Source organism: Platalea leucorodia (assembly GCF_965183815.1).
Source record: "Platalea leucorodia genome assembly, chromosome: 1".
NCBI lineage: Eukaryota > Metazoa > Chordata > Aves > Pelecaniformes > Threskiornithidae > Platalea > Platalea leucorodia.
Window position 1 is genome coordinate 48,296,657 of NC_138823.1, and position 72,089 is coordinate 48,368,745.

A 72,089-nucleotide genomic window follows, 5' to 3' on the forward strand; every position below is an offset into this window, starting at 1 on the left:
AGTCCACTTCAATTTTTCAGGGAAGAAGTTGAAACAATAGCAAGGAGATATTTCCCATTCATTTTTCATTGTCAGTTTATCGCTGGCAGCAGGGATCATTAGGGAGATAAAACGCACTTCTGAAGAAATACTTTGGATCCATTTCCAACTAATTCTAATTTTAAAGGACTAAAATCCTTCCATATGTCTGTGGAAAGTTCATCTGTATAAAGGCTGGATTATGTAAAAAAAAATACCTTGAAGCCCTTTCAGGGCACATGGATGTGTTTGAATCGGTCCTGTTTCTACTTCACAGTTCTTAGTTTCTATAGAAATTTGGCTCATCTGGGATTTATCAGTTCTGAGATATAGCAAAGAAAATGACCTGAATCAGCCCTTCCCTCTGTCCCTGGAAGCTTGAGGGTGTCTTGGCTCTGGTTTCTCATTCGAAATACTTATTCTTTATAGGCAGTTTTACAGCTATTCATCACTGGAGTACACTGGAAATGAAAGTTGTGTGGCTTAGCACATTTTCTAGTCCATTCGCGCTGGGCTGCGGTCCGTAGCTTGAGTTGCCACGGTGTTTACTCCAGACATCACTCAAGCTTTGGATTAAGACCAGAGACTTTGCAGCAGTTTCTTGTAACACAGAATTGCATCACATTGGTGAGGAAGACTTGTTCACTAATGGAGAATTTGCCCACTGGCCCTTTTTCACAAGATCAGGATTTGCAAGGAGACAAGCATCTGTCTACCACAAGCCCTTTCTCTGTTTTCCTCCTCTGCGGTATCTCAGGACCCTTTACAACTTTCTCTCAGTAAGTGGAGGAGAGGTGGATTTTTAAAAGCAAAAATACCTCTTTCTTCCTTGCAGCTCCGTGGGTCATAGCTTCTCTTTTCCTGCTTGTGGTTCAGCTTCAGCAGAGTAACCCTTCTTCCACCTTGCTGTAACCTGGTGGTTTTAGTGCTCCCCTCAGAAATGGGAGATGTTCACCCGAGTCCTGTTAAGACAAGAAGTCCCCAGGTCCTAAGCTGCACGCTGCAGTGCAACCCTGCCTGTAGCCATGTGGGAGGGGTGCAGAAGGCAGGCTTTTACAGTGCCCTCACCTTTTTCCGATGGACTCCTAAATGTGGAGTCTGTTCAGCTGCAGTGCCTACCCAGGAGAGACATCTGGGCTCTGAGCTCCACGTGGGCAAAACACAGCCTTGAGACAGGCACCAAAGTCTGGAGAGAAGGTAAAATTCACAGCCAGGCCTATGCTTGCTGGCCTCTCAGCCTGCTCAGCCTCTTGGTGTTCGTGGGGATCACTCTCCAGCACTTCAGATCCTAGCTATGGGTCCTTAAATCATTGTTCTGAAAGGGCCAGATAACAACAGCCACAGGAATTATGTTGGTGACACTTGAATAACCTCCTTGGATTTCCTGCTATGTTTGCATCATGCTTTTCTTCTTGGGATTTTGTTGTTGCTGTTGTTGTTGCATTAAAGAACAATCTGATAAGGAAGGACTCTTGTGACATTAAAAAATTTAGGCATTCTGGTACCAGAGTGGAGTCTCATTATGGGTGACTTTACTGATACAAGTAATCAATGTGTGTTCTCTGGGAATAATTCCCAGACTTCTCCATTGCTCCCCTTTTAATGGATCTTCTTCTTTTAAGTCAGTGGCACCTCACACAACTACTTTCCCTTTTAATGTTTATATAAAAAGATACTTGCGTATACTTCTGACTTTGACTCTACTATAAAAATGTTTTAGCAACACTGCTGCATAGTGGACTATCTTCTCTTGGCCTTGAGTAGAAATATTGCTGAGTAACATGCACGATCTTCATGGTGTAGTAAGTTGGTTGATTGCTTTCCTCACTCTGTCTTTTTTTACAAGCTCATTTTCCATGGCAGGTTTTCAGTCTGCGAAAGGGCATGTCATAACTGGACAAACTAGTACAGCGTCTACATATCCTGCAGCAGAATATTGTAGAAGAACTGCTAAGGAACTGTGGTCTATAAACATGGCACAGTTGGTAAGCTCATATACCACAAAAATCACGGGGATAGGTTCGGATGATACTGACTGTCTAGGTAGTAGACTGTGTGGTTAGGAGTGAATTCATATTACTTTGGTTTAGCTAACTGACTCTTCAGCATCTAGTCTGAAGTAGTTACCTAGGTACCCTCAGTATCAGAGAGGGGTGGCCGTACCTTAATCAGGGTAATCAGTATGTTAATCAGGTTTATGAACACTGCCTTGGACAAATGTATCATCCTGTAGCACCAGTCTGCAAAGAGACAGCCAACATATGAGATGGTGGTCTTTGTGGTAGTGGTATCAGAGAAGATGCTCACACTGCATTGTCACAGATAGGGGCTTTTTGGCTCAGAGCTGGCAAGTTTGGCCCATTCTGGAGCCCGTCATTCCAGTATCACCTTTGCTGTTTGGCAGTGTGTTTTCTCCCTTCAGCCATCAGCCCCTCTCCTTGTTAGCTAGCTAGCTGATCTGGTGGACTTGATCACTGACCTCCTGTCTTGCTTTGGCAGCCTAGGATGTAGGTTTAAAGCAGTGCAACTTTCTTCTCATGAGAGAGGGACCGGCAGTATGAAGTCAGAGAAGAGATTTCCTCATCTATTTAAGCTCTTAATTTCTAAGAAATGGTTAGTCACATTCTGTGAGGATGTACTTGGTCGTGTGCATATCAGAGTGAGGTGTAACTGGGTATTGTAAGCTGTGAAGTACAAGAGATGTAACATTTTCATGAAGAAAGCAACACTTGTGTTATTAACTGGTTGCTTGTAGGACATTTTCAGACTAGGTATCTTTTGGCAATTAACATCAAATACCAGCTGTATTTCTATAGAAATCTTAGTTGAGGATGTTCCATTAGTAACAGACTGACAGATCTCTTAAAGTGCCATTTGTGTTCCTTAGAGGGTGCTGTGACAGTACCAGAATAACTTCAGAAGAGCCTGCAGCACAGGGGGAGAATGAGAAATTTCTGTTTTATTTATCCTACCTACAACAAGAAAGGAAACTGAAGCAGTAAGTTCTCACAAGGGTAACAAGGCACCTTATTTCCACCTATTTCTTATTGTCACCTCTGGCATTTAGTCCTTTTTTCAGAACTAAGTTCCTCTCACTGAACCTCATGTCCTCAAGGAGGTTCCTGAGCCTGAAACCAGACTTTATTACTAAATTCTCGCTGAAGGGGAAAACTGCCTTCTGTCAGCTTCTCCTACAAACCCTAGGCCACAAACCCTATTCTTACTTTGATGTAGGGTTCCACTGAATTTACATTGTAGAAGTAAATTGTATTTCAAGTTAGTCGTTATTGTGTTTTGTCTTAGCCAGGATTCTCAAAATCAAATAAGGGCTGTTAAATAGGGCTCTTATTTAAACCAAAATGTGGAAAATAGCTACTTCCCAAAGGCATTGTAGCAAATAACTAAATGGAAAATAGAAAATCCGACTGTCCTTTTCTGCCTTACAAATGAGATGGGAAATAGAGTACTTGAGAACATTTGGAGATTTATATAAAATAAGGAGTCTTGTTACTGTTTCAGTTATTGAAACAAGTAGAACAAAAGTACAAATGCTCTAGCAATTACACTGGAGAAACTGGAAGCCATGGCAAGAATAGTCAGTTAACTAATGAAACCAGAACTGTGTGATGGAGATGCTCTCTCATTTGCTGGAGGTCTCCTTTCCCCCCACCTCTTGGGCAAAACTGCAGTATGAAGCCAATGAATAAGACCAGCAGTTATAACCAGCCAAAAGAGGGGAACTTCAGCTATTCTGAGAGCTATCAATCATGTTGACCTGCCTGCCATGCTCTGCTCTGTACTGTTGGGTCCACACTAGTCCCTGTTCTTGTGTTTTGCTTTTGTTTTTAGAGCTACTGAGAGAATTGCCATTGAAAACAAAGGTAATGTGATGTAGAAATAGTGCAGGAACCATGTCTTCTGGTCGTAGTGAGCGCGCTAATCCTGGTTTTCAGGAGTGGTGCCCCTCTTCATTTAATTCAGTTAAACATTTGATTTAGTTTTGTTATTTAATGTGTTTCTCTGAAGATACACTTTCTACTCTGGTATTGGAGTTTTTGATGGGCAGTGAGACAGTATGGACTTGATGCTGTTACAAACGTAAAGGTCAGTAGAAGATCCCTTGAAAATGTTTTCCTTGTTAACCTGTTAATAGATGTTGTGACGTTATGTTCTAATGATATTTCTGCTGTCTCTGTAGAAGGCATCTGTGTCAGCCACCTTCTTCAGTGCCTTGATCATCTCAGCTGTAAAAATGTAGCTACTGTCTTTCCCCTTACTTCATTTTGATTTGAGCTCTCTTGGAGGAACAACACTTGCAGAATAAAATTTCTTCAATAATTCACAGTATTTTGTGTTGTTATGTTATCTCATGTTTTTGCACATTCAGCTTACTTTGCTGGTGGTTTGCAAATGATAAAAGTTACAATCACAGCTGATTATTTACTTCATTTATTCAACAATATAGTAATATGCTTCTTTATAGCATTCCTAGATTATCTGAATCCATAGGTCAAATTTTTCTTTGGTTATTTTGGCAGAGAAAAAATAACAGTAAATTATGTGATCGCTTTATAACATCTTCCTTGTTCCAAGGGCACCTATTATTAGCAAGCAATACAGCTCCCAGTAGCTATGCCTTTGGACTGTAATATGTTTTAATGTGTCTGAAGCAAACCATGCATTGTCTGTGCTCAGCACAAGGCTGAGTTTATTCTTGCTAGGGCTTTTCAAGATCAGCAGTGGATTTATTTCCCAAGCATAAATAATTTGGTCTTGTTCTAGCTACGCAGAATGATTATAGAACTTCCTAATAAGCATATTTGCTTTCTGTATCATTTAGTCACATATACGAAATGCTTTTCCAAACATTCTGAAGTCTTAATTTAGTGACTCTAATAAACTTGTCATGATGTTATTTTTTTTCTTGTAATCTGTAAATGCTTTAGGTGATGTCACTGTTCCACTGCATGACCTACTGTAAATTCTTTGGGACTGGAACTCTTTTTATTATGTTTCATGTGCCATACTACAATGTTATATAATGTTAATAGGCAAAACAAAGTAGAGCAGGGGAAATAAAGGTGAAGAATGCCTTTTTGAGGAGATATTAGAAATTATGGACAGAGCTGTGATGAGTTGTTCTCAGGGTACCTGAGTCCCTTTCCAGCAGTGCCTTTTGCATCTTGCTTGCTGCCAGCACTGCTGTCAGAGCGAGCATGGTACCCTTCTTGTAATGTCTGAAAGTGCAAGTTTGAAATTTGATTCTGCACATCTTGTAGAGCCTTTCAACCTTGTAAACCTTTTTAAAAGCAGATACAGAATTCTAATATGATGATAGTTTTTACATTCACCTTTCTTTGATTTTATAGAGATATAAATAGCATTCTAGAGTGTCAGTCATCTCTTGATCTCTAAGTGTGGGCCCACAAAGCACTGTTTTTAGAGTCTCTTTCATACAGGAGCAACGATTTAGATCTGACAGACCTAACTTAGTTAGTATCTATGAATTGAGGGAGGCAATATTTTCTCTTCTAAAACCTGGCCTAATACTATTTAGTTTATGCCTGTGTTTTTCCTGGCAGCAAATTCCTGCAAAGCATTCCCTTGTCAGCCCTCTAAATCTATTTAGGGTCCGAGTTTCATGTTTCGTGAAGAGGACCAGCATATTTAGCAGCAGCTAACAGTATCTTGTGGATGATGAAATTCCTGCCTTCCTTGCTGAGTGACAGTCTTTCAATCCAGAGAGTCTTTAACAGGCAGAAAAAAGAATATCTCTGTTTAATTCAAGGGATAAATGAAATAAACATTTTTTTTCTGGTTCACATGAAACAATGGTGGTGGTGCATGTTATCTTTTATGAAGTACTGTTCCTTTGCTCAAGGCATCTTTGTTTCTTTTTTTTCTTCATTTTGAAGTTGACACCAACCCTAAATCAATTTTTAATTTTTTAATAATGTATCCTAATGGGATCACAGCTTTGGACTGCTGGCTGACACATGGAGCCTTCCACCTTTTTAGGTATGTTACCTCTTTCTTTGATGCAAGATGTCTGCCATTTGGTGGTTTAGGGTTGAATGATACTCTTGTTGCCTGAGTGTTCTTCGGAAAGACCTATGTAATAACCACTTTGGAAAAGAAAATGTTAATCTTTGCTTGTATTTTCAAATATTGTGAATATTATGCAGTCTTGCTCCTTAAATGCACAAACTGTAAATGGTTCCCTCTTAATTTCCTAATGTCTGTGTGTGTCTGTGGACACACATGATGCCCTGCCAACTTTCTTTATGCGGACAAAAACTGAAAAGTCTGATTATGGCACAAATCAATTCACAAAAAAAAAAATTATAGAAACTCTAGAACACAACTTGGTTGAAACTGAATTACAGTTACTCTATCTTGAAGCATATAAAAACTTTTTGCAGGTTTCTCACATGGCTGGATGCAATGGATTCAAGTGCTTCACCACAGAAAGTGCAGTGAGCTCTCAGAGGGAGTCTTGGACCTCAACAAAGCTCACCCAGGTCTCCTAACCAGGATTTTCACTCAAGTCAGACATCCACAAGGCAGGATTGTGTTCTCTTCCAGACTGGTTGAAACCTTGTGCCTAGTTTTATTCTTTAGCAAAGATTCTTAATGAATTATTTCCATTCTATCACTACTAGTATAGGAACCTCTGTTTGTTGAGCAATCTACTTTTAAGACCTAAGTTACTTAATTTTTAAAAATTTGTAAGTAAGCTGAAAAATAGAGAACTATGTGCATGCACCCCACTAGGCTAAAGATTATTATTCTGCAATAATATTGTTCATGGCAGGTTTAAATATGTTATTTTGAACTGTGCATGTTAAGAGAGTTTACTTAGTCTAATGACTGCTGTATAATTACATTAGTATTCATTAGTTCTGGAATAAGAATTTAAATATCAAGGTCTTGTACTGTAAACCCTATCTTGTTGGTTTTATACTCCTGGCTCATACCTTGCAGAGCAGAGCAGTAGGTTGTTATTTGTTCCGTTCTTTTCTTTGCTGCGACATAAACTAGGATTCTAATTACAAACTGAAACATAAAAACAATTGTAAGAGCATGTCCTCTGTGCATACTGAAGGCATGAGTGGATGGTTACAGGAAAACATTCTGGTTTAGAATGAGGTAAGCATCCTGCAAAATAATCAGAGCTGGACACCTTTCTGATAGGTACGCAGACCGCTACTGTGAGGAAAAAAGATGATTTTTTTCCTTCAGATGAGCAGAAGGGGACTGTGTTTTGTTCCTCATAAACTCTCTGTCTGCCTGCCTGCCATGAGAGAGCAGTAGGGGTAGTATTCAATGTTTTTCTTATTAATGATTTCAGTATTAATGAATGAATGAAGTTGATGGGTCAGTATGAATGGTAAAATTAGTGCTCAGAGTGGTGGAGATTAGAGAGGTATTTAATTTAGTAAGGTATGTTTGTGTGTTTCTACCTTTGAATACAGATATATCTGCATATAGATATGTCTGCATTCTTTGCAGTGGATCTGAGATGTTTCTGTACGTTCAGCTCCCTGTGTTTGTAACCTTGTGTTTTAGACAGTTCAGTCTGTTTATTTCATCTGACAATGAATAAAACTTTTAAAAATAGAGCTGATAGGAAATTTTCTATGGAACTGGAAAACGTATTTTTGCAGGAAAACTTTAATGACAATAACATTTGTATATTTGGAAACTTTAAATAAAGTTTCAAAGACTGTTTAGGATTGAGTCAATTCCAATGGAAACCTGATTTGAAATTTGTTCATGTTTCATCACAAAATGAAGTTCCTTGTTTGAGCACATGGTGATATCCAGGTGCTTCACTCTCCCTTAGCGTTGGGACTTGGTCATCAGATGACTGTCATGTTGAGCTACGGGAGCCATGCGATTGAACTCTGGCACGTCCCGATCATTAAAGTCAGCTGCCAGAGAAGTGGGACAGGAATCACCCAAATGAGAACTGCTGTAAGGCTTCCTGATAACTTAGTGAGAGCACAGATTAGGTTCAGTATATCACAAACAAGACTGAAACATTTTAATGTGTTAAAACACAAACTTCTGATGCTTTCAGACACATCTTTCCTGAACTAGCCATGCCTCAATTTTTTTCTGTTGGGTAGTTGGTGTTTCAAACTTGTCATTTTTAAAATGAATGTGTGGTTGGACTCGATGATCTTAAAGGTCTTTTTCAACCTAAATGATTCTAATTTGGAGTGAAAGCAGTTTGCAAGCCTTGAAATTAGGATCCTAAGAGGAAAAGAGACTGATTCTTCAGCTGTTTTCTCCACCCTGTGTTTGCTACTGTAAGGAACAGAAACTTAAGGATGATGGGACTCTGGTTTAACAATGAGCAGAGTTGAAAAAGTTGTTCTTTTGATCATTTTTTTCTGATGTTTTCTGAAACATTTTTCTGATTTTCTGAAATTTTCTGGATAAAAAGTTGCTCTCACAACGTGGATAACAGGAAGTGCAGGACTTCAAAATTTAGAAAGTGTCAAAAAGAAAACAAGAAAGTGCTTTGGTACCTCAGTCACTGTTACATGGAGCCTTTCTTGTTGTAGTTTCAGAGTCTCCTTCAACCAGCCGAAACGAGGGCCAGCGTCAGCTCTCCTAGTGCCTGTCTGTAACAGGGATCTCCTGGAAGTCTATCAACTTGATTCTGTGTTAAGTATGAACGTAAGCACAATTTACCAAAGTGTCAGCATTTTCACTGTCTGTCCTAGAGTGGGGGGATCTCAGCAATTTTTCATAATGTACTGATGGAGTGCCAGGGAGCTGGAAACTAATCTGCCGTACTCTTGAACTGAAGACAGGCCTTTTTTTCTCCCTACACCTTCATCCCTTCTCTGATCAAGTTCAGTGAAATTCACTGCTGCGTGCGTTCACATTCTCCGTCATTCACACACAAAGCCACCTGGAAGGGAGTTATTGTGCTGCTAAATAGGTTGGTCTTTTTTCAACAGGAGTAACCTATGTAGAAAGCCAGACAAATATGTGTTGATCCATTAATTCACTTTGCTAACCCAGGCAGATGCCAGGCAGGGAAGGGGTGACAACACGTCTAGCACTCCCTAACCTAAAATGTCTTTGAGCTCAAATCACTTTAATAAACCCAACTGTTTCTGTGTGATAAAAGTTGATAATTAAAAACAAATCTAAGTCCCATTAGTTTGCCTTTAGGAGTCCACATAGATCAAACAGGGCACACAATATAACAATGAACAGATTGCGGAAGAGAATTTGAGCCAACTTTCAGGGCTGCATCTATGTTATGCCTGTGAGTTTTGGTGGATGGGACCTGAGCTACAGCAGGTACTGCAGAGCACTGGGGAGCTGCCTTGTGGTCCCTCACTGATTTTTCCTGTGATGGTTCACTCTTGTGTCCTAACTTCCAACCTTTTCTTGTCTTGGGGCTGCATGGTTGGTTGGATATGGACATCTGGCCAGATTGTTTCCACGGGGAGGAAGGAAGGGGAGACAAGGGGTGGGGATATGTTGTGTGTATGACCCTGCATATTTGCGAGGTGTGCATGCAGAGCACTGCGCACAGCTGGAGGATAGATCTCCTCTTTCCAAAGTCCAAGCCTGCCTTTTCAACATGTACTCTGTGCAAGAGATGATGCAACTCCTGGCTACTTTCCAGCTGTCTTCACCTTTCCACTCCTTTCATTTATACATAGACTGTCAGATTGATGTCCTTGTGTGTGCAGTCACTCTCTAGGGAGGCATTCCTGGCTGGTTGTGCAATAGTAGTTTCTATTATTTCTGTGCATTACTTTACAAAGAGAAACTTAAGCACCCCTTTGTATCAACAGCAAAAAGGCTGAGTGCGTCTACTAACTTTTACTAGAGCTGGAGCCATAGCTGCGTTTAGCATTTTCCAGAATATTACTGCAATACTGATGAATTGAAAAACTAATTCTAAAAGTCTGGGGTTTTTTTCTGATGTTTCACATTCTGTTAATATTTTAATTACATTTTTTTCCTTTATCTGCTTAATAAATTTGGTGTCAGTCAGCAGATGTTTCTGCCATAGCAATGAACCAATTCCCAGACAATCTTGAGCTTTGATTTGCTTTCCTATTGTTTCATCTCACTTCCAGAAATGACAGATGACTTAATCAGCTTCAGTTTTAGCTTTTATGTATACTATTCTTCTTGTTAAAAGATACCTTTTCTTCTTCCAGCTCCACCAGACCTCTGAGGGAATGCTTTTGTTAAAGGACCTGTTGCTTTGTTGTTCTTGGAGATTCATACATCCTTATACATTCTTATCATACATTTCTTGTATGATGTAAAGTGCTGCGTGTATCAAATGGGAAAATACTTTTCCTCAGGCAGAGTTCCTTCAGTGATCATGTCTGTGTATCTTTCTAAGAGTTGATGATCTTCCGTAAATGTTACTAAGTATCCAGCCATTAATGGACCACCACCTGCTGACTGGAACAGAAAGTGTTGTTAAGAATTCATGTGCCCAGTGAATAAGATTTAGCATTATTTATTTAACAATTTAACTGTAATTGCCCTTTTCCCTGAAGATGAATGAGAGAAATTAATTTCCCCAAGAGAAATCAATTGTTTTAGGCCTTCAATATCAAACAAATGGTTTCTGTCATTAATTACTATGCTCAGATGGACAAGTAAAATCATAATTTGATGCCATCCCAATGAAATAACAATGGAATAAGCAGTATATTTTTAACCTTAATTTTTAGCATTTTGTGATACAGCAAAGTGCAAATAATTAGAAAGGAAAACTTGAAATTTTTTTCTCCTGCTTGCTAGGGGACTGCAAGATATTCAGATAAAATCCCTACTTGAAATTAGTTTGGAGAATTCTTCAGCTGATACTTCTTGGTCAATGTGCAGTGGAAGTGAAGTCCATGTTGTGTTGGTTAAATATATAATCCATGCAGCATTGTTCCCATTCTTAATTGGGCATAGCTATTTTATGACATGAAATGGAAATTTAGTAATTAAACTGACAATTCAAAATTCTCTTTGCATAACTCATTTATTGGCCAGGTCTGTCACTGATATACTGCAAGCAGGTAAATGAATATACTGAAGTAATCTACTGTAGCTATAGAAATAATCATCTGAGGAAGCAGCTCATATGCTGCTTCTCCTAAGAACTTGTTTTAGACATTGTAGTGCTTTAAGGTTTGTGGGAAACAAAAGAAAACACTCCAACAGAAATACACATTGAAGTTGGTCAGAATTTTGGAAGAGTTTTTATTCTTTATTTCTTTGTATTTATTTCTTGTTCAATGCACTGTTTCATTAATAGGGGCTTTGTTCTTTAGTAGTATAATCTGCCATATGTTTAGTGATTTTGCTAGGAAGAATACTAGCTTGATTAAAAAAAAAAAAATCAATGCAGAACGCATTAGGTTTCTAAAATGGTTTTCTGGAAGTACCTGAAAAGTAATAGAGGGAAAAAGAAAAAGTACCATAAGCAGGATCTATCCAGAGGTCTGCTGCTGGCTAAGCATATTTCAATTTTTTCAACAATGATTTAGAAGAAATCTTTGCTTTGTTATAAAGAAAGACCTGGGTCAGTCAAATACAAAGGCACACGTGTAGCATAAACCAGCCCAGAATATTAGAAAAAAAAAAAAGGGCTTAGCAGCAGCAGTAACTTATGCTTGACCAATGACTTTCCACTGCAATTCTGTGACTGAGAAGACATACTAGCTATGCATATTGAAATTAGGGAATATTAAGTGGGAGAAGTTAGATACTGCATTCATGAAGATATTTTGGGGTTAGAAGCCTTGTGCCCCAGCAGGAGAAATGCAGGTTGAACAGTTGGGAAGGAGCCGGGGAAAGCTTCAAGAGTGATTAAAGAAGAAAAAGTTCCATCATAAGATAATTAAGAAACTCAATTTATTTTACCCAAGTGATGACTATGACTTAGTCATGCTTTGCAACTACATATTTGGGGAGTAGATTCCTGATATCATAGGGCTTTTCAGTGGAAAACAGTAAAATGTGAGTTAGTGGCTGATTGTTGATGCTAGACAAATTCAAGTTAAATATGGGAAAAGAAAAATGTAAAAAATTCTGTATTGGGAATAATTAATGTTTAGAAAATGTTGACTAGGGATATTAATCTCTAAGTTTCTGCAAACAGAAATTATAATGTGCTTACACTTTTTAACTCAGGAGGTTAGCCTGAAGGCTGGTGGTCCCTTCACTGCTTACAGTATTTAAGTTACACAAATTTAAATCAGATGGGGAATTAGCTGCTATGTATAAATTGATATTAAAAGACATCCTTACTCTCAGCCTGGAACATTTCTGCAAAACATTAATAAATTTTTTTCCCCATAGTTTTGCCCCCTTTTTTTTTTTTTTGTCTGACAGTGCTTTATTTTCAGATTCGTAAAGGAGCAATACACACAGAAAAGCATTTATTTCTCAATGCCTGCTCTGGCTGCATATATAAGCAAGATCTATAAAGCAATTTTAAAACTGATAACTTCCAGAGTAGAAATATGTAATTTCCCCAGTAATCTTTATATTATAAATTGACTGCAAGAAGAAAAAAGACAATGAGGAGAAGAAATGATGAGGTGAGGGAGAAATGACCATACTTTAGGGGGATGTTTTACCTGAAGAAGAGGAAATGGAAAGAAATGGGACCCTTCTAGACCAGACCTTCTTCTTTGTCCCATCCTATCAGTTTATTACTTTTATCATGAGATAATATGATATAGAGAGCATATGATGCTTAAGCCATAGCTTTTGTACAAAGCCTACTTTTTATCTCAAATGTAGATGATGAAAACTTCTGCCTTGAAATAAATAAAATTATTTGTGCAAATGCAGACTAGTTCATAAGTTAAATTTTCATAAGAAGTGTTAATAGCTAAACTGAATGGGCAAATGAAAGTTTATTTCATATTTTACCTTTAAAGTGCCTAGCAATAATTCTGGCTAGTTTTACTATCCTTAGGACTATGCAATATTATGGAAGTGTCTGTAATTTCATTTAATTTTTCTTAGTACTATAAGTAATTGATCACATTAGCTATTTTGATGGAATGAGCAGCAGCTCATCTTGTTTAACCTGTCTAGTCTATAAACGTATGGAGGAAAAGGAGAGCAATCAGAATGCATCTCTAAGTCTCCAAAACTTGCTAAGAGGCGAATCAGTTGAGATGCTGGCAGACTGATAAGGAAATGAATTCAAGAGTCACGGACCACTTGCACAGAACACATTGGCAAGCGTTCCATCTGCTCTAGAGCAATGACAGTAATGAACAGCAGTCCACTGCTACTGCCAGCCCTTCTTGCAGGGAGGGAAGAGACTTTTCAAGTAATCAAATTGCAAATATCTAGTCATCCACAGAGTATAAAACCATATGGAGTATCATGGGTTATCTGCGTGAATCACAGGCACTGAGGTAAGAACTTTGCTAATAAGTGGTTTTTCAGTTAATTTTGCAGTGATGGGAAAAAACAGCTGAAAATTTTTGAGTTGCTCAATAATTTCAATAAAATAAAGCATTCAGCTTTCAAATCTTAAAAAAGAATAATTGAAGTAAATCTTGAAGCAATATATCAAGTGCTATTAAATTAAACATATTTCATTAAAGTATTATCCTGGTTTTTTTTTGGTTTATAAACCAGGACAGTAGGAAAAACATATGTATTTTACCAAAAAAAATGAGTGTTGAGGTCAACTAGAACATTTAAAAAGATTTTATCATCAAAAGCGTTTCACACAGCTGTAGTTAATGGGTTTGAGGATATGATTTTGTGCCCACTGTAATGAGGTCACTTTTCTCACCAGCTTCTGCTTCTTGTTTCTTTTCCAATGTAGCCTAGTTTGCTAGGTCAAAACATAAATGATAACAGTAGCAGGGTGTATTTGTGTGAATTGTAAGAACCATTTCACTAGGTAGGGATGAAATAAATTCTGTTGGCTACCTGTGACCTAATCAGGATTAATGAGACTTTTTGTCCTGTGAACCTGAATCAATACTGTTTCCCTCCCTCAATTCTTTGTTATTAGTCTGTTCTCTTTCTAGCAAGCAGTAACATTCCTGCTGTATATACTGATAATTTATTTTTATAACTTTGGAAAGGTGTTTCAGCTTAGCAGACATGGCAGTATAGCAAATAATCTTTATGACCTCCTGAGAGAAAAAAATTAGCAAGTTACTGCTGTAACTTCTCACTGAATTGTCATTGTTTTATTCTGTATCTGCACCATTTGTAGCCTGTGATCTGATCAACTTTCACAAACCTGTCCCTGGTCAAGAGTGCAGGGTGTGTTATAAAGTTTGATGGAGTATTATGAATGTCTAAGTTTCTCTTTATTGATTGGTAAATAAATCCTCAATTCATCAGATATAGAAACAAAATTACAGAAATATTGGAATTAAACCATGCAAATTTTTCAACCAGGTGTACAGTTTGAATTATGTTTTTTGTAAATATTCTGCACTTAAAGTTAATATTTGTGTTTTTTATGATGTTCAGGAATATTCTCAGGTACTCAGTGGGAATTGTTCGATTGTTGTCAAAGCTGAAACTGAGTTCCGAATATAAACAGTAGTTGTATGATTTTTTCCCTTTTTTGCTTTGCTTTTCTACTTCATCTCATCCCAATAATTAAATTTTGATTCCGTTTTACTAACCTTGTCCTACCATTGAATACTGAATGCTGTTTATGCTTTGCTTTGAACAATTGTAGCTTTCTAACTAGAAGACGAATGAATTAGAGTAGTTGAATCTGAGAGATTTTAGTATGTGCAATAGATTTATAGCATGAATAATGATGTGCTACAAATAATGATTTTCTTTGTTGAGAGTTACCTCATCCTCTGGAACGGGCTACGTCTAGGAAATGAGAGTGCATACTACCTATCTCATATGCATAAGAACTGTGTTTCTGGAAAGTGGGGGAATATATTATGTACATCCATTTAAATCTGAGCCCTTGGAAAGCATCAGATCTAATATGAATTCTGTAATATCATGGCAGGCAGCTCACCTTGCCAGTAGAAATTGTGTGTCCTGCTCATGTGGAAAGGTTGGTCATCACTCCCCTCAAACATCAGGATTTTAGTCTGAATGCATATAAGTGAGGTAGAAATGAGTGACTTGGCTGTGCAGGCTAAACAGTGCTAAGGGAGGGCATGGGGGGTGTCCAGCTTTAATGCACTAACTGAGTGAGTCCAGCTAGACTGATGCCCCAGTGTCGGGCAGGAGTAACTTTTGGTGAACTTCACGGTTCTAATGACCTGATGCTATAATCAAGCTGTAAGATCTGCTATTTTCTCCCCTGGAGAAGCTTTTTCTCAGACTGAATGAAGAGCCCAAGTCATTCGCTACACAGTGGTGCTTCAACCAGGGGTGTCGGTGGAAGGACGCCTTCGTCCATCACTTCAGTGATGGAAGCTTTTGAACTTCTATCTCCAATGTACTAAATTTGGAGTGAACTTACCTGTTGTGGTGGTCACAGTACACTGCAATTCAGAAAGGAGAATTCAATGTGGTGTCCCTGAATGGGTGGAGGTTTAGGGCTGGGTTAGAGAAGTGCATTGCTAAGAATAATCTGTTTTATAAAAGATGGGATCTGTGCATGGAAGATTATGATATTTTGCAACTTCCAGTTAATTATTTCAGAGCTTGGTCAGTGAGACAATAGAAGATTTTGAGGTATGTGGCACAATCTCTGTGTAACTCAGTGGAGTGCATGATGCATATTTTGTATCTTGCTTTGCTTCTAAATATTCATTTTGATAAGGGAATTATCATGTTCATATTTAAGCTTAGCTGTTCACTTCTGTTGCTATGTGGTGGGCTGGATGCCAGGTGCCCACCAAAATTGTTCTATCACTCCCCTCCTCAGCTGGACAGGGGAGAGAAAATATAACAAAAGGCTCATGGGTCGAGATAAGGACAGGGAGATCACTCAGCAATTACCATCACAGGCAAAACAGACTCGAGTTGCAGAAAAGCTAATTTAATTTATTACCAACCAAATCAGAGTAGGATAATGAGAAATTAAAACTAAATCTTAAAACACCTTCCCTCCACCCCTCCCTTCTTCCTGAGCTCAACTTCACTCCCAAATTCTCTGCTTCCTCCCCACAGCAGTGCAGCGGGACAGGGAATGGGGTTTGTGGTCAGTTCATCATGCATTGTCTCTGCTGCTCCTTCCTCCTCAGGGGGAGGACTCCTCACACTCTTCCCCTGCTCCAGAGTGGGGTCCCTCCCACAGGAGACAGTCCTCCACAAACTTCCCCATCGTGAGTCCTTCCCAGGGGCTGCAGTTCTTCCTGAACTGCTCCAGTGTGGGTCCTTTCCACAGGGTGAAGTCCTTCAGGAACAGACTGTTCCAGCATGGGTCCCCCATGGGGTCACCAGTCCTGCCAGAAAACCTGTTCCAGTGTGGGCTCCTCTCTCCACAGGTCCACAGGTCCTGCCAGGAGCCTGCTCCAGCGCAGGCTTCCCACAGGGTCACAGCCTCATTCAGGCATCCACCTTATCGGGTGTGAGATCCTCCACAGATTGCAGGTGGATATCTGCTCTACCGTTAACCTCCATGGGCTGCAGGGGCACAGCCTGCCTCACCATGGTCTTCACCACAGGCTGCAGAGGAATGTCTGCTCCAGCGCCTGGAGCACCTCCTCCCCCTCCTTCTCCACTGACCTTGGTGTCTGCAGAGTTGTTCCTCTCACATATTCTCACTCCTCTCTCTGGCTGCAGTTGCTGTTGTGCAGCAACTATTCCCCTTTCTTAAATATGTTATCCCAGAGGTGCTACCACCATTGCTGATGGGCTTGGCTTTGGACAGTGGCAGGTCTGTCTTGGAGACGGCTGGCATTGGTTCTGTTGGACATAGGGGAAGCTTCTAGCAGCTTCTCACAGAAGCCAGCTCTGTAGCCTCCCTGCTACCAAAACCTTGCCGTGCAAACCCAATACATGCTGTCATGTGAAAAGCAATAAAGCCATTACGATGCAGAAATGACGAGGCCAAAGAGGAACGACACCTGGGAGCTACATGTCCTTTGGGCATGACATTATCCAATTCATGGCTGGGGGAGAGTGTGACCCGAAGCCTTGGCACCCAGGTCCCCCATGTAAAAAGAGTTTAGGTAACAGCCTGTCAGTATGGTGTATGCCCCTTCTCACTGCTCTGATCAGCTGTAAATGCTTCCATGGTCTTTAGCAGCTGCTGAGATATTAAGAAAATTGGAAATGTGAAGCAGGTAGTGAATGCCCAATAATTTTGCAATTTGGGCTGCTGTTTGTACATGAAGAAAATTAAGGGCAGAAAGCATTTTAAGTTTGGAAAGCCATGGCAGAATGCTCCAACATGATGGGATCAATTCCTAAATGGTCTGCAGATAGCGCTGCATTTCCAGAAGACTGCTTTTTGAAACGTACTTCACATCCATCAACAACCCTGGCAGAGGTAATGGATCAAAGATTCTGTGGTTCTCTGAATTTGCAAGATTTTGATGAAATTTGTCCTCCTGAAAAAAATCTAAAGTGTAAAGTTAATAATAAGGCACCATTATGGGATATTGAAAACAAAGGCTGGTAGGCACAAAACTTCTAAGAGATGGTGCTAATCTTGAGAAGTTTTAGGTATTGGATTGGTCTATTGTAGAAGGTGAAAGGCAAAATCCTGGAGTGCCAGATCTTCTCCTGAGGTCTGTGAAGTCAGTTTGCTGGAGCAAAAACAGCCTCTATCCTAAACCTCTGGAGTTCATTCCATTGAAATTGTCAAGGAAAGGTTAAGGGTGACTTATTTTTGGTCTTTTTGTGCTGATGTGGGAGTTGGTGTGACTGGAAGTTGGGGCTAGACAAAAGGCAATAACAAAGCATTATCTCCTCCTTCCCCAGCTAACCCACTGAGTGACTTCCTAAGGACTGTGCTAGACTTTGTGTTTTAGGTCAAGCCTGGATGATTGCTTTAATTTCGTGAAATCCAAAGTGTGACCTCTGGTGATCTCTTATGAGAGGTCTCTTATGAGGTCTCTTGTAGCTCTGAATCTGGGATAACTTCTTAATAGAGAAATTTGTGGGAAGATTTTAATCTTGATTTTGGGGGTGGAAATGTAGAAATAATTACTTTGGTCATAGCGATGTACACAACAGGTTTTTGTTTTTTTTCTATTTTATTCTGTTCTTGTTTACTAAATTTAACAGATCTACTTAAAAATTGTCCCCTTTTGCATGCTATTCTCCCTTCTGTGATGTGGTGTAAAAGTTGCAGTACTGCTACACTGGGGCTTAGGGATTTCTCCTGTCACACTTCATTCAGAAGCACATAGGTTGTCATTCTCTTTGTACAACTTTTCTCATCTTAATGTATTTGATTCATGTGGATGCTTTTAACGTGGTTGGCAGGACAAACAGGAGCCTACTATATGGTGTTCAACATTTTAAGAAAAAAACAGTAATTCAGGATAATTTATTGATTTGTAATATCAGAACTTTTGAAATGTATCCTTGTTTTTTTCTTGCAGAACTAGCCCTTGTACATTCGTGGATAAGCTTCTGCACGCAAGGCAGAATGCTCTTTGACTTCTAATTAGTCCTTCCAGCAATTGTTATTTATAGAAGGTGGAGTAACATGATGTTGGAGATGAGCATGATTTCACTTCTGTTCTCCAAATATATGGCTTTTTATAACTAGAGTGAAAACCAAATTAATTTCCAAGAGAATTCTCCATAAGGCTGAACAATGATAGATAGGACCTCAGTGCATCCATGCATAGCCCGCTCATGATTGCATGCTGAAATGGCAATGGGAATGAACAAAATGAGAAAGTAGAAATCTGTATATGGAAAAGTTTATTCATACAAGTGGATGAGTGATTGTGGTCTAATACATTTTTACGGCAGTTAGTAGTATGACTTCCAAAGTCTTCACACGCATAGCCATGGCAGAAAAAGAGAAAGTTTCCATGTTTATTGGTAAAGGCCTCTACATGTTCCTTATTTCAGGAATCTTTCATGCCCTGTGAAATCATCAAAGTTGCTGTGTTGTGCTGGTTTTGGCTGGGATAGGGTTAATTTTCTTTATAGTAGCTAGTATGGGGCTATGTTTTGGATTTGTGGTGGAAACAGTGTTGATAATACAGGGTTGTTTTAGTTATTGCCGAGCAGTGCTCACACAGAGTCAAGGCCTTTTCTGCTTCTCACACCACCCCACCAGCGAGCAGGCTGGGGGTGCACAAGAAGTTAGGAGGAGACACAGCCGGGACAGCTGACCCCAACCGACCAAAGGGATATTCCATACCATATGACATCATGCTCAGCATATAAAGCTGGGGGAAGAAGAAGGAAAGGGGGAACGTTCGGAGTTGAAGGCATTTTGTCTTCCCAACTAACCGTTACGCGTGATGGAGCCCTGCTTCCCCAGAGATGGCTGAACACCTGCCTGCCAATGGGAAGAAGTGAATGAATTCCTTGTTTTGTTTTGCTTGTGCACGTGGCTTTTGTTTTACCTGTTAAGCTGTCTTTATCTCAGCCCATGAGTTTTCTCATTTTTACTCTTCCAATTCTCTCCCCCATCCTGCTGTGGAGGAGTGATTGAGCGGCTGTGTGGTGCTTAGTTGCTGGCTAGAGTTAAACCATGACAGTGTGTATCTTCTGTTGGTTTAATTTTTTTTGTCAGAGTTACTGAGGAGTAAACCTGTTTTAAAAAAGGGAAGAATTCTGAGATATTTTTTAAACTGGAGCATAGTAGTTTGGCTTTATGTCACATATTTAATGGACAGAGGTGATTAATAAGAGTGCAGAACACATTTCAAAAAAGCTTCGTATAGCAGTAAATATAATGCTTCTTCAGTATAAAAATATAATTATTACTGATAGTGCATTTGGAAATTTTTCTACTCTAGCTCCTTCTTAGTCATATGTTGATGTCACTAACCTGATTTGAAATGAAGTAGTACCTACCAGTTGCACAAATACTTCATATTTAGTGTTGAATTATTACACTGTATTCATTTATTGGTTTTACCTCCTACCCTGCTGCTCCATTTGCTGCATACTTTTCCTACAAGGCTATTTGCTACCTACCTTTTAAACCTAATATACACAGTGTAGGGAAAGAGCAAATCGTTGAATACTTAAGGAAAATGTTACCTGGGGAAGACGGAAGAACTGAAGTCAACAGAAGACTATCTGAAGGGAGAAAATGAGAGATTTATGACATAGATTCACAATGACAATAGTTTAGCTAAGAGTGTGACTTTTAAACCAATTTATTGAAACTGGTACCTTGAATGTAGATGTCCAGGCCTTAGTTGTTACCTGATTTATGGTAATTAACATAATATCAAAAGTTTAAAAATTTTAAATAAATTTTTGTAAATTTGTTTTAATTTAAATTTAAATGCCTTTCTTGTGTGTTGGCAAGTTGTTCTAGCTATTGAGGGAAGGAGTGAGAAAAATACAGGTATTTTTCAGGTAAAATATTTTACAGGTAAACACAGGTAAAGTATTTTTCAAAAATATCATTATGTAGTTCATCAGCCCAGACAAAAAAAAAAAAAGCCAGTGAAACTTGTAGCTATTTGCCAGCACAGCATGTTAGAGTGTTGAGTGGTTTTTGAAACATCAACATGCAGTTCTTTTCTGTTCTAGTTCCTCTTTGAAGATGGCTTTATCCATCTTTTCTAAAAGTGATGCTTTTGCTTTTAAATTACAAATTGATTAAATATGGTTTGTTTTTAAAGCCCTTTTTTATGTAACCCACTCAGAGCTATTGACTACTGATGTACAAAATTAATCACTGTACTTAACTCTAAAATTATTACATATGTCTGCAAAAAAGTAGATGCTTGGAAGCTGCTTAGGTGGCAGGTTTCTGGAGACTTAGCAGCTTGGGAATTCATGATTAAAATGACTTCACTGGTCCTGAGAAGGCACAATTTTAGTTAAAAATTACTGTAAAAGACTATCAATAAATATTTACAGTGCTCAGAAAAATGTGGATTTGCAAACACTACAGAGAACTGTTGGAACTGACTGTTCAGGTGATTATCAAAATGTTGTTTAATGGAGGCATTTATTTTTTTTTATTAACAAGGATGGAGTTATTTTTACTTGATCATCAATTCCCTTACCTGTTTTTATTTTCTTATTTTGATAACACACAGAAGGCTGGAACACTTATTCTTAGAATTCTTGTTAGAGCACAGAGCTGGTACACTGGCTTTACACAAGCTCTCGTGCTGGAGATATGTCAGAGAGGAGTTGAGTAGAGCAGGTTCTGAGGGCTACAGTTTCCATAACAGGAAGAGTGAAATAGGCTATGACAACCTTGAAGTGATTTTCATTTACAGTGGCAGGTGAAAACTGTGGCATTACTGGACAAGGGGTCAAGTAAATGAGACAAGCAAGAGCCACATTGTCAGTGGCACAAAAAACCCTCTTCTTGACATTTCTGAGTGAGAGCTTTTTTATCTACTCAGAAAAGTGGGGGGCCACTCTTATCAAAGCCAAATTAGGAGTGGGGTTGGGTGCTTTCTGGATGAGGGACACTGCATATACTGGGAATATCAGCCCAGTTTTGTCATATCTGAATGACTCTTGAAGTATGGAAGTTGTGGCTTAAACACTGCTCTGCCTGAGTCCAGCCAGCACTGGGCACTTTGAATAAAAGTCCCCTTTTCTCAGCATGGGATTTCATTCTCCAAAATTCATTCCAAAGACAAGACGGATAAAACCCAAGAGAGTCTACCTCTGACAAGCAAGCAGACTGCTTTGGAAAACCAGGAGCTCAAGTAGATTTCCAGAACTCATGACCAGTTGAAGAACTGCATTTTCTAGGGTAGAATGTCCTTCCTTTTAGCAAATATGAAATTTGCTTTTGATAGGAGAGAGCACTGAAAATGGAGCACTAACATCTGAAATAAGCTTAGCCTTTCCTTGTGAGTAGATTGCCTCAGGAAAAAAGCAGATGAACGTCCTGTCACTATTTTTGTTACTGTCTCTTGAGGGCAGTCACATGCTGCAGCACTGGCCACCAGGAAAATGCTAGAGCTGAGGCTTCTGATGTTACTGCTTCTGCATAATGAATGGAACAAATATTGGCAAAAGTGTTAAAATATAAATATTGTTAGTGTTTTGCACTAGGCTTAAAATTCCTCCTCAGTGACCACCTGGTGAAGAAACATGTAGCTCCTTTGGTTTCAGTGGAGGTGTCCTGAATTACAGCAACTGAGGAAAGAGGGTTTTATGTAGAAAGAAGTGACGGACTACTAGAAGAATAAGCAGCTTATAGGAAGCTGTAGGGAAGACAGACAAGATGAATTTACATACTCTGCCTTATTACACTGAAAGAAAGAAATGCAGCTACAAGATCACTATTTAATGTGGATACACACCAGTTAGCTAAAACGCAGTGGGTTTAAGTGCTACGTGAACTAGGAGCTTTAGCTGTTTGCTCAGATGACTTTGTTTCTCCAGGTGCATTTTCTTTGACGTTTCCCATGTTGCCCTCAAGCCAAACATGTAAAGCTGTACTGCTGCTTCATTGGGAGCTGCTGTTGTGCTGGGGATGGAGCAAGAGCCTGTTGCTGTCCAGAGTGATCAGGCGGGAGACAGGAGCTTTCCCTTTGCAACAAGAAACTCAGTGGAAGCAAAGAGAAAGTGAGAAATGACCGGCAGTGGAACTTAATTAACCATTATCCGAGGCAAAGACCTGTGAATATATCTGGAGGATTTTGCTGAGCTTTTGTCATCCCATTTTTGTGGTAACTTCAGTTTGCCAAGAACAGCTCCAGATAATCTCTCTAATACTGGTTAAGACAATACAGCAACAGCATCTGTGAGAAGAGGAAACAAAAAGATTAGCCTTTGCTAGACTTCTTTCTTTCTTTCTGACCGTGCTAGAAGACAGCTCCACCTGAGGTCTTTGTCCTTAAATTGTAAGATGCATTAAAACCTGTATGTGAGAGTGTCTACATATCTGGGTTTGGCTCTAGCAGGTGTATCGCAATTTTCTCACATGTTGCTGTCCTCACTTTGATCCTGCACTCATCCACAAGGGCAGTAAGGTCTGGACTGTGTCACAGGGCTGGCTCCTTGAATACAGGAATGGCAGAGGACAGTAACTGGTAACTCTGGCATTTTTCTGAGTTACGTCAGCATGTATCTCAGACCAAAATGAAGACAGTTGGCAGAAGCTCTTTTTCGTTAGTTTAACTGTCTTCACAAAGGATTTTGCTAGGAAAAGCTGAGCAATATCCCATTGACTTGACTTTTCACACAGTATGTCTCCTTGCTGAAGACTTTATACTAACACCTGTAGTTATATGTCCTGAGTTGACACATAGGATACCTGAAATACAGACTCTTTTAAACTTAATAACCCACTTCCTGAAATTTGAGAGAGTTCAATCTGTCGTAGTTTAAGGGAACTGATGGGAGCTACACACTAAAGGAAGGGCTGTTGATTTACTTTCAGCCCTTTACTCTCTCATAAACTTTGCTGATTTCTGGGCTGGAGAAGCACAAATTTCTATAGACAGGTTTACAAATACAGTCAATGAGACAGATTCAGAAAGGTGGAGGGCAGGGATGGGAAATAAAAGTAGAATGCTTGTGGACAGCAGAAAGAAAGAGAGAATTTATTTGGCTCACCCCTATGTAAAGTTATGAGTTAAAAGGTATAAATGAGTCTTAGAATTAAGTGCGTACATACACATATCTCATACATTCTTGTCTCTACTTATTAGTTATTCTGATTCTCTTCCTGCATTTCTCTTTTTCTTTTTTCTTTTTTCTTTTTTTCTTTTTTCTCTTTCTCTTTTCTTCTTTTTTTTCCTTTTTTTTTCCTTTTTTTTCCCCTTTTTTTTTTCTTTTGGGGGGAGTGTTTTTTGGGTTTGTTTGGTTGGTTGGTTTAGGTTTATATTTGCAGTTCTGTACTCGTTGTTAAGATTTCCTACCTTGGTTCCTCTGGTTATTGTAAAATGATGATGAGCAATATTCTGGAACAAACCTTATTGAGCCAAGTCAAATTTCCAAAATTTAATGCACCCTTGCTCACCAATTGCATTTGTAATGTTGTGATATTCTCATATTTAGATAAGTCCCTCCAATTAATAGAAATTGGTTTACCTCAGCATCAGTTCTAGGCTGTGATTTCATCTGTAAATTACACAGAATCACAGAATGGTTGAGGTTGGAAGGGACTTCTGGAGGTCTTCTGGTCCAACCCCCCTCCTCACGCAGGGCTACCTGAAGCCAGTTGCCCAGGACTGTGTCAAGATGCTTTTTTTAGTATCTCTAAGGACGGAAACTCCACAACCTCCCTGGGCAACCTATGCCAGTGCTTGGTCACCCTCACAGTGAAAAAGTTTCCTGATGTTCAGAGGGAACCTCCTGTGTTTCAGTTTGTGCCCGTTGCCTCTTGTCCTAGCACTGGGCATCACTGAAAAGAGCCTGACTCCATCCTCTTTGCATCCTCCATTCAGATAAATTAATTATTAATTCAGAAAATACAATTACATTAAATTTTCCCTGTCCTTTCCCCACCAAACAGCTTATAGCCTTGCAGAGAGCTCACAGGTGTCTGCTTGGATACTGAATTTCTAATACCGTGTCCTGTTCTGTTTTTCAGATGGGCCCATCTTTCGGGAACTCAACATTCCAGTCCAAAATAACAGAATCAGCTGATATGGTTGTTGGAATATGTTATATGGTATTTGGTAAGTATGATTTCATGGTATGTATGTTTATAGAGCTTTGGCTGTATTTGGTGTGGTAAGGAGACTTGACTGTAAAAGTCAATTTGGTTTCTGACACAGATGAACTTCTTTATATTCATAAAAAAGGGGGAAAAAGCATAGAGCAAAATCATTAAAACATTTTTAACCTGTGATTTATGTTAGGTACAAAAACTTTATTCAGTATTAGGAACATAAAGCTGGACAGGAACGCTGGTTTTTGAGGCCCTGGCAGTTCTCAGCATCCGCATGATCGTTGTTATATCTAAACAGCAAAGCATCTCTTCCATACATCATTGCAAACCATAGAACGACATATCCTGACTGCTCATAATGCCTGAAGTAAAATACCAAAATCCATAATTATAATGCATGCAGGAAAGGTGCCAGAAAGATCAGGTTTATGCCCAACATCCAGTCACTGCCTTAGAAAGTGAGATTTCTGGGGAGGTGGCTATGCTGGTAAAGATGAGGCAAATTTATCCTCCATAGTCCTGGTCTAACTGAGGAGAAAAATCCAGATTCAATCCTAATGGTACTGGTCAGTGTAACCATGAGCCAGAGGCCAGGAAACGCAACCTAGACATCTGGGGGAGCAATGGCCACCCTGGCTAAGTTCAGTCAGTAGGCGCAGCTGATGTCTAATGCTTCAAAAGATGGTGAAAAAGAAAAGCATAGGAGCCAAATGAATGCCCTAACAGGAAAAAAAATCCTCCTTGGAATTTTCCTTCCCTAAGGCAACCAATACTAGCCCTGAAGTGTGGGATTATTGCAAAATCAATATAGCACCAACAAAGAGTGAACCTGTGTCTTTTATCCCCATTACCTGTCAATGAATATTGGCATCCTAATGGCTTCAAAGATTAACATGTTTTTTCAACATTTGGATTGAAAGATTTAAATGAATGTAGGCCTATTTCTTTTAGAGTGTAGCTGTATATGGATAGCTGAATTTGAGAGGAGACTTATAGCCTGGCTGGACAATGCATATCAATTTAGAGACTCCTGAATTTTCAGAGCTGGTTCAGCTAACAATAAGGTAATTTCTCATCAGAAACCTCATGCTGTTCTTCTCCTGCCAGATGGACTTGAAATTTTCTGGTGTAGCTTTATTTTTTGGTTTTGGTGTTTTCTATGTGTTATCAAAAACAATAAGATGCAGACCTCTTTACTGACAACACTGCTGATAAAATAGTGAAAATTTCATCTATGTCTGTCCCATGTTCTCCTCTCCCATCTTTGTTCAGCTAGTCATACAGCATAGTGTTGCCTCTTAACTTTCTTTTTAACTTTCTCTTTCTGGATCCCATGATAATCAACCATGCTCAGACAACTGAGTATATTTTCAGGGTGTATCTTCAGTATCTACTCTGTCAGTCGTGCCAAAGCTGTTGAAGAGCCCTGCTTAGACAACAGGTGCAGTATGTTCACAAGGCCATAGAAAATGGAGCTTGGAGTGATCCTGACAGAGCAGTTAGTGCATTTGCTGACCCCTTATATGGTTCCTGACCTAAATTTGTCAAGCCTCCTCTGAAAAACTTTCCATGAACTTACTAAGCAGTTTATTCCAGTGTTTGCTAATATGAGGAGGAATGGGAAACATGTAAAAGAGGCTTGCAGTAAGTGGTATTTTGTAAAAGTTGCACATAACATTTGAAAGAAAAATTATATGCTTAAAAAGGAAAAAAAAAGTTTCAGATAAAACCTCTTCCCATCTCTCCCTCCAGGAATTTCACAATGGAAACATATGTGATCAGGGATGGCTTTGACCATACAGTCAACTAGATCCCAAAGTGACTATGATATCAGTTGGTGCATGCTAAAAAACTGTATGTGGACTTAAGCTGGTAACCTAGCCAAGAACAGACACCATGGGAAAGAAAAGCAAAAAATAAAATTAAGTTTTTGCTAAGGAGAAGTGTGATGATTTACTCTCCTGTAGCATAGCCACCAAAGATACTTGGTATAACTGACATCTCTGATGTGGCTACAAGTTTTATGTTCTGGTTAAAATTAATCTTACAGTAGGAACAGTGAGAGAGCATATCTTGATAGTCTGATGATCTGTGCTCCTTGACCTCAGCCAACTTGATTGTGCTTAGATAATGGTCCTTTAGAGCTACCAAGTGATAATCAGATTGAAATGTAATTGAAACATTGAAAAATATTAAAATGTGGAAAGAAAATGGAAATAATAATTTTTAAACAAAATTATTACCTTTTACTGTGTTTTCATTGTTATATTTTTGAAGTCTTGGAAGAAAAATGTTTGGAACAAAATTGTTGCATGTTTGCAGAAGAATTCAAGGAGAATATCTTTCCTCTCTCCAGAAGATTTTAAATTATAAATATCTTAGATGGGCTTAAGGAGATCAGTGATGGAAAGGAATTTACTATCACTGTATAACATTACTTGCTAATCTGCCATTTCCTGGTGAGAAAATATCATAAGCTGTAGAACATTTGGGAAAATTATGTATTTTTTCCTATGAGAGTATGATTAAATTAGGCATATTCTCTTATGGGTATAATCCAAAGCCAATGTTACCTTGCAGTCTCTATGCAACTTGTTAACCTCAATTTCTATATCAATATTTACCTATATATTGTAGGTGAAGTGTTGTTTTTTCCAAAGGTATACAGGAACAGGCAAGGAGGTCCACAAAAGCACTTGGTGTCTCTTCAACAGCTTGATTTCACGTGGCATTAATTAAGGAGCCCTCCCATTCATTAGGCATTCTTGTGTTCATGGCCCTCTGAAGCTTTTATATTTGAAAGCGTTGTTCTTGTGTGTCTATAAAAGGCTGCCTAAAACTCTGGTTTTTGACTGTTGTCTGACTTTCTAAACTGACAGTCACCTAACTCTTATCTAACTTTGTGTATCCATCACAGGTTTTGATCCTGTTAGTTTAAAGGTAGAGAGCAAATTGCTTGTCTTCTACTAGACTACTTTCAGCCTTAAGTTTCTTGGCAGGTCTCATAGTAAAAGCGTCATTCCCAGAGAAAATAGTTCTATCTACACACAGTAGAGACATTACTTAACTACATTTTTTTCTCTTTCATGCATAATTCAACATTCTTGCTATATTGCCTATTATGACTAGGAACTATAATAGGCACCTCTGAGAAAATGCCTCAAAGAGAAAGGAAGAAGGGTTAGTGAATGGAGAGCTCTAGACCTGGAACTGGCAAAATGTGTGCAGTGCCAGATGGATATTGTGTCTGGCTTAACTAATGCCAGCTTCCTATAAGAAAAATGTTTTTTGGAAGGTCAGTTAACTTCATGGATAAAATTATTCATCAGATCTTTGTAGATAGTTTGATGGACAAAACAGGAAGAAACCAGGAAAATGATAAAAAAATTTCAAAAAACATTGAAATACAAAGAGAGAAAACCACAAATATAAAAAAGAGACAAGTTTATCTGATAAATGCTAGCTATGATGACAGCACATTATTCCTGTGCAGGAAAAAAAAAAGGATAAAAAGGACATCTGAGAGTAACTTTTTCTTCATATTGTGTTTCTCTGTAGGAATATGCTCCTTGTGTGGGAACAGTATTCTCTTATATGTCTCCTACAAGAAAAAGAATTTGTTGAAACCAGCAGAATACTTCATTATTAACCTTGCCATCAGTGACCTTGGTATGACTCTGACATTGTACCCTCTAGCTGTAACCTCCAGCCTTTCACACAGGTTTGTTCACTATGCACGCGATATTTAACATCCTCTGCAGGCTCTGGAGGTCTGTGTCAGTGATGAAGACCGAATTACTCTGCCACTTTTGGTGCCATAAAAGTGGGAATTAATTGGAGGGATTGAGAGAAGTATGCTCTGTAACAGCAGCTTTATGGACTGCTAGTGTTAATGAGCGTTTCTGCCTATTTGAGGTCACTCTCTTTTTGATTTCTGCAAGGCTGAGAAGATTTTTTTCCAAACATCCACTTCCTACTGCTTTTATTCTTCGTGGGTAGTATTATTCAAGTGATGGTGAAATGCTTCATTTTTTTTTTCAGTTGGACAGAGAAATTCGTTATCATGAAAAGAAAAACCCTGTATTTACTTAAGGTCTCCGAAAGCAGTGGTAGTGATGATGCATAGAAATGTAATGCTCTGGATTAATTTTTAGGCCAACACCCTGAATTTAGAACTTCTTCCTTCATTCCCCACTTCTCTTTTTCCACATGAATTCAACCTCATATCATTCGACAAGATCTATTTTTTTCTGATCTTCTTTTAAATTTTGGGAGGCTTAGGAGACTCATTCCTAGACCTCAGATAGTATTTGTGCAACCCAGACAGTATGAAAATGTTTGAGATAATGTAACTAGATAAGAAAAGGTGAAGGAATATCAGAACTGGTTGTCAGGAGCTGTTCTGCATGGTTTGGGATAGGAGGGTATTTGTAATATTTTGGTCTATCCCAGTTGTTGCAGAATGTCCCGCAACTGCACGGATGTGAATATGCAGTGCTGATTTGGCTTCCCAAAACACTTTACTGACAAACCTGGAAATGTGTGTTTAATACTGTAGTTTGGTGGAATATATTTAACAAAAGATGGAGAACACCTTGCCCAACATAACCCCTGGGTAATTTTTTCTTTTCAGTTAACCAAAATGAAAAAATTTATTTGGTTTGATGTGAAAAAATCTCTGACCTTCTCCCATCTAGTTTTCTCTCATTTTGGCATAAAAAAAAACAAACAACAAACCCAGAAAAGAAAAAAGTCCAGTAATTACTCAGTTTTTGCCACATTATTTTCTGTGTTAAAATATTGCTAAATATATTGACTAATAGAGACGATGTCTTCAAAATCTAGAACAGGGCTTTTGATAACTGCTACTGCAAATACTGCTGGTGTCTGAATAGAAAGGGAGGAGGTATAGTGATTCAGATAAATTTTTTGTTCTTCTGGAGAACCTTCACAAGAGAATGTGTTGATTTTGATGAAAACTACTTTTAAACATATACATAAAGACAGCAGAAATAATAATAAACTGTATTATTTTATGACCTAAGCACAAGTGACAAGCTAGTGACAAGTGACAAGTGCTAGTGACAAGCATTTAGATTTTTCTTTTTCAAAATGATTATCATTAAGATATACTGCTTTGTTTTATAAAAATAAAAAGGCTTAAATATGAATCATAAAAATAAAGCAGGGCATGATTACTTTACTGGCTGTAAGTTTTTCAAATGAGAATATCTTTTGTAGTTGATCATTGACCAACAAATAATCTAATCATACAGTTTTATTGAATTTTTAAGGCTACAACTGTAAATATATTTCTACCATTTAGGATTACGTTTAAGAAAGAAGCATAGCATCTAAGAATTAACTTTCTTGGTTATTTGCCAGGTGGCTGTATGGGAAACAGATTTGCTTGTTCTATGCATTTTGTGGGGTACTGTTTGGGATCTGCAGTCTCTCAACACTGACATTACTGAGCACTGTGTGCTGCCTCAAAATTTGTTTTCCAGCTTATGGTAAGCTAATGTTTCTGTCTTAAATTACTCAATTTTTCATTCGAACACAGACCATCATTTCTGGGTTGCATAACCTAGAGAATGTTTTTATAGAAGAGATCTTTTACATCCAGTCAAACAGTTCTTATTGCTGTGATCATTGATAATTAACAATAGGGCTAGATATATGCAATTGATTACTTTTAAGCTCTTTTAAGTCAGAGTGATAGTTTGGAAACATGGAGTAAGAGTTCTGATCTGAAAGCTGGCAGGCCTGAATAAACTAATTTTTTCAGAGTTTGTTGCTACATTTTGATATTTAGTCATACAGATTTCTGTTCTGCTAAGTAGCCTACATGTATCAGAGAATTCAGCTACCTAATTTTTTTGCAAATTGTTGTGAACCATGCCCTATTCTTACAAACCTTCAATATGCTATAATGTTTTGAACACCTGTTAACGTTACCCTTCTTAATTACCCTGCTCAGCTGCCTGCATATGGGAAATTCCATGCAGACATGGCAACCATGCTGATCTTGTTTTCTGTCTTCCAGGGAACAGGTTCAGGAGAGAACATGGACAAATCTTGATAGCCTGTGCTTGGACTTATGCAGCAATTTTTGCCTCTTCTCCCCTAGCTCACTGGGGAGAATACGGAGCGGAGCCCTACGGCACAGCCTGCTGCATTGACTGGCATTCCACCAATGTAAATGCTGTGGCCACGTCTTACGCAGTAGTCCTCTTTGTTTTCTGTTTTATTCTCCCTTGTGGAGTAATTGTCACTTCCTACTCTCTTATTCTGCTAACTGTGAAAGAATCCAGGAAAGCAGTGGAACAGCACGTCTCTGGCCCTGCCAGGATGAGCAACGCGCAGATCATTACCGTCAAGGTATTTGAAAGTTAGTCTTTGGCAAGCTGTTTTTGGCACAGGTGGGCAGCATCATTTAAGGTCCAAGAAAGTTCCTGAGGCAGGAATAAAGATGGAAAAGAAAATTGGACCTTACTGCATATTCATTTCAGAAAACAGTATTGTCTTTTGCAGATTCACTGCATGGAAATGTGTTGCTAAACATACAAATAGTAGCTGTGTTGTTTCTGGAGGGTGATAATTAAGCTCACAGACCTTCATTATTTGTGAAAATTAAGATTTCAGACTTTTGATCAAAAGGAAGGTTAAAAATCAGAGCACTGTGTAGAAGTGAGTTTGGGTCTCATGCTCTTGGACTGGCTTATGAAAGCCAGTCTGGTTTTGAGTGAGTAAATTCTGTTTGCCCAGTTACAGACATCCGAGGAGATCCAGGCTTAAGCTTTATATCATTAAAGATTTTAAATAGTAGTGCAGAGATCAAAATTCTCTTGTTTATAACTGAACAAAGGACAAAAGTCACAGAAAAGTGTATTTCTGTAAATACTTTTTGAACTAAAACTTCTGAAAGTTTGTGTTTCACTAGCTTATGCAGTAAAATTAAACCTGTGGTCACAGTATTTGTTGTGGAAATTGTTTTCTGATGCCAAACTATGTCCCTATCCTTTCCAGGAGAAGATCAGCATCTATTTTTTTAATACACTAAAAAAATAAGAAGAGGAACTTTGCAGCTAACATTGGGTGTGCTTCACACCTTAGATGATATACCTCTTGAAAGACATGAGTGTTACTGCTTGACTCTGTTAATTATCTCCAGTGAGAAAATACTTGTTTGTTCTTGATTTCAATGAATCCTTCTCTCATTTCTCTAGTTATTGTTTGGCATGTCCTTCTAAGTATCTTCCTCACCACCCTTCAATTTTTTGCTTGGAGTCATCTTTGGTCCTTATCTTCTCTCTCTGTTCAGGAATATGGACGCTCTCATTTGCAAATACAATTGGATATCTCACAGATCTTCTTCTGTATAGATGATCTGCTTTCTCTTTTTCATGCTAACAAACTTGATCTCTCTCTTGACGTCTTTCTTCAGATTACCAAGTGCAATGTAGCTGCACTAGACATCTTAATCTGCCCTGTCTCTCCCTTTGAGTATCTTGGTTTTGACCACCATGGGAAACACCATCCTCCTGTCTACTACATGGCCTTGTAACCTAAATATCTTCCTCAATCCAAGCAGTTTAAGAACTAAAGAGTTATGTCCATGTCTTACCTACTCCTTCTTTGTAATAACTCTTAGTTGGAACATTTCCCAACTGAAGGTCTTAAGTATATTCCTCCCCTACTCCTGGATATTCAGTAGACATTCATTTTCTTAAAAGTCTTTCATTTGACTACAGGATACTATCCCTTAACTCTTTAATTAACTTTTAAGACTCTTCATAGCTTATCCTAATAGACTTCTATACTCTGGTTCAGTGAGACCAAGATGCTGGTTACACTGTATGCTCACAACACTCAGAAATGTGCATGCATGTTCAATGCTACTTGTCATTCTTATGAGTTCCTTCTAGTAAACACTGGCAAAAGGAAAACAATATCTTCTTCAAAATTTCCTTCGTGATGTTAACACAAAAAGTCACACTGCTATGTCATAGAGGGTGATATTGGTCGAGCCGCTGGAACGCTAGCAGAACAGTTTATCATGTACTGACAAGTATTCTTATTATTCCCTGATTTTTTCCCCTCAAAATTGCTCTTATCTTCACTGTTAGATTGTAAACTCTTTTAGTTATTCTGAGACTCCTTATCTGCAGAGAATCTCACCCTGGCATAAGAATACAAACAACCAGTTATACATGATAATCCCTTGGAGATACCTGCTAAGAGGATGGTTTAAGTCAAACTCATAAAAGCAGAGAGAAGAGAAGAGATATTTTTGGTTTGTTTTTTTCTTAAGAAACTCTGCTAAAACAATCCACCCCAAATAAGTCAATTTTGTGGTGTAGCTGGAATGAGTATTTGTTGAACTATATTTCTTCCTGCTGTATTTGAGCTGCAATACAGCCTACCTTGTAGCACCTGTCAAATTAGAGACAATTTATTGCCCATTCTTCCTCTGGCCTTTTCCATCCTGCCTCTGACATCAGGTCACGGTAACTTAGGAGTCCTGGTCAGGTTTGACCTGTGCCTCTACCATCTGATCCAGCTTCAGCTGAAGTGGTTGGACATTGCTTCAGTCTTGAAAAGCTAAATCTGGAAAATTTTTTTGGCACTTAAAGTGGGACTTAGACACTTAAGAATCCAGCTAAGCCCAGAAATATAATTATGGAAGCTCTTGCTTGGCAGCTGCCTATGCCTCAAGGCTCTAAGAAAATGCCACAGGTTCCTCTGCAAGTGTAAAGGTTCCCCAAGTGCCTGCAGTTTGCTTTAATTTGTACTGCCCTTCACACTAAGTGGCTATCTCTTTCCTAAATCGTATTAACATAACTAGGTCATAGTGTCCAATTTAGGCCCACTTTAGTCTATTTGTTTATTAGTAATTGAATATTTTTGTAAAAAAAAAGAACAATAAAATACAGATAACATTTGCTATCACTAATCTCTTTCCCATATTAAAAGATCTGTCTGCAGTGTTTTTTTCTGTGCTACTTCAGAGTGACAATAGCAAGACTTCTAGAAAATGTAATGGGCACTGTATAGTGCCATTAGTGCTTTTGTGCTTGTGAATTGGCAAGGTTGGCTAACTACTGATATTGCTTTTATGATTATATAGTGCCATAAAAATCAATTATAATGCATACAGAGGACATTATTGTTCTCATGTGATCTCTTCATAGGTGCATGGGCTTGCCAGCTTCTGGAGAAAACATGCTCTGAGCATATAGATAAGACAGATAAATATTATGAATGCAAGTAGAGATGTAGAAAATTCCCTCTTCTCCAGGAGTTCCTTGGGATTAAGCCATTCAGAAACACATCTTAGTTCCCCCTAGATGTTGCAGGAGCAAAACCACCATGAGTGTAACTTCATATCTCATCAAATATTTGTCCAAATACCATCTGTGAATTGCCTGCAGTACATACAATTTAAATCATGAGGGGTAAGCCTTTGGCCTGGGATATTGTGTTCAGTTTTTGTTCTGATTCAGACTTTGTGTGTGACCTTGGACAAAACTCCTGGTACTCAACTTGTATTTCCTTGTGGCTGTAATTTGTGATACCTTTGAAGTACTTGATTTAAAACACTGAAGTATCATTTGGCTGAAAAGGAGAAGGTGGAATAATTCACATCTCTCTTCTAATATTGTTTATTGAAGAAAGTGATTTTGTTCTTAGTATGGAATGCAATGATTTCCAGAAAAACAACACAAATCTGCACACCATGGAGGTTAATTGGTCTTAAATTGGGTTTCTAGAATACATGGACATAGTGCTTGGGTTTTTTTAATCTTCATTGAATTATTTTTTTGTTAAATTAATAGAAATTTTACCACCAACATTAATGGAGGATGTCGCACTGCTCTGAAACTGGAAGTATTATATATCCACTGGTACAAGCAATCTTGAAAGCTGTGGCTAATTGCAGGTGGGAAGATCTATGAGCATAATAGGAAATACAATGGAAATCAAATTGGATAAAGGTTACTCTTCAAAGAAGACCTACAGTTTAGAATACAAGATGCTAAATCTGAATACTTAATTGTAATGGGTAAATCTACTCCTGAAGTGAAAGAAGAACTACAGCTGTTCAATGCCTTTCTTAATTTTGTCCACCTTAAATAGATGCTTTCGTTGTAAGGCACAGCAGCATTGCAGTTTGCTGCAGGCATTTCAAAGCCATTTGGAGATTAGTGGTCTGTGTGCTGTTTCTAAATGCATGTGAAGGGAGAGAATCTGCATGAAGACACAAACAGTCAATGCCAAACTTACAGTTACACTGCTTACACTATTGACTGTATAATATTTATTGATTTGAGTTGGAGGCAATCGGATTTTTGGCAAGCATGGGAGAATCTGGTTGACGGATAACGTGTTGAACGTGTCTTACTGTCAAGACTTGCTATGGAAGAATACAGACATTTCATTTGGGGAGAATGTGAAACTGAGATTCTATTAGTTTAATACAGATGATCACATTTATGGTTGGCTTTTACTTTTGTGTAGCATAAACATTTATAATAGCGAAAAAGTGAAAGAAGAAGTGCTTTTAGATTCCTATGTGAGCATGGCTCAGATCAGAAAAACTCTTCCATAATGCTTTAGACCTTTCAACAAAGTTGCCTTCATTTTTGTGTGATCTCATTTGACTAGTTCATTTATAGTGATGGCCGCTACATCCTAGGCTTTCCAGATATGCACGTCCTATGAAGTTTCCAGGCATCTTGGGCAAAAGTTTTCTTTAAACCTGGAAAAGGTTTACAGAGGCAAAAGAGGACAGATCAAGGGTGTGAGATAGCCTCTAGTCATCCCAAGTTCATCAGACTTCTGTTACAGCCTGATGCATACCATTTTAATTCCTTTCCTCATGGTGTAGGAATAATAGCATCGGTTGTTCTTGTCTGTTGCTTTTCAGACTTTGCCATCATTGCTTTGGAATATTTTGCAAGATACAATTGCAGTATGCCTTGGCTTTACAGGTCAGTAAACTACCAGTCTACAGAGTGTTTAGCTGGCTAGTTTCATGACTTCAATGTACAGTAAAACTCTGCAAGATGGGAAGTTATGGCCAATATTTCCCCTACCGATGAGAACTGGAGCAAGGTTAAACTACCAAACTAAGGCCACCAGTGTAGTCATAATTAGCTGCAAGACTCAAATCCAGGAACCACTCTTGCTTTGCCTGGTGCTTAGCCCATTAGCCTCTGCTTCCTCATATTTCTGTCTCCAGGCTTTGGTATGGTACTTACGGTGACCTGAATACTCAGCAAAGTTTGCACAGAGAGACAGTCTGCCATTTTCTGCTCTTGCAGGATTTGAAGGAAGAGCTAGATGAGCCTTGCCAGAGACCAGTCCATGAGATTGGGTGTGTGAGTCTTGCAGTTTTCAAGGATCCGGAGGCTGAGTTTGGGGTCCATGTTACCTGACTAACATAAATTCAGTAAGGAGAAGGGACAGGTGATTTGTAGGAACCTGTCTTCATCTTTGTGCGCCACTGTGGGGGACAGGCAGCATCTTGGCAGATGGTGGTGGATGAACTAGCAGATCTTAGGTGATGAAGGGCTGCATCAAGGGACAAGAACCAATTCCTCCATCATGTCCCATGCCAGCTGAGCTAGTTGGCTCAGAGGGGTAGCATCCTTTGTCCTGTTCAGATGTTACTGTAGTGACTGTGCTTCTCAGAAATTTCGGAGAAACAGTGGTTTCTCTGTGGCACATTGTTTATTAGATCTTGCTCTGGGCTGCACAGATCCCTGGTGTCCTAGGAAGGCACTAAAGAAAAAAACGGTGGCCTCTTAGTACTGGTTTCCATATTTTGATGAAAAATGGCCTTCAAAAAGGAGATTGAAACCATAGTATCAAAATAAAAGCGATAAAACTATCAAGCGATGGGAACACTGATGATATGTTTATGTTCTCCTGCTATCATCTGTGACCCAGATCAATGAGAAGGCTTTGTTCCCAGCTTTCATAATTGCACTGAGTGCTCCTTGGTTTCTGAGAATAAAGCTATGATAGCTTTTTATGCAGACCTCTGACCTAAGATACACTGGTGAGATCCTCAGTGAAATTTAGGAACTCCCCGGCACTTCAGCAGAGAGGGGTGGGTGCTGGGCACTCCTGGGACAGCTGGCTCCCATCAGTCATTGAGGCTCACTGGGATTTTACCCTGTGTGTGATGCATGTACACCTGTGCATGTTGACTGTGAACAAAACTTTGCTTTTGCAAATCATGAGACACAGAAAAAGTTGTGTTGAGGGTACAAGGAAGGGTAGAAACCAGCTTTGGATATGCTCTGTAGGTGTAAACCCCGACGAGGAAATCTGTCCCTAAATATAGCACTGGAATTCCTCCTCCAAGAGAGCCTAGATCTTTCTCACCTGTGTGCTTTAGGTGGCCCTAGGGCAGGAAAAGCGGAGATTGTGTTTAGTTTTGTAAGTATTTCATTTATCAAGATGCATATAATGATCTCATCTACATGACGGCCAAGGTAGTCTGTGATGCAAGGAGAATGGATTGCACTAAAGACACATAGCTGATGTACACATTTTAAATAAAATATTTATGCTACATTAGAACATTGTTTCTACTTGGAGCTACAGGCAATATGTAGTAGGGCCTGTGTACAGGAGAGGGCATATCCATTTATGCGTACTTTTTGTAGGCTGTGCACTAATGATAGGACTCACTTTAAAATAAATAGACAGCTACCAAAAAATTTTGGGCTGTAGCAATTAGATAGCATTGAAAATATTTTTTGCCATATTTTAGCAAGACAGCTGATGAAGAATTAACTTTATCTTGCACAACTCAGCACCATTAAGCTGAGCCTATACAGTGAGATGCTGTCTCTAAGTATGTACAAAAGAATAAGTGAACAAAATAATGCCAGATTGCTTAAAAAAATGCTGCCAAAGGTCTGTTCCAAGGTCTTGAGAGCAGAGTAATCATTGGAAAGAGGCCCATTGACTTGTTTTAGAGCAGACACCAATATGAATCAGTTTTTTTTTTTTTTCTCTGAACCACAGTACTGTAACAGTAGTTTACTGTTTTTACTTTTTTTACTCTTTTGTGCTTTGTTGAATGAAGGGAGGAGTAAAATTCATGACATGAATTTTCAAAGCTTAGCCTGTGAATTTCTAATTTCTTTTACTTATTCCTCTATTTTAGTAATGCATTGACTCACTGGCTTATTATTTGTCAGAAAAACAAAGTAGAAGTTGTAATAGTCCCTTGAGGCATAAAAAGTCAGTGGAATTAATTTGCTGCTTGTAAGAACGCATTTGGACTAAGTCTCACAGATTTTGAAAATAGTTGCATTTACCCTGTCAGAAACAATTTGTAGGAAAAACTTTCTATTCTCAGCAGAATAGCTTCACCCATAGCAATTCCTTTAAAAGTGAAAGGAAAGAAGAAAGTATCATTTTATTGGCTTTGTCATAGCCTTATCTAATTGCTTTCTCAGAGCCCATTTCTGCTTTGCAGCCTCTGGGAACTGAGAATCTTTTAAGGCTGTGCTGCAATAAGCATATTGCATAAATAAATTGAGAATAGTTAAGCACTTGCTGCAAATATCCTTTTTTGTTTTGCAGACAAGAATGAATTTGGCTGCCAAAATAAGCAACAGGTTGTACAGAAGAGAAAAATGACGGACCATATATGATTCACAGGAAGGCCAACATGCTGTCCTCTCGATTTAAATGACATCGTCTCAGGAAGGCTTGATTCTTCTAATTCATTAATGCTTGATACTTCCTATTCAAAAACTTTTTTCAATATATTTCTTAAGAAGCAGAAAATGTACTTCTAACTTCCTGTTCTAAATTCTCTTTATTATTACAATGAAGTATCCTTTATTAATAGTTTTGTACCAGGAACATCCGTATGCCGGCAAGGTTCTCTGTTGTACATAGAGATACTTCAAGTCCAGACATGCAAGATGCTGAATACACTGAAACCTTCCCTGCCTGTTCCTAGCACTGTCCTGAGGCGTGTTGGATGGACTGGCCCTGACAGCATGCAGGTTTACCTCGTTGTGCTTACAGGCTACAATCGTTCTGCTCTTCGCAAAAGATCCGTAGGGGCACAGGGTTTTATAAGTGGCCTAACTCAAAAGTATCTGTCTTGAACTTGACCAGAAACTCTCCTTTCCATGCCTTCTGTACATTGCTCCTTCTTACTGATATTCTTGATAATGCTGACAATCTTAGCAATAATGTTGTTGTCTCCATACAGGTATATAATGATCAGTTGAAAGTGAATATTTTTTAGTCAGTTTATTGTCTAGATGATAGAAGAATTTGCTAAATCTTCTTTGCTATAGTGAATGTGTTGATATAGCAAACATTCATCCAAGTCCCAAGGGAGTTCATTAGAGTGAGGGTAAAGTGTAGTGAAAAAAATATTACAGAACTCTCATAATATATTCTCAAATTCTGTGCGTATTTCTGGACAATATTATTCTTCTGTAGATGGAATTTTTAAACGTAGAGGTTGGCTGTTACATTGAAGCTACTGCATTATATTTGGAGACCTAAACAGGAGTTCTTCAGGCTGGTTGAAGATCTGCAGCTTGTACTGATTTAGTGGAATTTGCAGATAATTGACACACTGTCAGCTCTTGAGTCTGAAATTGTAGGCAGGCGCTAAAATAGTGACATATGTGCTCAGCTGTAGATGCTAAGGACTGAATGATCTAAAGCATCTACATGGTCTCCGCTAAAGCTTGCTGAAATTACACACTACATGACAGATATATAGATAATTCAGTATTTATATATTTTATAATTAAAAAGCAAGCCCACTATGTAATTATTATACTGTTATCTAAACATGGCATCTATTAGAAGTTTGCAGTTATAGCTCCATGCTGGGCTATGACAAGGTAAGAAAATGATCAGCAATGACTCCTAATATCTTAACATTCATAATTTTTTGCCTATATTAAAATCTTCACTTGTTATTTGAAATACTGGTTGATGTAAACAGTCTTGAATCCTTAGGGCAGCCTAGTATCACAGGTGCAAGGTACCTATCTGTTTCCTTGAATTTTAGAGTATATGAAAATTATTTTGTTGTGGAAACAAATGTCACTAGAATGCAAAGGAGCTGGTATTGTTAGATGCTGTAGGAGTGCAGACCCAGAAAACTGGGAACCCAAATGTCTTCCTATCAAATTAGGAAACAAAAGGCAGCAGATAAAAGCAGATGAATCTGAGGAGCTGTAGCAGGGAACAGTGGCAATTTCTGTATTGTCAAAGAAAAGAAGGCCAAGGATCACAAGCACTGGCCCACTGATGGCCCTGTTGCTTAGTTGTTAGCATGCTCCCTTGTGTGTTTTTTACCCATGACTGGACGATAGCGCAAACCAGGGACTGTTCCTAAAAGGTGGTATGGGCAAGACTGTGGCACATTTGTCTTGTACCAGTTTCCTCTTGTACAGTTTGCTAGTATTATCCCAGCAGCATCTGCAGTCTAACATGATCCTAACACCCCTTCCTAGGTCGTGCAACAAATATACTCTCTTTCATGCAATAAAAACACTTTGAACTGAAAAATAGTACACTGAACCCCCAATAATTATGTCTTAAGCCCACCAAGACACCACAAGAGAATGCTGGTGAGATCCAAGGCCCAACACTATGCAGTGTGGAGGTGACTAGTCTGTGCTAGATCCAGACAGTGGTCCCTGATCTTATTTTATTTAGCAGTTTAGCCAATGAGACTATAAAACCCAGTCTTTTTGTCTAGGACATATCTCCTGGTACTGTGTGTTAGTTGTTAGATGGAGTCCCTTTCTAACATGGCTGGAGTGCTGGGGATTGGTTCTGGGGGTTAATTTTTCTTTGCAAGCTGCTCTTGGCTGAGTAACACTGTGCAGGAGAAAGCTTTATGTCTATGTAGTTTAAGTAGGAAAATGAGTGATAACACCTTCGTTTTTCCAGCAAGAGAACTGCCAGTGTCAGGTAGCCTATTGGCCTGTTGCCACCCCTACCATGACAGTGCCCCAAGCCTGCAATGCTCCTTTTAGTGCAGTCTGGTACTAAATGAAGGATGATGAAAGATTAGATTGACTTTTCTCATGCTAATGCTTCTATACCATGCTTAGCAGGATCTTAACATGTTCTAGTGATTGTCAATCTTAATTCCTCTGTTCAGTGTCTGCGATGTCAAATCTGTTTGCCTTACTATGGGCATAAATTTGCCCAGTGAGGTGTCTGGCTTCTGATTAAATCTGGAGTAGTGGCCTGCAGTCTGGGCTGAAATTATTATTTAGGAAAGTCCTATGATTCACAACATTTCTAGATTTCATTTTATCTAATGCAAGCAGTCCACCCTGCGCAGATAATTCCTCAGGATACAAAAATGAATGAGGCTCGGGGTGACACTCACTGATGCCACTTTTGCAGTAAGCATGCTTTGCATCTGTTTATACTGGCCAGAACAAACCGGACCCAACCTGTGGGAACCATTCTGAGAAAGATGAGCAATGATTCAGACTTGCAGCACTGCGGACCAGACACTTACATGTTAGTTCACTTTTAGAAAATGCTGTTGAGGCATATGATATGTTTGGGTTTTTTGAACGTGGCTGACCAGTTCATACTAGGACTACCTACAAGGCTTTTAAAATCCTTTCAGTTGCTAGAAACCTGCCTGGAAGATAACTTTGAAATAATGCTTCACACCAGTTATTAAATGTATAGACAAATAGACTTTTTGTAATACACGTGCTCTCATTCTTCATGTACTTTCTCTTAATTATAATGAGTAATGCTTTACAATATGGATGGTTTAATGCAAATTACCTTGGTGACTGTGTTAAGGGAAAGATGAGAGCAAAAAAATGAGGAGAATGACTGGTACACTCTGTGCTGGTTCCTGTACGGTAGAAGTGCAAATCTGGAAATCTGTTTCTGGATGTTGGTAATTCTCCACAGGCCAGAGGACATTGTTATTTGGAAGCAGATTGGAAGTGATAAATACTTTCCTTGATGGGGGGTGGAAAAACATCAGTAGTTTCAGAATTTGATTGTTGAATGTATCAAGCATGGTTGGTCCTTTGTGTTTCTAGTTCTAATTTTTATAAACTTGATGGACAGATTGAGAAATCTGGACTGGACATGCAAAAATACACATTCCTTTGCGAGCATGATTAGAGATGCCTGAGAAAAAGGCTTTTTTTTTTTTTTTAACAAGTTTAGGTATTCAAGAGGATTTTGCATGTACAATTACAGGATATGTATGCATAATTTTAGTATGCCTGTACACAAATGCATATATGCTTTTGCATGTGGAAATGAGTCATTTTCTATTGAAAACATGGGGCAAAATATCTCCACAAGTCAGACTCTAGAAGTTAGAAATAGAAGTCAGACAACAAGGATTCAAATAAGATATTTCTTACTAAAGAAACTTACAGTAATCCTAAGCGGGAAGCTGTGAAAGATTTGTACATGTGCATAGTTTTCATTTATGTCATGGGAACAAGTAACACGACTTTGTTTCTGGTAAGCTGACATCAAGGTACTGCTGCCTCTTTGTGCCTGGGTGACTGGCTGAGTGTCATTGCATCAGGGATCTTCTCACCACTGGTTCAGTCCTGTAAAACATCATTTACTTAAATGTGTCAACAAGCTGAATTCACCTTGTCTTATTCAATACATACTCCAATAAACATCTAGTTTGAAATAGTTGAATCAGATCCTTCACTTGTGCCAACAGCCAGGGCTTGCTCCAGTCTGCATGAATGAACTGACATGCACCAGCTGAAGATCTAACTACAAAGATCACTTAATGCTGCAAGTGGAGAACACCTATTTTCTTTTTCTATTTACCTGTAATGTAAAAATATCCTCTGTAACTTGTGTTCTTTGTTGTGAAGCTCTTCTTGTAAACTTCTCGTGTTTTCCCCATGTTCCAGTTCAATTGTAATTCCCCAAGAGAGGCTTTTGCCTGTAAATTTCTGAGCAGTGTCACCTACCGTTATATTTGGTATGTGAACAATATCCTTTTGCTTGATTTACAGAAACAAAGAATTTTTTTTTAATTTGTAGTTGTGTTTATTTGCTTCTCCAGGAGATATTTTTAAGAAGCTTTTTGTATGTAGGATTTGCCTACACACAAGGGCAAAGTTTAAAAAGATTTTTGAAAAGTCTCCTATGCCATATAATATTGTTCACAAGCTATGATAGAGTCCTGTGTGGGCTAAGAGGCAGAGCAAGGGTGACTTATTTCTCACCTTACCTTGGGAAATTATTATATTGCTATATGTGCCTATATATATAGGAATTTTTACATTTTATGAAATGATTTATACTTGGCAAACTACATAAGTTATGTCGAACTTCCCAGTCAGAATGGGTGCTGGGTATATAGGGGATGCTATGTATCCTGTGATAGTATTTTTCTTACATCCCTGTATGATGGACAGGACCGTAGGGATTCTTCTGGTCAGTGAGCTCTTTGAGTAGAAATACAAATACTTAAAATAAAAATCTGGCTTGCAAGATGTGGGAAGAAGGCATTGCCTCTAATTCATATTATTGCAGGGCAGCAACAGGACACTTGATGGTCACTTTGATAAGAAAAAGTGTTAGAAATTTCATGGATATGTGCAGTTATGAAAAGATAACTCACAGAGCTGAAGCTGCTCTTCTCTCTATTTCCATGATTAAATAAAGACATTACAGAGAGTCCATTATAGTTCATTAAAATCATCTTCCTATTAACACTAAGGGATTTTGGATCGTAGACCTCTGATTGTACTTGCTACAAACTGTAATGAATTACTTAGTGCCTTTTGGAATAGTTTCCATAACAACTGTCCTGGTTTCAGCTGGGATAGAGTTAATTTTCTTCTTGGTAGCCGGTATGGTACTGTGTTTTGGGTTTAGGATAAGAACAATGTCGATAACATTGGTTCTTGCTAAGTAGTGCTAAGTTGTTGCTAAGTAGTTGCTAAGCAGTGCTTACACTAGTCAAGGACTTTTCAGCTTCCTGTGCTCTGCCAGGTGCACAAGAAGCTGGGAGGGGGCATAGCCCAGACAGCTGACCCAGACCGGGCAAAGGGCTATTCCCTACCGTATGGTGTCATGCCCAGTACACAAACTGGGGGAGTTGGCCAGGGGACAGGGATCATTGCTCGGGGACAAGCTGGGCATTCATTGGCGGGTGGTGAGCACCTATACAGTGTATCACTTGCTTTGTATTACTATTGTATTATTATTATTTGTTTTTATTATTATCATTACTTACTATTACTACTGTTCTATTTTTATTTTACTTCAGTTATTAAACTGTTCTTATCTCAACCCATGAGTTTTCCCCTTTTACCCTTCCGATTCTCTCCCCCATCCCGCCGGTGGGGGAGTGAGCGAGTGGCTGTGTCGTGCTTAGTTGCTGGCTGGGGTTAAACCATGACAACAACTAAATTTTTTTATGCCTTTATATGAGGCCTGCACATATTTTTCTAAGTCACATCATCACATTGTTCCTTAATCAGCCACACAACTTTATACTGGATTTCCCTGTGTTCTATACAGGCTCAGTTTGCTGTTACTGCAATTTTAGCAGCTGTGTATTATAGACTGAGGCTAAAATTAGGCAATATATCTCTTCTTCACTTTAATGAGAGATGCTGGGCTCAAGTCTAGAGTGAAATTATGAAAAGGCTGGGCTATAGTCCAGCATGCCTGTTGTCATCCCTGGGTCTCATTGTGTAGTGATGCACAGGTGACTGCTGCCTCAGCTGGTATCACCTTCACAGGAGAAAATCCAAGGCCAGAACTGACATCTGTCCATCAAGTATAGCGTAAAGGTAATTGAATCAATCACACAGTGATGTAATGAAATGGGGTAGTTGACCTGTCTCATAGTGTGAAAGTGATATTTACTTATGAACAGTTCTCCTTGGTGCATGTAGTTGATACGTGGCCTTTGTGAGTTAATGAAATGAAATAAAAGAACGAATGTACAGATCAGTTATTCTGAACAATGGTTTCTGGGGTAAAATGAACTCATCATTGGAAATAACCTACCTGAGGCAGAAGTAGAGTATTTTTTCTGACATATTCATGGAATTCTAGTTGGTTATTGAGGCTTGAGTTACAGAGCCAATGTTGCTTTGTTTCTATCCTGCTACTTACATTTTTAGGTAACCTTTGGCTACTGTATTGTGCACTGATTTAAGAAAGTTTTTTGGAAATCATCAGCAAAGTTGAAATATGAACCAACAGGAAAAAGGAATGCTTACGCACAAGTTCTCTGTCCTTACAGTGAAAGAGCTTGTGGAAAAGATTATTTTGCTTTCAAAACTTTTCTGTTATTATCTTTGACCAGTTTATGTGCATGTAATTGAAATCCCTTATTATGGCTGACTAGTTGTGCTTTGTTGCCTCTCTATTTTTGCTGGAACAGTATACCTGCAATAGTCTTTCTGATCATTTTAGGAAAATTGACCACTGCAGCTTGCATGTGTAGTATTTCAGAGGTAGCTAAGATACGATTATACAAATACACCATGTCTCCAAGAGTGTGTACTAAAGGACATGCCTTTGAAAGCATACTGTGCCTATGCAATGTTCCCCCATTTGTTGTCCTTATGCAGTTCTGCTGTTGTTCTTGTTTGCCCACAAAAATGCAAAGGTGTCCTTTGGTTTGGCCCTTTAGTGAATTTTTTGTGAGGGCTCACAAAGTTGCCCCATATCCGCTTCATTAAAATTTTCCTGTTTTGTTGTGCATATGAAAATCTCGATGTTATTTGCCATCTTGTGTTGGCATCACTGGTTAGCCTACTCCTCATACCTGTTGTCTTGGAACCATGTTGGTTATTCTATTGATCTTAAGGAGATGGAGGTACTTCATCAAGCAGCTAGCTTGAAACTTCTTACCATAGGCAGAGGGTGTTAAGTCCTTTCGAGCTCTGTTGTATTAAACTCCAGACTTCTCAATATGTGGCATGACAATATAAATAATAATAACAAAGTCTCTTTCTACATTCATGTATCTATATGTACAATTGATACACTTAAATATCTCAAAGGGGGTTCCTTTTGCCTAACTGTGCTCCACTAAAAGTTAGTTGTCTTCAGTACCTCCTCAAAATTGTCAGTGACAAAGACCTGAGAGCAATCCATCACATCTGTTTTAAACATAGATCTTTGAATGATATCAATTACTTTCAGGGGATATGTCTCTCTTTGCTTTGACGTTATAAAGAACCTAGACTGGCTTAGATTTAGCATATAAGTTTTTGGATAACTCAAGTTATGCAAGATTAATTCCCTCCTTGCCCTAGAAACTGTATTGATGCAGTTTGGGAAGGTGGCTGAGAGCTCCTTGAAAATATGTGCCAAATGTCTTTTCATAGGAACAATGTAAAGCCTATGGCAATCCCAAAGATTAATTGCTACCATAAATAAGCCATCTGGGAAATGCACCAATTGATTCTAATGTCCATTTCTTCTGAATGTGATTCTAAAGGGCCAAGGCATATTACTTGCCACAGAGACTGCTTTTAGTTTCAGTCTTGAATACTGGCCATGGACAGTTGAGGATTACAAAACCCATGCATCTGGCACCAGCATATCCATAGATAGAGCCAGACCTTCGGCTGATGTAAAGAAATAGCATGCTATGGAAACAAAGAGAAAAATTAAGTTCACCCCATCTTGTGGATTTGCCTCTTCATCATTTCTTAACTAGTCTCATTCTGTCAAAACAAGGTATTTGTTTCTCAATTCTGTCAAATGACTTTAACTTCGGACTTTATGTGAGTTCTAACAGGTTAAAGCTCTAAATAGTTATCACCCATAAATGGGAAATTTCTCCTGTGCCACTATTATTACAGTGGATGGCTTTCTAGAGAGATATGCAAATTCATAAACAGATTTTAGCCTAATAGAAAAACCAGTTAAATGCCACAGAGAATCCTCATAAAACTCATGGTATATATTTCTTGGCAGTCACCATGCATTTCTTCTCGCAAAATAAACTTTGTGAGACTATTAAACTTAGGGAGAAAATAATAGCATTTGGAGGAGCTCTCTATGCCTTAAAAGAGTCTAATGCGTGTTCGTGCTCAGGGCCTCTTTCATTCTCACTCTGAACACAACAATGTCATCTCTCCTCACAAAAACCTCATGATTTTTGCAACCTTGAATCTATAGCCAGAGCCTCACTGAGAAAAGTGGTGGATCTGCAGTTAACTGAGCTAGTTAGCAGCTCTGTACTCCCACTTGCAGAGGGCAGCTCAGGCAGGTGGCACAATTAGCAGCTGAAAACAAAAGTACTTTCCTTATGTATTTTCTTCTGTCCCTTGGATCCAATACTACTCTAAATTGAGTGAATCCTCTACTGTCTTCCTTATTTGGAAATACATACTTTTGGCAAGAATGGACTTGTGAAGCTTCAAGAGCATGAATATTCTTGTTTCTGTCTTTAAAATATATGTGCACTTCAGTTATAAACACTGCTTAGAATGATGCCTAGCAGGCTAGTCTTTCTATATATGCTGATGCCTACAGTTTACTTTAGATTTTTTGAGGTTTATGTTTATTGCAGATCTGATATTTGTTCTTGCATTTTACATATCTCTGTGATAATTTGTACAACAAACCTGTTGTTTTCATTGGTGTTTGTTTTGTTTTGTTTTTGTTTTTTGTGTTTTTTTTTTTAAAAAGGCCTATCAAAGCTTTCATCATAGAGTTTATTAGAACAAACAGTTGTGCAGTAGGAGTTAACTTAAATTCACTAGTTTCGTTCACCTTCAGGATTAATCGGGATTTCTGCTGTCAGGTGCCTGTTTGTGGCTCCAGTTGAGCACTAACAGGAAAATTATGGAAGACATTCTGTAGCCAGGAAAACCAGTATTACTCATGAATTAGACAGTAGATAGGAATTGCTTTGCAATCCAGATAAGTGTTTCCCCAATGGTATATTTTTCTTTAGGTTGTCTTCCTTTTTGGTCTAAAAAGATTTTTCATGGCACTTTAGTGACAAGGATGAGAAATGTAGGAGCTGATACGTTTTAACTCTGAAAGTTTCAGGTAGAAGTAAGTTTTCGACAGAATTAAGTTGCTAGAAAAATACGCATTTGGAGAGCAGTTGAAGTATGATGAAAGACTTGGAGAGACTTTTAACAAGGAGGTTCAATCAAGTGGTATTTTTATGTATATACTATTTTGGTGACTATTTTTCTCATGCATGCAATTTTTTAACTCACTCTTTTCTCCTTTTCTCTGCAAGCTGAGTGTCGCTCTGTGCATTGGATTTTTTGCTACCTGGAGCCCTTATGCCATCATCGCCATGTGGGCAGCTTTTGGATCAATAGATAAGATTCCTCCATTAGCCTTTGCTGTGCCCGCTGTCTTTGCAAAGTTCTCCACACTCTACAATCCAGTTATCTATCTCCTCCTGAAGCCTAATTTCCGAAACACCATCGCCAAAGATTTCGCAGTTCTTCAACAGCTATGCATCAGGAGTTGTTTTTATGTCAAGGCACCGCAGAACTACAGATCAACTTTGAACACCAGCCTGAGAACATTTAAGGGCAAAAATGAATCCAGATGTAATTCTCTGCCAATTGTGGAAGAATGTCCTTATTTCCCCCGTGAAAAGCACAGCGATACTTTTGAATGCTTTCAAAGCTATCCAAAATGCTGCCAGGAGATGCTAAACACTATGGAATGCTCTCCTCAAGAAACTGTGTCCCTAGAGAGCAACCTCCAAGCAAAAGTGAGACAGGCCAGTAAGAAGCCAGTAAAGGTGGTTGTGCGGGGAGAAAGCAGCACTGAAATCAATACCTTGGAAATCACCTTGGAAGCAGTACCTGTGCATTGTACATTTACAGGCCTCTAGAGCTGCTTGCGTGAAGCCCTCTGACAGTACTGTTGTTGTACTGGATTTATGAATGTAACTTTTTCTAGAGAGTCCTTTTACTACCCCATTTTCTAGACTATTTTCTTGTTTTTTCCCATACTCTTTGAAGGGACACGTGCTACAGCATGGACATGCTATAAATGCTTGTATGACTCTTGCCATGCCAACTTAAGTACGTTGTGCTAACTTTCTTCACATCATGAACTATGTCAGACAAACCCTCTCTGCATTTCATAACATCCTTTTACGCCATTTTCAAGAGAATACACTAACTATTGAGAGGTTTTCCATAAAGCATTATTACCCTTTCTAGACTATGTACATTTTATATTCTGTCTGTTCAAAAGAAATAACTCAATGTAGAGTTTTAAAAGGACAAGCTCATGCTGGTTTAATTGTTATAGCAACTGACAAGGTAAATGCTGACATGCTTGTTTTCCAAGAAGCGATGCTGAATGACGGCATATGTTGCATTTGCTGGGGGTATAGGTCATTATGTTCCTTGCTTTGAGGTGAACAGGCAGGTTCTGACCTCTTCCCACATGAATGAAATCACAATATTTCTGGTAATTCAAGACAGTATGTAACTTTTGTTTACCTTTTGGTGTAATTTTAGAACTTGCCCTAGGACATTATTTATTATTCCCAGTTTCCTGCATAGGACTTTGGAATTAGGTGGGTGAAGACCTGGCCCAGAAATACCACAAGGGGCAAGAATATCTGCTGATGCAAACCACTGAAACCTGTGAAAACTACCCCGCGTGAAGATCCCAATCCTCTGGGAATTCTTGAATTTGGCTTACAAGGACAATGCTGCAGAGCAAGAATAGACACAGCTTTTCTTTCCCTGGTTCTTGGGCTCCTTTCTTCTCCCTTGGAAGAGGAGGAAAAAGAAAATGAAGGGGTGTTGGAGAAAAGGCTTTTGAAATGGTCACTTCTACTGGTTAGGGAGGATTTGGTTGAACTGCTGCTGTTTCACGGCTTGCCAGCAAGAAGCACCATATCCTTTGCTGCTGCCTTCACGCTGGAAGTGGCAGGCTCTCATTTTGGCCACGCTACAGCCAAAATTACAATAGCTTTGTTATTAAAAGTGATTATAGCTTTGTTTTCCAGCTGGGGTTACTTTGGGCGATAAGTCAGTCCTCCCCCCAAGGACTTTGCCATCTGCAGAGCCAGTTCATCCTCTGCTCCCCAGGAGACACTACCAAAGCCTCAGAGGAATACCTGTATCTTTATAATGATAATGATTCACCAGCAACAAATTTTGCTGCTGTTTCTGTGGTGACTTGAAGAAAATGTACCTGATTGATTGCAAAAGGGACAGCCATGTTAGACTCTATGAAAGTCTCCAATTAGCCACTTTAAGGGATTTTTGGTTGCTATAGAGTGTATTTGGCATATTTACTTGGGACACAGAGTTTTGTGCCCTGTTTTTAAATTGCCCTCACCACCCCCGCCCAAGCCTCCTTTTATCCTCAATGTTTTTGTATATGAACAATCATTAAGATACTTTTTATTGGATTTCCATGATGCATATATGTTTAAAATACATGACCTAATGAAGAGTACAAAACATTTGCAGGGCATTACAGAAAAGAAACCCTCCCCAAGGTAAAAAATACTATGTCTCTTCAGGAACTCCAAAAAAGCAATCAGAAAAGGAAGCTGGACTTTGAATGTTCAGGAAGTCCTTTCAGTGCATGTTTTCTCCAAGACTTCCCAAGACACATGGGTCAGCACCACAGCACAAACAGGAACCTAGTTCTGCGGGGCTGCAATTACTGTGACTGCTGTCTCTGACTTCAGATGAGGTGGGATCAGGCTTTGAGGACCTTTAGGCAATGCTGACCTTTTCAGACGGTGAATCAGTGAAAAATAGGAGTGGAAGCTACGTTCAGAGGTCATCTGGTCTTTCCCGCTCAAAGTCCCATTGATGTCAATACACAAAGCTGAGTATATGAATAAATCTCTGGAGGACTCACTGACAAAGGCATATGTTTGGGGATTTTAACTGGCATATCATTGCAAAACCTAAAAATGTCATGCTAAAGACAAAAAATTATAATCTGCATCGTGTGGAGGGGCTGCATGCCCAGCCTCCATACAGATGTTTGAAATCCCAGCTGTTAACATGTAGCTCTTTAAAATGATCAGAAAAATGTTGGACATTTTTGTGCTGTGACTGCTCTTTGAGCTGTGCTGCTTGTTAGCTATATGGTGAGATAATATTATGAGCTAATAGTTTAAACCACAAATATCATTTTGCTAAGACATCTACATAGGGATGTTAGGAAAGTAAGAAAGTTTGGAGTCTCCATGCCTGGATTTATAGTCACTTTCAGTTTAGCACTCTCTATAGTGGAAGCCAAGGCTGATTTGCACTAGATGCTACTTTTTTTTAGTGGAAAATATGTGAACATATATTTACGTAATGTCCTTTTGTTAATGTGAAGAAAAAAACAACTGTATCTTTTTAGGTTCCTTCAAATTGGCATTGGACTGTCTGAACCTGGCTGTCAGCTCTGAATATAGACTAAAACATTTACGTAGAAGGTGACATTCAACTTTGAGTAGAAAATTTAATGTTTTAAAAATGACTATAGAATTCATGCCAGCTCCTTTTATAAGTTAATGGGAGGAACATTGTGCGTTTGGAGAGAATTCCCCATATATTAGACATTAAGAATGACAGTGTACTGAGACTATGTTCCCACTATGTGGTGGGGAAAGTTTTCCCTCTTGCGCGGGTAGCTTTTTCTGTAGCAACCACAATCTCCAAAAAACTTTTCTAACCTGCCAGTTTTTGTATTTTCCCATCTGTTGTTCATCAGGGTTAGTCATAAGTTACTGCTAGTAAGTGTATGCATAAATCAAATGCCATCGATTGCAGGGACTCTTTATTATTATGCATTAAGGTCTGATGAAAGAGTCAAAGGATTATTGGAATTTTAAAAAAAATATTTAAACAAAATATTTGTTTTTAAAGATAAAACAATAAAAGTTATTCTCACCTGACAAATGAACTTATCATTTTTGTTGCTGACAATGTATTTAAGTACACCGAATATAACATGGTGTCAGTGGCAGAAATGGTAAGGCAAAGCAGTGAGGTTGCTAGTGTAGCATAGCATGGAGGATGTAGTGGGCCCTATCTGCCTGCTATGCTTTTTGAAGGGGAAACAGTGTTTTTCTAAAACTCAGTTGCTCAGAAAGGTCACTGATCTAAGCCTGCTGCTGACCAGAGGGGACCGAAAGTCATTCCCACCTGCTGGGAGGGTTGGTGATGCAGATAGGCACAGCTCACATGCTAACAGATAACTTGACTTCATCGCACACACATAGCTTAGCAAAGACCTGGTACTGAAAGTGTGCCAAAAAATCGCTCTTTGCTTGGACTGAAGGGAGGAAGAGGCTCAGCTGGCTGAGCTGAGGAGAGCAGGGCAGAGCTGGTGGCTCAGGGCTGGGGACGGTTAATCCTTGGGCCAGAACAGCAGGAACTGGAAGTGTGTGTGCCTGCACTCCCCGATCACAGCACCCTCACTCCCCTTCTGTGTTTACTTCTTGCATTCATTTATGGCTTTGTCTTACAGAGGATGGTAAGTTTTGGGGTGGGAAATGCTTTCTCCTGAACATGCAAAGGATTTCAAACCAGGCGGGACACACCAAGTCTTTTCTCACTGCCACAGGAGGGCTGAGAGGCTCATGCTGCTCTTGGCTGTGCTCTGTATCCACTGTGGACAGGCAACATGTGCTGTAGGCAGTTGATATATTTTAAGGAGCATTATGCTTGCTGTTTAAGCCATTTCATGTGCTGGGCGATGATGTTCTTGCAGTGGAAGGAGAGTCTGTCAGAGGTTGTAGAAAGCAAGTGAGCTAGCTGGCTACATCCCATCTCAGCCAGAAGAGCTGGAAATAGTTCTTCATAACTTTTCTGCCACCTTCTTGCTCCTCCTGTGGCACTTTTCCTCCCTTACACTGTGTCTTTTCCTGCTGTGCTCTCTCATTCCTCTCTGCTGTAGTCTCTGCCTTCCCTCAGCTTTCTATTTCTTTTCCCCATCTTTCTTTTTTTCCTCCCTGGCACTCAGAGCACCCCTGGGGAGCTCTGCAGAAGAGCACCTGGCACTCTCATTACACCCAACAGAGCGGTAAAAAGCTGTGAACTGCCCAGTTTCTGTGTGCAATGTCAAACCTTTGTGACTTACGGCTTATGCTTTTCCATTCACTATCAGAATTGAGCTGGTCTGTGGAGGCCAGAAGCACATGCTACATGTTTCATTTTTTTTCATGTTTACTCTCTGGCTCTATTTTAGCAAGGTACCAAGACATCTTTTCTCTAGCACACCTGCCAAGATGACATGTTCTTGCAATGGGTTTGGAAGGGAGACTGGGATATCCCCATTATTTTTTCCCCTTTAGACAAAAATACTATCTGTAGAGAGAAGCAGTAAAGGCATTACTGCAATACATACTTCTCATGCCATGGTCCCTCTGTAAGAGAAATATGCCTTTTCCCAGAGATGGGCTTTTAACAAAGCACCTAGTGATGTTCCTCCTGTCACGCCATGGGTAAAGGACATCTGGAAAGAAAAGCCAAGAAGAGAGGCTCTTTGGATAGGAAAGCTATGATTAGCATGCTACAAGTTTAGTGCCCCTAAGAAGGATAGAAATAGACTCTTTGGATACAATCAACTGCATAAGCCAGTGGGATCTGTATTTTGAACTAGCGCTGCGTGCTCAGGCAGTGCAAGCAGTGCACTGATGAGACACAAAATCAAAGCATTTCATCCCTGAAGGTGACTGCAGAAGGGCACTTCACCTGCCAAAGAAAAGACCATAATGTGTGGGATATGTTTTTCAGTGAATTGCAAAATACATCTGTGAGATAGGCGAGAGCATTGAATAGTTTGGGGGGGGGGGGGGAAACACTGCTGGAAATGTCAAAACTGTTTAATACAGCAATTTTGAAGTGAAAAGCTTCAGTTTTCTCAGTCTGGAATCATAAGGGTGTTTTGGTACCATTCAGAAGGTGTCAAACCAGACCAACCCTTGGGTGATACCCAGCTGCCAAGGGTGCCTGAGAGGGCGGTGGAGGCTGCTGCATGGTGGCCCCGCCATCCAGCGGCTCGCAGCCCAAACCACGCCTGGCGGGGCTGGCAGGGGAAGGCTTAAAACTGCTGCACACCCCCTCCTCTGCAGGACACCTCACAGGCCCAGAGACCACAGCCAGCCATACTGCTCCCCAGCGAACTGAAGGATGCCCCAGTGCAGCCCTGCAGTAAGACCCACGGAGACCATTGGACTCCTGGAGATTTAGGGGCAATGCTCCTCTGCTGGAGAACCACTCCTCTGCCAGCATGCCAGCCTTGAGGAGAAGCAGGCAGCTGCCCAAGCCAGCAGAGCTGAAGAGCCAGCTGGTGATCTGGGCTTCTCCCTCGTCCATTGTCTTAGTGCAATCAATATATTTTGTTCCAGGTGTAAAATATCTGGGACCAATCCTGTCCTTCTTGCACTGTGGTGATTGCATCGTTACTGCCAATTACACTTTGCAGTTACTCATGGCTTTTAATCTTATTGTTTATGAACTGCAACTAATTAATCCTCTCATTCCTCTCAGCTCAACAGACACTATTGAGAATCGTCTGCATTTTTGTTTCAGATGAAGGACCACAGCAGAGATTTCAGGAGACTTGTCAGTGTAATTAGAGGAGTCAAGGTGCTGGAAATTGGTCTCCCATCACTTGGAATCTGGGAACAGCTCTGGCTATGCATCTGTTATTTGGAGGAGTCACACCATAAAATTAATAGCTGTGAGCTGAAATGAGGATGAGTCTTGTTGTCTTTTGTTTGATGTGTCTCACTTTCTGAAGAGGGTCAGGGCCAACCTATTCCATTGACAGAGAGACACTGGCAGACACTGTCTGCCAGTCAGTTGTTGAGATTTAGTTCAGAGAGACTGGCAGAAGTCGTCCTGAGTGCTGAAACATTTTCCTTTTCAATTATCTTATTTCTCTGCTATGACACTCTGCTTCCTATCAGGCTTCATGCCGAGACAAGGCTGTTGCTGAATGCTGATTACCTGCTGTTCAGGGAAAATCATGTTTTTTCTACAGGCAATTTTTCCAATTCTACATGCATGAACACAGACAGCTTCTCTATGGACTATGGTCACAGTCAGTGTACTCTCAGGTGTACAGAAGTGTACAACAGAAATTACTATGCTGTTTTAAAATACTAAGTCCACAGCTTAAAAATGCTTTGCTTTTCATTCACTGTTCAATCCATGGTTCCCCCACTGCAGTTCACCACAGTTGGGTTTTAAACAGCTTGTTATGTCAGGCCAACTCCAAATGGCCCAAAACCTGGGGAGGGGGTTCCTTCAATATGCCCTGGTTGCACCTCCATTAGAGAGGCAGAGCTAGAAAGCTGGAAGACAAAAAAAAAACCCCAAACATTTAAATACTTTTGGAGACAATGTTTGGTCCAGGCCCAAGGTATCAGGAAGCATTCTGCACAGCTTGATGTAGGTGATGTATCTTATCTCAGCTGATTTCTCCTCCCAAAATACTTCATTCTTTTCAGTTTTTACCTGTGTTGGACTAAGTTCCATTCCTGATTTCAAGTGGATTTTCTCCCTTCATTTTTCCTACAAAATCCACAGTCCTGAGTCAGGATATCTGTGGCAGCAAAACTGCATGACAGTCTTGCCATGCAGTTTTTTTCAGTTTTCTCAAAGCAGTGACCTTGCAACATCTGCTCTGAATGTGGATTTTCCAGGTGAATTTCACCCACCTTGCCAGCTGGTCGCTTTACAAGGCAGAGGGAATCCTGCAGCAGCTTTATGCTCCCATGGTGCCCACACCAGAGTTCTGCCTGCTCAGCAGGTCAAAATAAACAGCACTCACGGCTAAACCCAATTTGACTAGGCCAATGAAACCAAGGTGTTAACCAAACCATAAGGCAGAGTGATTTCCCAGAAGATAAACCATTAGCTCCTATTTTCTTTTCAGGCTGGTCCCTGCCCACTCCAGCTGAATGGGAGCTGATTTTGTCCTTCTTTCAATTATCAGCTCCCTACCTACATCTGTGGTCTTGCTCTTGCAACTCACTCTGCACTGGCAGATTGTTCTGTTGGCCAAAATGCATTCACTGTTGCCAGCTTTCTGGTATCAGTAAACAATGGATTTAGCTAAAAAAAGAAAACCAGAACTGAAATAGAGGAAAGATGTTCTTACTGTACAGACTGTACTGTCTGACATAGGACAGCCTTATGGCCTATGTTACGAAACTGTTATTTCGCTTTGTTGTAACACTGTGCATCCTCTGAATGTTTCCAGTGAATGTTTCCATAGTGAGCATAATTATCACCTAATTTTAAAAAGCTGTATAGGCTACAACATATGAAGGCTGTGACAACTGGTTAGAAAAGTGAAGCAAAATGTAGAGCTACAGTGATCTATGTAATACATTAAAAACCACAACAAGACTGAAAATAGCAAAACCATTTTAGTTATATATTCACTATTTAGCTAGTCTTAAAAAACAAAAGGTAGAAGAACATGTTTTTCCCCAGGGAATTCCTTTGGAAATACGACTACTATTCAGTGTTTGCTAGAGAAGTGAAGACAATGTCTTTTCTTCTGGCATGGGTGGAGGACTTAAAACCTCCATCCTGTTAGGTGGGCTCTCATGTATAAAGAAGGAATACGTGAGATCTGCAAGGAGATCAACAGGAATTTTGTCTTGGCAAGGACTGCAGTCTGAGACGTGTTCCTGAATTGGTTACCTCTCTGTGGAGTGACTGTTTCAGGCTGCTGCGTTAAATAAGTGTGGAATCGGTGTGCAGTTCTTAGGTATGTGAATAGATGTTATCTATGGGGTGACTTAATTTACTCTGGAGATTTCGAAGGTTATTGTAGGCCCATTGGAGATTAAATCACTCACATAGTTCAAACCTCTGCAGAACCATATTTTCCACATCATTCTGCCTATTGTAAATTTTAATTGAGGGTTATACAGCAGGGAATCCAAAGAGGCTGAATTGTAAGTCATTAGCAATATTAATTGTTTTTGTTTCCACTAGACTGCAAAGGATATGTTGACATTTTAGACGCAAAGAAAGAGAAGGGACCTTTTCCTCCATTATGCTGTACTGTCTTTAGGCCATCGTAATTCCCCTGGCAGTAAAGTAGGGTGGAAGAGAGGGCTCAGAGGTGTGCATTTTCACCGATCCATCATGATCCCTTAGTGAAGTACCCAGGAATGGTGCAAGGCTCTGGCACTGGGATCTGCTTAGCGCAGGAAGGGAGGGCTGCCTTTTCAGCCCTCTGACTGTGCTGATCCTCCTTAGTCTGGAGAGAGCCTGGAGCATCTTGGCAGCTTGTCTGAATTATGTTGGCTGGCTCTGCCCCTTGCAGGACTCCTGGCCACTTGAAGATAGACTTGAGTTGGCCAACATTTAAAGCAACCAAACTATTTTTAGAACATTATTTTGAAAAATTAATGTCTTCAGTCATGTTTTTTATTGAAATACAAGATTTAAAAAATTGGAAGTTTTCAGTTTCTAGTTGCCTATAATCAAAACCTTAAGTATTTTCTAACATAGACATTTTAATAAAAAACTTTGTACATATTGTTGCCAATAGAAGAAAACATAATTTTCAAAATTTGAAGTTTTTTTAGAAGTTAGGAAATTTTTCCTTTGACATTTTAAGCAGCTTTGCAGAGGAAGTTGCATAAATGGACTCTGGAGACTTTCTCTTCTGCGACAGCAGGTTCCCAAGAGCCTGATGCCAGAGAGGAACTATGGTAATTTCATATACAATGTGGCTTGCATGATGCAGGACAAAAAATTCTCCAGTAATTTCTGCAGCATGGAAGTGAATTTACACCAGGTGGGCTATTACTCTAGGTAGGACAGCTGAAGCCCAGCTGCTCTAAAAAAACATGGTTTTTTTCTAAAAAACCAAGTCTCTCCTTGGGAAAGCTGGTGGCCTTCCTCTGCCACTGCAGTGTGCCCTGAAGTAATAGGTTTTAATTGTCTTTGGAGCAAATAAAACAAATGACAATTATCTACAACAAACATCATTCTCAAAATGCTTTGTAATCATGCTGAATTTTACTACCAGGTGCTAAATTAGTATAATAATAAAAATACAGTTTAAAGTTCTTTAGAAGAAGAATTTAGAAGAAGGAGTGCTTCTAAAGAATTCACTATCTGTGTGAAATTGTTCACAGAACATACAGTTATTTGCATCTTCTGGGAAAACTTAACAGAGGGAGATGGAATAGACAACCTGAGGTGATGTGGTAGGATGCTGCATGCACTGTAAAAGGTGGAGTGCCTAAGATTGCTGAAACTCCAGCTGTTGAACCACTTCTGTGGCATGGACGATGCGTAACTCCACTCTTACTTCTTTATAACCTTAATTTGGAAACTGTTTGTGCTAGGTGACTTTCATCTCTCTTAAGCCCTGCACTGAAGATTATCACTTGGAAGTTATGGGATGGTTTTACTAATAGAAAATTCAGCTTTGCTGGTATAACAGTGTCTGCCTCAGCAGCACTTTGTGTACTGATACTACTGTAGAAGGAAGTTGCCCTTAGCACAGGTACAGCCTCTGGCTTGAGGTCCAGTGAGTACCTCTCTGCTACTATTCAGTGGCAGCCTTGGGAGTGCAAAGGATCACCATATGCTCTCAGATCCATCTGTCATCTGCCCATGTTTCTTTGATGGTTACTCACAGAAACGCCTGTGCAGAGCTTGCAGGCAGCCAGGCTGAGCAGTTCTGGGAGCATCCAGACTGTCTAGTACCCCACTACCAGTGCACCCTGATGCAAGAGCAAATGCTCCAACATGCAGCATTTTGCATGCTCTATGAGACACCATGCATCCAATTTTCCCTTATGCCTTGCTCAAAAAGCAATATAAGCATTTTTACAAGGGCATGTGGTAATAGGACAAGGGGTAATGGCTTTAAACTGAAAGAAGGTAGATTTAGATTAGATATAAGGAAGAAATTCTTCACTAGGAGGGTGGTGAGGCACTGGAACAGGTTGCCCAGAGAAGCTGTGGATGCCCCATCCCTGGAAGTGCTCAAGGCCACATTGGATGGGGCTTTGAGCAACCTGGTCTAGTGGAAGGTGTCCCTGCCCATGGCAGGGGGGTTGGAACCAGATGATCTTTAAGGTCCCTTCCAACCCAAACCGTTCTACGATTCTATGATTCTATTCCCAGGGCACTAAGCTCTTTACAAAGCAGACTTTTCTCAATACCCTGTTAAATGTGGAATTTAGAAGCTAATGGATGTCCAAACTACTTTGTATGTTTAACATATTGAACATTGGATGTTCTCATGTAGTGAAAAAGAACCTCCTCAGACACTGTTTTTTCACTGTTAGCTAAATATGAATCTAGGCTAAAACACTGGGGGAAGGTTGGAGAGAGGAATTGCATGCAGCTCCCCTGGTTCCCTCATGGGATAAATCCCTCATTCCTGTAAGAGGGTCAGGAGGAAAATAATGGGGCAGTGCGCTAGCCTTTGATATGCCTCTACCCACAAATAGGAAATGAGAAGAAACTGGAATGAAAGGCATGACATAACTGGATCACAGAGAGGTGGTACAATCAATCTGCAGGACTAGATTATTGCCATAAAAAGGTGATGCTCTTTGGGGAAGGAATGCCAGAAAAATAAGGGAGGATAGTTGTGCTTGCTCTACATCAAGACGGAATATATCTGCTTTCTATCTCAGAAAGAAAAGGCTTGTTGAAAGGCATTGAATGAAGGTAAATGGAAAATGAACACGTATGAGATCGTGATGAGAAACTGTCTACAAATCACGTATTTGGGAAGAAGTGGAAGGTGTTTGATTTGGTTTGAACTCACAAGCCCACTGCGCTAAGTGAATTAAAGGACTTGAACTAGTTGAATAACTACTGGGAGATAAAAAGAGATAGGCAGACTTATTAAAAAATGTAATAGAATAGTTTTTGGAACAAGCTGGATTTAAAGGCTTGTTCAAACTATGGAGGATATTCTATGAGGTTGAGCTATTTTCTGTGTCATCTCGACTAATAAGCAGGAACTGATTAAAACACCACAGTGGAAGGAAGTGTAGGTTAAAGATAACGTTGTTTTTGTTTTTTTTTTTTTACAAAATTTGATAGAGGAATAGTAATAGAATAAGGAGTATGGATTTCAAAAAAGCAACACATCCATAAGGCTGGTAGGGAGGGAATTCTTGGGATAAATCTGAACCTGACAGACCTGAAAATCAAAAAGATACTGTTTCAGAAGTGAAAACAAGCTGTGTTTATGAAGGAATAATTCAACAATTTAAAGAAAGTGGAGGTGCACAGTAGACCTCAGATAGTAAGAGACAAACAAATCAAAAAGATTCCATCAGAAGTGGAAGAGGAATAAAGGAAGTACTGGTCCTTAGCAAAAAGAAAAGAACAGACAAGGGGAAGCAAAGAATGTTGAAGAATTCACTTATTTCTTCTATTCAGTCTTTGCAAAAATTTAATGCAATCAGATACTTTTAACTAAATGGTTTTAGAAGGGAGATATGTTCACAACAGGCTGAAGAGCAGAATCAAGTACATGTAGCTAATGCAGATGTGTTACAGTTTATTGGCAAAGCAATATTAAAAAGCATCTTATAAGGGAACTAAAAGAAGCAGCCAATACAGTTTGTGAACCACTAGCACTTATCTGGAGAATTAACAGAGGACAGGGAAGGTCTTGGAAGACTGGAAAAGGATCAACATTCTGCATTTTTAAAAGGCAGAAGGTCCATAGCTTTCTGTTTTTTTAGGCAGCTGAACTTTGATCACTGGAAAGATTCTACTTAAGTTATTAAGCTTGATATGCAAGATGATAAAATGGGTTTATTAAGAACAGAACATAATACAACAGTCTAATTTCCTGACGAGGTGTCTGACCTGGTAAATTAGAAAAATGTGACTGATTGATAGACTCTCACTTGACTTAGTAGAGTTTTTGGCAGTGTCTTCCATGACATTCTTAAAAGCAGGCAATATATATAAACAAGGTAGTCACCAAAACTTACGATCACTGTATAGAAGAAGATAGTTCTTAAAGAGAAATGGTGAATTTGTGTCAAACTGGGAAGGTATTTCAAATATGGAAAGACCTGTGAAAATATTTTGACATTTTGAGTATTTTCATACCCAGGTTGTACACCAGTTATGGATGACATGGTGTTGGGAAAGCTTTCAGCCCTGTGGAGATGTTAACCGAGTTTGTGACCCCTCTGAAGTCTGAAAAAAGAGTAAATTGGTATCATGCCACCAGTAGGAGATGTTCTTCCCCAGTTAAATTGTCTCATTATCTTTATAAAATATGTGCATTACAGTTTTGAAACATCACAGTTAAATCTAGAGGATATTGATTAATTTCTATAGTCAAACTTGTACTTTTTTTCCCCAGAGAATGAAACACACATTCTTCAATATCCACTAAAACTTACTTTATCCAATAGGTCAGTGGCCCTGAATGAAGTCTCCAGTCCAGGACATTTGCATATCAATCAATCTGGATTGAGTGTTGTCCTAATTGCTTTTCTCTAATTGTTCTACTTTTTCCTTATGCTCAATGTTCCCTTATAGCATGATTTTAATGGACTGCTCTTCAAATGAAGAGCTCTTTTATATGGGTTTCCTGATGTTTTTTATCCAACCATTTTACATTTAAATCTATTATTGAGACCATGAAAACAGCCAATCTACCTCTTTAGCATTCTGCTAGGTAGTTTGAAACAGCTCCCAGCTTGATACTTAACATTAATATTTAGGAGGCCTACAGATGGGTTATTCAAGAATAGATATTCATATCAGAGATGAAAATGAAAGATGGAGCAAGTAGGATGTTAATTTCCCTTCATGATAGTTTTCCAGAATGCATTCCCAATAACTGTGTAATTCTCAGTGAAATAAACTTGCTTATTTTTCCTGGAGTTGGGGACTAGAAAATTATGAGGGCTTCAGGTCCAAGGCAGTTCAAATGGTTGGTTTACCTGGAAATAAAAAATTGGAAAGCTTCCAGTCTCTCAGCAATTCAGTACCCTGCCAAATAAGTTGGCAGGAAAGAAGGTGGAGTACGAAAGACGTCTCGAAAACACTTTTTCACCAGTAACCTGACTGTCTTTTAACCTTGAAGTTAATAGAAGTTGACAGTCCTCCATAAGGTACTTTGATTTTAAAAAAATACAGCTGTACAATATCTAATTGGAATTTTTCAAAAGAGCAGTAGCTGGCAAAGAACATAGGAAGTCTTCTCATTTCCATGATATTTGTTGCACTATGCCTTTGTTTGAGACTTCTGATGTACAAACTGAAGTGAATAGAGAATGAGTTCATCTTAAAGTCCCATTGCCCTTTTCCACGGGTGAGAAGATCTAGGACTCAGACTCTACTAGAAGCATAATGAGCAGACACAGTACACAGATAAAAGTTAAAAAAATCAGGTGTAAAAGTGAGCCTTTCAGAGGCAAGGGAATTATCAAACTAAATATAGGTGCATTTTTTTCTTTCTCATATCCCATATGAATTTTAGAGAATTTGTTAAAAATGGGTAGTTGGGTACTGCCTAGCTCTTCTTCTATACCACAGCTTTTAATGTGAGAAGAATAGCATAACATACCATAGTACCGCAGTGGCTGGTGTAAGGAAATAGGAGAGAGTAAATTCTCTGGGGCAAGGCAGACTTTATTTTACATGTACTGCCCATGGATTGACAACGTCAAAACATTTGAGTGCTGAAGAGGAAAGGAATTGTTCAGGTCGATTCAAGGCAGTGCATTTTACATGAAAAGAGATTTTACTAAGCTGCCCTGAAACACTCCTAACATTGATGTTGAGTGACTTAGCAGAAATGCGTTTGAGGAAAACAGGCAGTTCTTTGCATGAATCTTTCCTAACTCATTGGAATACTTGCAAGTGAGCTGGAAGATTACACGTGGAAAGCTTGGCTAGACAGGACTTTATTCAACTATAGCAAGCTAAAAAAGACAAGAAAAGTATAACCAGCTCTCTTTTCCCTCCCTCTCACCTCAGATTTTTTATGAGGCTGAGGGGTCAGAGCAAGGGCAGTTTGGCATACTACATCTTCCCAAACTCCAATTTCTCTGATCTAACTACCTGATTAAAAAGGATGGTGGTGTTTTGTGTGAAATCTTTGATGGTGATTTTTTAAGCAGCCTAACCACTCATCCATGACAGCTTATTTTCCTCCTGTTTTTCCCTTTCTCTTTTTCCACCTGATTCCTTAAGAGATTAAAAAAACATCAAACCACCCTTCAAGATCTATTCTGCATAATAGATTCTGTACGTTAGCTCAGGTTTAAAATAAAATTTCTACAACACATGCAAACGGATTTGCCAAGCTTGCACAAACTCACCTTTGCATTTATGTGTAGCACCTTCAAGTTTTAAAATGTGACCATTCCCTTATATGACTAAACTGCACATGACCAAAGACACCCAATAATCTCACAGTCTTTACCATTTCCTCACAAACTTCACTTTTCTTATTAGATTTAAGGTAGCAACTTCCAAGGCTGTCTTTCCTATCATTCTTTGATAATAAACATATTCCTGGCTTGAAATAACAGGCCTCTTTCCTTAATGTCAATAAGTGACAGCTGTATTTGTCAATCAGGGCAAATGACTTCTGTCAGCACCCAAACCCTGCTGTATTTGTATGGTTCTGTCGCTTCTCAGTATTTTACCATTTCACCAGTATTTACAAAAATTGCCTCAATTTTCTTGCATTTAAACGTTCCTTAGTGGATACTGGTAGCATAATATTTGGACAACAGTCTCAAGTTTGAGAATATATCAAAAGCTACTCTTTTAATGAATATCCTTAAAATCCAGCTAGCTACAGGGATAAATCTACAGGAATTTATACATTCACAGGCAGGTGTCGTGATGGAGTACACGTACCTGGGAGCAAGGGACATACTCTTTGATTTTACTGCCATAGCATTTATCATGCAATGTATCATAGTGAGTGGCAGTGAGTTCTCAGAGTTAAAACAAAACACTGCCATCCATTCCTCACTTGTCATTGTTTTCTGTCACTCACACTGAAGAAAAACAAGGTCATTTTTGTCTCTTTAAAACTTGAAATCATTCAAAAATGTTCAAAAGAATTTGCAGGGCAGAGCCTGCTGAGGAATCACTTGGGAGACATCAGTCTCTAATCAAGTACAAGGCTTCACAGAGCCTCTGGAATATGACTTCATAGTAATATGAAAGAACATGTTTGTATTCGCAAAATGGAGTAATTAGGACTGATTTCCCCAGTGCCCTGTAGTCTATAAACACAGTAACACATTTTGCACAGTCAGATTCATAAAGATTCAAGTCTGAGAGTTGCTTCTGGAGGCAGGGACATTGGCTATCATAACAACAAGCCCCCCAAGGGTCTTGGAGGCTTCTCTAGGCTGAGGGAAATGAGCAGTGAGAGGAAGGGTTGCTGGCACAGGCAAGTGAGGTGGTGGTGTCTGAGACAAGATGGGGGTGTCCTTTCACAAAACAGGAACCGAACATCTCAGTCAGTCTTTTGGATGTTTAATGCATCACAAGAAGTGTGGTAATAAGGTTTTTTCCTTACAGTACTAGCAGCAGCTTAAGGGCTATGATGTAATGAGCACTGTCAGGTTTCACTAGGCTACTCTGAGATGTTATTCTGCCTACCTGGAGGGAAATTCAGTGGAAAGTCTTGGACAAACCTAGTCAGTGATTATGGTAAGCACTCTTTCAGCCTTGGCAGAAGAAATACCTAAGGTCCTTTTGCCTTAAAAACCCTGGCTGCATCTCTTAGTAATGGCTAGCAACTTGACCCAATCTGGCTACTTAGCCTGGGTAATATTTAGGCAACTGTAGTTGTATTAAATTCTCAAGTGTTTCTTTCCTGCTAGTTTTACATTCAAACGGTGCTACCTTTGTAGATAACATTGGCAAGAAGGGAAGAACACTTAAGAATAGCACTTCTGATTGCTATTTTGGGACAGGGAACATGAGGAAATTGCATCTCTGCAGGCCTGGTTCATCTGGCTGAAGTCTGAGTGGGGTCAGCAATGGACTCTAGCTGCCTAATGCACACACTGGTCTACTGAGGATGGAAATCTGCTTGTCAGCTTTACAAAGGGATGTTTTCTCAAAGAAATCTGAACAGTGAAGCCCTGAGTGCAGCCTTTCTTTAGAAGGATTTTAGTCACCTTAACAGAGAAGCGCAGCAATGTAGTAAAATACAATAAATAGGAGAATAATGTAGGAACCCTGACTGGGACAGACATAAGCTTTTGTGTATGTGAGCAAATATACATTTCTGAGAATGAAGATGCATATGGGTGTTCAGACACCTGAAAGCGTGCTGGAAATGCTTTCCTGGCTCTTGGATGTATTCACTATTGGCTCTGTGCTTTTACATTTGAAATATCAAGGCAGGAGATTTTAATTCTGGTATTTTTAAAGTGAAATTAATTTATTGATTTGGAACAGCGGTGAGGAAAAGAAGGAAAAAGATCGGGGAGAGAAGATACACAGGAAGAATATGTTGTTCGGTCCACATCTTCATGTACTGATATAAAGTACTTCTCGTCTGATGCTGAGTTTGATGCTCTGACGCTGAAGAGTGGATGAAGTATCTGAGATCTGTGTGTATCCGCTCTGTGTGACATAACTGTTTCACGATTATGTCACTGTATCATACTAGTAAGCCAATTTTTATGATGTGTTGATGTTAATAATCATGCCTGCCAGAACCAACATACTGTGACTAAGCCTCCAACTAAACTCCTAGAGCAAGCACCCATGCATGTAATGACTTCCTACGATGTCAGCCATCCTGAAACAAAGAGTCTATCCAACAATCATTCAAGTGGAAGCTGGCAGAGATGATAGGCTGAGATACACTCTTCAAACTTGCAGAGACACAACTGCAGTCTTAGTTTCAGTTAAAGCTGACAGAATGATCCATAATGCTTTGCTGCTAACCAAAAGTATTATTCTGTGCAAAAGCACACTTCAAGCAAGTCAAGTTAGTCCAGCCAGAATGTCCCAATGTTGCTACTGTACAGTGTCTGTAATTACACAGAGCTCCTAGTCACCTGTGCTTGATCCACAGAAAATCTTGGGAGACATTACGCTATCTTAAGCAGCAAACCTACCTGGCACATTCATCAAATGCTATGGTGATTGATTCAGAAAGGGGGGCAGATGTAGAAACGATGCTGCCTTATTTCATTTTACTACATAAAATTCAGGTCAGAAAAAATAGCGTTTTTTTTCCACACCAGTGCGTGCTCACTTCCACAGCTTCATGGAAAATGGCAGCTACAAAAGCCAACAGTCTGGTACTTCTTCCTTTCTCCATTCCTCAGAGTTTGATTCCACCTTGAATACTACAAAAGTTTTAGGAAACTAGCAAGTCTTGATATACAAAATCTTGCAGTGCCAGAAACTCTATCAAGAATACCAGAGCACAGTAGGGAAGTATTTCCACTGAATTAAATTAACTGGAGATAAAATGTGTGATTAGAATCATACCTAACACCCTCTGATAACCTCAAGAAAAGCCTACAGTAGTGATATGATTAAAGAGGTGATGGGAAAATCAAGTGACACAATTTGTTGCAACTGAAGTTTTAAAATTAGATGGAATCTAATTAGACCTTCACTGAATGAAAGGTGATGAATTACATATTCTGCTTAATTGTTTGTATTAGAAACAATTGCAAGTCAGAAGGGATGTTACCTGCTTTGTCCTGCAGCAATGATAACCTTTTTCTTAAGCAATAACAAAAACTAACTAGTCTCTTTGGTAATCAGTAACTTGTTTTGTAATGTTGTCAAGGTATTCTTGGCACATTAGTTTCAGTATTTTATAATGTGTTGACCTTTCTCTTCAAGGAAGACGAACTCATATTTTTTCTTCTCATTTATAACAACATGTTTTAGAACATACAGTACTTGCAAGGTGTTTGACAGGGGACCAACTTTTTCTTCTGTGCTCATTTGGTCTTTACCTAAAATGGGGGGGATCCAGCTACTACAGAAATACAGATCCATAATAATAATGGATGTTTTATTTTCTTCAGTGTTATGAAGATTCATGGTAGATCCTTTTAAACTGAAGCAGTGTTACAGGAGGCGAGTGTCTGGGCTCAGTTCCAGCAGCTTAGACTCTAACTCCCTGCTAATGCTGCTCAGCTGGTAAAACTAGTTATTACTGTGCTCTGTTCTAGTGAGTGCCACCGGATTAAAAATTTGTTAGAAACTCAGTAGTATCCTTACAGCTTTGCCAACCTGAGAGACTGCAGACTGGTATGAGCCTGCTCTGCCTGCAAACTGCACCACAAGGACGCAAGTCAGCTCTAATCTATAATGCAAGTGGCTGTGATATCTTGGTATTGAGTCTGAGCTGCTAACTCCATGCAAGGCTTCTAATGTCAGGCTGGGTGCTGTACTACCACCATGTGTCTGTTCATCCTAGAGAACATAAGACTTAGGAGAGGTGGTTTTAAGTGCAGTCTTCAGTGACCTAAGGAGGGCTTATAGTGAAGACAGACTCTTCTTGGAAGTATAAAACGGAAGGACAAGGGCCAATGAGCACACATTGCAGCAAGGTGCAAGGGAAATTGCAGTTGGACATAAGGAAAAAAATTCTTCATCATTAAAGGGGTTCAGCACTGCAAGAGGTTGACCAGAAGGTCCTTGGAATCTCCACACTTGGAGACTTTCAAAGCTAGACTGGACAAGGTGTGAGCAAGCTGCTCTAACTTTGAAGTTGGCCCTGTTCAAAACAGGAGGTTGGACTAGAGGACCTCAGAGGTCTCTTCCAATCTCAACAGTTCAGTGGGGAGAGGGCACATCCTACAGATCCTGATGTTACACATATTCCCTCTGTCGCCTTCTGATGCACTGATTTTTATGTAAAAATACATTTTTCAGCATTGCAGGATTTAATTTAGAAATTATTTTGTAATGGTAACTTACTTCTTAAGGGTTGTAACAGTATGAGTGCAAAATGCTCTAATCCTAGGGTCCCTATTCCTCACAAAAATGAATTTGGGAGGAAAAAAATGTCCTTGACCCTCCCATCATGCCACAGAATTTTGAACTGGACAGCAAAATAAAAAATGGAGTTGCTCTGCTGCATATAGAGCATAGAAGAAGGACGGCTGAAGCTGTTAGAAGAATAATTCTCTTTCAGCTCATCCAAGGAGAGGGGCTGTTTCATAGCAGATCTTCCTCTTCTCACAATGCTAATTATTGCTCAGGCATTAAGCTCCCTTTGCAAAAATATAACTGGTTTTCCTGGGTACAATCTAGATGAGCAGTTCAGCCTCACAGCTGTGAGGTTTTTCTGTTTCCCTGGTAAGACTCGATGTTTTGCTTCCCTTATTCTGTGTGTTACATAGCACCAGTCTGCAGAGCATCCTATCTTGCTCTGGTATTTAATCTGCCTTAAGATCACAAAAGCAGGAGGGAAATGACTGGTAATATGAACTGGAAGACTGTCATTGTCTTTGTAGACCTGAAAGACAATAGTTATGAAAGGGTGAGGACTATCAGAGATGTTGCTTTGCTTTATCCAGAGTGTTCAGAGAATGGTGTTCGTCTTAAAAGATGTTTTCACTGGATATTCTGTTTTTAAACAAAAAGCATCCATAACTTAACTTTTAAAATAACTCTGGATTGCATGTCATGTAACCACAGAACTAGTGACAAATCATCTTGTAAATGCAGAGCAAACAAGCTGCACAAAGGGGGCAAATAAAGTAATGTTTTTGAGAAGTATTATATTAGCACTAAGAAGAGTCCTAGGTTTTTTTTTTTTTGGTTTATAGTTTTGCTAGGTTTTTTTTTTTTTCTTGATGGCTTCAACATTGGAAATGAAAACATTATGGACTGTTTCTATTTTCCTGTGAGCCTTTATGTGCACTTTCTATATATACAACAGCAGTTGACTGCAATGAAGACAGGGGCCCATTCCCTATGCTGTGAAAGAGACACAGAAACCTATTGATGTGGTGTTGATATGGAAACCCCCTCGCCTTTCCCAACACAGGTCAGAAAATGAAGGACTTCGGGGGGAAAAACAAGTCTGTTCATTTTTTTTTTAAGCTGATCAAGGTCAGGGAGAGCTATGTGGTTAAAAATCTCTGACAGTCTGGGATTTTATATTGAAACAACTGTCTCTAAGTAAAATGGGGACAATAATTTTCTGACTTACAGAAATACAATGAAATTGAATACATTTATAATCATGTTCTTTCATGATTTTGGGATGAGGGACAGATATCTATCAATCAAAAATAGCGCAGTCCTAATTTACATTGGCTAATGCATGCTGATATACATGGAGCAAAATTATGCATGTATAGGCATGTTCCCAAGGGAAGAGATGTAAACAGGGACAGCCAAGTATAATGGGGGCTGCTTTTTTACTTGCCAAATTAATATTTAGCTATTAGAAGACATTGGTCTTATCTAGAGCCAGTGAAATTAATGGCAAGACTTCAGTTGACTTCAGACAGTTTTGGATGCAGACCCATGTGTTCTGTGATTCATATATCATATTAAAGAATCATGTCAGTTTTTGGCACATTTACCTCCACACACCTAAGACATTAAAACTGTACTTTGATTTCCAGTCTTTTTTGATTTATACTACACATCTGTATCCTATTTATAGACTGAACTAGCATAGCACTTGCATTCCTCAAAGCCTCTGCAACCCAAAAGTGGTGAAGAGTATGCTTTTTACGTGATGCTTGATCCTAGCGAGCTTTCAGAATGACAGGAAAATTACTAATAAATTTAATGTTGATCTTGAAATCTTAAACACAGTATGTATGGACCATCCACCTTTTCATCTTTCAGAAGACGTGCCTATCTGTATTTCTGTAGTGCAAGAGTACTTGGTTTTCAACTCCTTCACTGACGTCTTTGGGTACTGCCTCTAGCACTAGAGCACTGGTTGACAATGAAGACAAATCCTTGAAGACAGGTGGTGCCTTTTTCAGTGTACAGATCCACATTTTCCTATAAACATAGGGAGATTGTTTTTAAACTCCCATTTAGGCTTGACTTTTCTTGCTCTGCCTTCAGTGATCTACTGTGAAAATACTTCCTTTCTTTCTCCTTTCACTGGATTTTTTTTCTCCATATTTCACTTCCCTCCCCCTTCAGTTGGTTAATTTACTACTATGACAATTATTTCACTGCAGCAGGACTCAGATGAGCTTCGTCCAACAAGCTCGTTGAGGATACCATAGAAAATGGTGCCTATATGCGTACTGAAAAGTTGCACCTGCCCCAGAGAATTTTTAGAACTTGCATTAAATGGTAGGAGACAAGGAGGATGAATTGGTTTTATATTAAGCCCGTATCTTTGGAAAGTTCTTATCCTGTACAGAGACCACTATGCCTGAATTTTTTTTGGCTATGACAACCCCTCTTGCTAGGTGTGTGACTCCACTACCTGAAGGATGGATTTCATATATGTGTGCAGAAAATCCTTACGGTCGAAAGCCCTTGCTAAGAAGTTTTGCTATAAAGCCCGTGTACCCCCATGTGTGAGTGGACTGGTACTTTCCTTGTATCTGACCTGAATGGTCAAAACTTAAACCAAAATTACCTTTCTCTGGCAGTCTAATATTGACTGAAATGACTTGCAACACTTTCTTATCCTAGGTTTACATCAGTAAAGATTTCAGATTATAATCCAGTGTTATATATTCTTCTTCTAAATATACCACTGTCTATAATTACATCTCAATCAGAATGAAACATCTCACTCCTTAATACTGTGCTCATTATTTACACACATGTTGGCTCTTGATGAGGTTATTGGCAATTAATTATCTAGCTGGTTCAAGATTATGTGTTTATTTAAAGTTTTACATTTTTTTCATATATTTAATAACATGTTCCTTTCAAGAAAAAGCACCAAAATTTGTTTCATTCTAAGCTATATAGGTAGCTGATAACCAAAGACAAGTACTGCTAACATGAGTGCCAAATTACAACAAATTTTGTTTTGCTTGCTACAATATAGACATTTACAGTCAATTTTTTGCATTATAGATAGTAATTTATGTGACTGGAGTTACTGTATAAATAAACTTTCTCTGTTTGAGGATCAAAACTTATAGCTTCTTCACCTGATCAAACCTATGAGAACTCTGAGGTATTTCTGTGGCTTTTCTCCATACTTCTGCTAGTATTTTCATATAGCTGGATTAATATATATATATACACATATGTGCATGGTTTTGTGTGTACATATATGCACAAATTATATACAAAAATACACACACATATATTTCGATAGTGGCTATCTAATCAGATCAAATTTTCTTTCAGAAATATCCCCTTTATGACCCTTTTGGTCTGCATCTTCTGATAACTGCCATCAGAAGTTTTCATATCTAGGATGCTAATTGGTGTATCATATTGTGCCAGGCCAAAATGCCAACCTATGGGCCCTTCTGCTTACAAACATATTCTGTGACTGTTGACAAGGTCTGGCTTCCTGGAAACCCCATTGACTAGCAGCCATGATATTTTTAGCCTTAAATTGTTTTTGACAGTCTTAAGTTACTGTTATACTACCCAACTTAAGGCCCAAATAGACTCACAGGTTTGCAGTTTCTGCTTTCTTCATTTTAGGCTCTTTCCCTTCAGCTTTGTTTAGAAATTTTATCCATGGTCATTAAAGTTCCTGAGATCCAATGTCTCGGTAGAAGAGAATGGTATTTTTAGTTTTAAAGCTTTTTTTTTCTGCTCCGTATATACATATGGACACTAAAACAGATGTAGGTATATACACATGCTCCGTCCCGCTCTTCTGTTCTAGTGGAACAAGTTTTAATCACCAGTTGTAATGAGCTTCAGGAAACTTATTTTCAGATCTTTCTCCACTGTCTCACTTGTTTTCTCAAAACATTAATTACAAAAATTAGTAAATATTCTTTTCTTTCTGTGCACCTTTGTACTTGCCATTGTTAAGTGCAAATGTGTTGGCGTTTTAGTGCAGAAATTGTGGCCTACATCAACACACCTCTGGAAGAGAGCTGGAGACTCTGGTGGAAGTTGATTGGAAGGCAAAGAAATACAGGTGCAAATTTCTTCCAGTAAATCTTTTAATCTTAATTCAATTTAATGAATAAAGTTTTTGGTTTTGTTTAGAGGCAACACTGATGTGCTTTGTGCAATGCAACTTTGTGCAGCTAGCTCCAAGAGCTTGAATCTGCTGGAATGACCACACTGTGCAATGCCATATGGAGATAACATCACAGGTCCTAAGAGAGGTATATTTAGGCTAATTGGCTCATGATCATACCACTTGAGCTGCAAAACATGCTTCCAGCTTCAGCCATGGCTTTGCTGGTGATCTTTGCCTTGTGCTACATGATGCATATTTTCTGCACACGTGC

General features: G+C 39.2%; 1 protein-coding gene across 1 annotated transcript; it reads left to right on the forward strand.

Moving 5' to 3' along the window:
• Positions 1-24,637: 24,637 nt before the first annotated feature.
• LOC309595289 (opsin-5-like) lies at positions 24,638-48,593 on the forward strand (the record flags this gene model as incomplete). The annotated part of the gene is made up of 5 exons (XM_082322053.1): positions 24,638-24,725; positions 28,277-28,439; positions 30,104-30,231; positions 30,765-31,099; positions 47,982-48,593. The coding sequence occupies 5 exons, from the start codon at positions 24,638-24,640 to the stop codon at positions 48,591-48,593; spliced, it is 1,326 nt and encodes a 441-aa protein (XP_082178179.1).
• Positions 48,594-72,089: the final 23,496 nt, after the last annotated feature.